Source organism: Doryrhamphus excisus, chromosome 5 (assembly GCF_030265055.1).
Source record: "Doryrhamphus excisus isolate RoL2022-K1 chromosome 5, RoL_Dexc_1.0, whole genome shotgun sequence".
NCBI classification, from domain to species: domain Eukaryota; kingdom Metazoa; phylum Chordata; class Actinopteri; order Syngnathiformes; family Syngnathidae; genus Doryrhamphus; species Doryrhamphus excisus.
The window spans coordinates 10,678,096-10,731,519 of NC_080470.1; the positions used below are offsets into that span (position 1 = coordinate 10,678,096).

General features: G+C 41.0%; 2 protein-coding genes across 4 annotated transcripts; one reads left to right on the forward strand and one right to left on the reverse strand.

Moving 5' to 3' along the window:
• Positions 1–914: 914 nt before the first annotated feature.
• Positions 915–20,523, forward strand: onecut3a (one cut homeobox 3a). Its single transcript, XM_058073449.1, has 2 exons — positions 915–2,324; positions 18,239–20,523. Exons 1-2 carry the CDS (start codon positions 1,280–1,282, stop codon positions 18,529–18,531), a joined length of 1,338 nt encoding a protein of 445 aa, XP_057929432.1. The 5' UTR covers positions 915–1,279; the 3' UTR covers positions 18,532–20,523.
• A 6,229-nt stretch (positions 20,524–26,752) lies between these two features.
• Positions 26,753–43,477, reverse strand: atp8b3 (ATPase phospholipid transporting 8B3). 3 transcript variants are annotated; one of them, XM_058073447.1, is made up of 28 exons: positions 43,225–43,477; positions 42,936–42,998; positions 41,847–41,938; positions 41,661–41,774; positions 40,454–40,552; positions 39,757–39,818; positions 38,672–38,744; positions 38,516–38,586; positions 38,308–38,399; positions 38,082–38,240; positions 37,410–37,498; positions 36,288–36,481; positions 36,008–36,216; positions 35,618–35,649; positions 35,439–35,526; positions 34,982–35,170; positions 34,790–34,902; positions 33,977–34,144; positions 33,742–33,853; positions 33,592–33,667; positions 33,395–33,518; positions 32,207–32,393; positions 31,901–32,124; positions 31,651–31,734; positions 29,265–29,489; positions 29,040–29,178; positions 28,537–28,667; positions 26,753–28,461 (listed from the first exon to the last, which is right to left on the reverse strand). In XM_058073447.1, exons 2-28 carry the CDS (start codon positions 42,958–42,960, stop codon positions 28,312–28,314), a joined length of 3,321 nt encoding a protein of 1,106 aa, XP_057929430.1. In that variant the 5' UTR covers positions 42,961–42,998; positions 43,225–43,477; the 3' UTR covers positions 26,753–28,311. The 3 variants fall into 3 exon arrangements, with proteins under 3 accessions (XP_057929430.1, XP_057929429.1, XP_057929431.1); XM_058073446.1 differs by having other exon boundaries at positions 35,370–35,526; XM_058073448.1 differs by lacking the exon at positions 41,661–41,774 and having other exon boundaries at positions 35,370–35,526.
• Between the last annotated feature and the right edge of the window lie 9,947 nt (positions 43,478–53,424).

Sequence of the window (53,424 nt, forward strand, 5' to 3'; positions counted from 1 at the left end):
TTTTTAGCTTAAGTAATTACGCGCCTCTTAGCAAAAAGGAAAAGTACAATGATTATCAGAGGAAATGGAAGTTATATGACTCTGGCCACAAAAATAACACAATTATTTAAAAGATATGTTCACAAAAATAAATTTGAAAAACTAAGATATGAGCACTCGTGCAACCTCTGCAGACTCTCAAGCTGCTCAGGAGTTCCAATGGAGTGTTTTCTGTGCTTACACAATTACGGTTAAAGGTTACCTTTTGTGCACATTTTGCACAAACCATCCCTAAATAACATATAATGCATCTCTCAAATTCAAGATTTAGTTTTTTAATGTGAATATGATGATTGGTAAAAAGTAAAACTGCGATGATAACCATAGAACTAGAAATTGAACTGGTCTGACTGCTCAGGAAAGAGCAATTCGAATGAGATGACCACTCCTGCATGTTCCATTAAGGTCCCAAAGCCGTTAAAGGTAAATATGTGTGCATATTTTGCACACACCATGCTTGATTGATATACTGTATGGCACAACACTCTCAAATTCAATATTTACTTTTTAGCATGAATAAATGATGCACTTGTTGGTGATTAAAGTCACCCGGCAATAACAATAAATATCGAATGTTTAAAACTCTACAAGGTATTAATATTTAACCCTTCACCCCAATGCCTGCACCACGTGCTCCTTAATGCTATCAAAAAGTCCACCCCTTGTTTGTTATCCTCCTCAAAGTAAACGTTGCACATTCAAAGCTGTGGATTACTCAAGAATGTTTTTTTTTATCTTAACTAGTGCCGCCTAATGCAATCTTCAGGCAGGAATTTGAGGTTCAGTTTGGGGTCCATGATCACACGATGAAGTGACGTCACGTTGACCCCCTCCCTTAGACAGAGTGGACAAGAGCGCGCGAGTTGGAGGATACACCACTGGGGCACGCACATGCGCACAGGCTGGCGGTAATCTCAGCATCCACACGCACACACACACACACACACACACACACACACACTTGCAAGCATACAGACAGAGTGAGGAGAGAAAGGAGAGAGCAGCGGAAGGTGCAGGGAGGAGAGAGAGAGAGAAAGGAAGACATCGCAGAGAGCGGCGCCACTAGGAGAGGACCATGCTGGATTGACTGCACAGAAGCAACCACAATCAATGGCTCGCCTTTGAAATCGTTCAAAAATTATCGGAAAGGAGTGGAGCGGGAAAAAAAACGAGCGACGAGAGAGAGAGAGCGAGAGAGTGGGGTGGAATTAAAGATCCCCCCTTTTTTCCTACCCCAAACATGGAGCTTACAATGGAGAACATTGGTAACCTGCACGGCGTGCCCCACTCCCACCAAAGCGGCGACCTCATGAACTCCCCCCATGCACGACAGTCGTCGGCGTCCCACCGGAACTTGGTGTCCTCTCACGGCCGCTCGGCTATGGTGTCCAGTATGGCCTCCATCCTGGAGGGGGCCGGTGACTACCGTACGGACCACGCACTCTCCGGGCCCTTGCACCCGGCCATGACCATGTCGTGCGACTCGGGCATGAGCCTGAGCAGCACCTACACCACGTTGACGCCGCTACAGCACCTGCCACCCATCTCGACAGTGTCGGAGAAGTTCCACCACCCGCACCCGCACGCTCACCACCACCACCCGGCGCACCAGCGTCTGGCGGCGGGCAACGTGAGCGGCAGCTTCACGCTGATGAGGGACGACCGCAGCCTCGCCTCCATGAGCAACCTCTACGGCCACTACCCGAAGGACATGTCCGGCATGGGCCAACCTCTGTCGCCGCTCTCTAACGGTCTCGGGCCTTTGCACAGCTCACAGCAATCCCTTGGCGCCTACGGCCCGGGAGCTCACCTCTCCAACGATAAGATGCTCTCCGCTGGGGGGTTCGACTCCCACGCAGCCATGCTCTCCAGAGGTGAGGAGCACTTGGCGCGGGGCCTCGGTGGCCACGGAGCCGGGCTCATGTCATCCCTGAACGGCATACACCACCACAGCCATCCGCACTCTCAGGCAAACGGCTCCATGCTGTCAGACCGGGACCGGCAGACGGTGGTGGGGGGAGCTCAGGGGGGAGGCTCCGGCCAGGTGGAGGAGATCAACACCAAAGAGGTGGCACAACGAATAACGGCCGAGCTCAAGCGCTACAGCATCCCGCAGGCCATATTCGCCCAGAGGATCTTGTGCCGCTCCCAGGGAACTCTGTCCGACCTGCTGCGGAACCCTAAACCGTGGAGTAAACTCAAGTCCGGCCGGGAGACCTTCAGGCGAATGTGGAAGTGGCTCCAGGAGCCAGAGTTCCAGCGGATGTCGGCGCTGAGGCTTGCAGGTGAGTGACGAGGCAGCGCACCGCTCAACTTCACAGCCCGAACCCGATCAATTAGGAGTCAATGTGGCGAGACTGTCAATGACGGCTCAAACAGACATTACTGCGAGTTATTAGTCGATTATATCGAGTAAAACTTGGTTGTGAGTTAAATGTTGGCCTGTGGGAAGAGTGAGGGGCTTGATTTTGTTTGATTGATGTAGTGTAAACACGTGGAGAGGTCTGGTACAAAGATAAACAAAATTATTCTTTTTATATGAATTTATGAAATCACCTAATCCTTTTAGTCTTATGCAACCATGGTACAAACAAGATCGTACTTTGCACCTAGAACAATCAAATCTATGCATCTTTGCAAACTAGGTCTGCCCTATATAAGCGATGGGGGGGGGGGGGGGGGGGGGGGCATGACCTCTTATGGATCAATACTTCAGGTCCAGGCGTCCCCTTTCAGAGTGGCGCTTAGATAAATGATCGATTTGGATCCAGGAAGACAAAAACAGATGCGCCACTCTCCAAAATCAGGAGGCATTTTGCAGAAAAACAACAGAAGAGTCGTACATTTAGCAGGAAAACGACAATCTTCACTGCTCTAATTTCACACTCTGACTAAGAGGACTTAAATGAAAACACTTGAAGTTGCAGGTTAAAGCACACATCCCCTCTCATCGACGCCTGTTGTTGTTAAACGGCCGTTAGACGTCAATCACCCCCCCCCCCCTTTTTGTGCACCGTATTTTAAAGCCAACACTTCAATTAAGGCAGATAGTGTGGCATATTTTAGTTCCAGTCGATGCCTTATTGAAAAGCACTTAATTGGCATGTAAATTGTTCCTTTACCGTTTTAGCTTGCGTTCTGGTAAATAAAGATTTAAACACCTGCACACCCCCCTTACAATTGTCTCTTTAAGTGCCACCCTGTTAAAGCTAATTGGGCTGTGGGGTTTTATATCTTCCCCACACTGTGCATTGGGATAAAACACGCCGATATCAGTCGAGAGTGAAAGACAAGCTCCTGCTAATGTGTGGTTAAATCTATTAAAGCTGTAGAAAGCCTATAAAATATATGGTTTTATTTCAATTATTTCTCCAACCTGGAGCCCAAATGGCATGCATGGAGGGACACAATGACAAATGATTTGCATGTAAATGTGCAGGACAATTATTTTACCTATTGCATCTAAAAATCACCATTATCCAGGGTGCATGCGTGGGCCGTGTGTGTGTGTGTGTGTGACGGGTGGGGGGTGTACTATATCCTGAAAGTGAGGCTGGCTGGGCCACATCAATCAATAACTTCAAATTACTATTCCAAATTCATCACAGTCACACAAATCAATTCAGCCGCCCTGCTTAGCTAATGTGAAAATGCCACTGTCTGTACATGCTCACACGAACACGCGCATGTGTGTGCAGAGATGGGCCATGGCCCTTTTTTTAGGGGGATTGTGCATGCCCTTCACGCCTAATGGGGCAAACACCCAGAGGCTGCGATGTGGTCCTCGTACATGTAGACCCCACCATTTTTTATATATATTTTTTTATAAACAAACCCACCCCGTTTGTATTTTAAATCCAATCCTAGTATAATATCAACCTTGACAAGTAGTGCAAGCAAGACACAGCAGCGTTGGTAAGATGGCGTTAATGCTGTAAACAATTCGTCTTTTGCATCTGTGTTGAATTCCACACTCCATCTCAATGTATTTGGTGGGATCAATACAGGCCTGATCGATAAGGATAGCCAGTGCATCTATCAATTATCCCACCTCAGCACTCTCTCCCATTGGTCTCTCCCCTGCAGGAGAATGAGAGGGGGGTGTATAGTGTGTGTGTATATATATATATATATATATATATATATATATATATATAAAAGGAAAAGGCTGTGGATGTTGTGTAAGACGTTATATGAACAAATACACATTCATTGACCAAATGTGAACTGAATTTAATTCAATGAAGCTTATTTTTATTTGCCCAAAAAGTGGAGTTGGTTCATTAGCATATGAATGGCTAGGGCACGTTCCGGGGTTCTTAGGTCAGAATGCACCGGACAAAAAGAGAGGGGGTGGGGTGTATTATTTAGGTATTTAGGAGCAGTGGGAGGCCTCCATTTCAATGGATATATATTGCCTTTTTGGATGATACCATGTAATCCTGAAGAGATCCTAGAGGTTGTTTTTTTCAAGCCGTATTAACTGTGGTGAATGAATATATGGCAATAGTTTCAAACAACAATGCAGTCCCTATGTTAAGATTTCAATTGGACTAATGACTCAATTTTTATTTACATGTGTCCACTAGAGGGCGCTACTTTTTCCCATTCAAAGCATGCAGTAAGATTGTTCACTCTATGGCTTTCTGCAAGAGTGTAATTGTAGTGTGTCTCTCTAATGTTCGTAATGGTGTAGAGGTAGAAAAAGCGTACAAGCTTGCTTTGTTTTTTTTGTTTCATTTTTTATTTAAAAAACAGTGGCCTTGTGTAAACATACTAGCATTTAAAGGGTTAAAATCACAAAAAATGTAGGCACCTTTTGGCCTATTTAGCTTTACTGACTCATTTAAAGTTGAAAATCTGGCAGTTGTGCAGCAAGCTGACTTTTTAGGGTTATAACCACAAGAGAAGTGTTTTCCAAGTGTAAGTGATCTATTAAAAGGTTACAGTCTAGTAACTTGATTTTACGGCCTGTTAGAAAGCATTTAAAGAGCTGGAGTCAGTGGTGCTGCCCATAGTGCTGACCTAGTCCCCCCCACCCCCATCTTTTGAGGACAGTTCAAGGTGGTGAACCCCTGCACCCTCAACACATGGTTAATGGCATTCTTGTGTATTGGCCCTAAACACAATTATTTCATCCAACAAGCTCCCAGCCCCATGGATCAATAGCACAATACACAATGACGTTGATCACATGCATCTACACCCCAAACTGGATGGCAAAATAAACAAATCAGCACTTCTTCTTTTGGGCTGTTTAAGGTTCTAATTGGATATAAGGCATTAATATATGATTGATGCCGGATAATGTTGAAGGGAAAAAAATCTCCATGTAAGCTCGCGAGATGATCAATAGCTCGCCTTAATAATTAATGTGGTGGTACGGCGGAGGGGTGAGGCATGGGAGTAAACAGTGCAGCTGTGGTTTGGGAACCTGGTTGTTCGTTAAGCACACAGCAGTTGAGACGTGTGATGTAAGTATAGCGAGACACGCGTGTACAACCTTTGAAAACCCTCTAGTGGGAGAGTGGCGGTGCTTGTTTTTACCGCAGGTCATTTAAACCCTGGTTCCCCCCACCCGCCCTTGCCCCCAGGTTATTCGGTTGAGGCTGGGGATTTTGGAGGTGTTGTGATGGTGACACATGATGACCTCACGGATGGGGAGGAATCTTTATTTCTATCATATAAGTCATAAACATTTTGGAAAAACGGTATACGATTGTACTTTTAAGAGTACATAGGCAGTAGTCGAAGGACAATTTTTCCGCATAGAAGCTAAATTGGTTTCCTCTTTATACCACATGCCATATTTTCAAAATCAAATTAAGATTAGTAAATAAAGTGGAAGTTTGTTTTTTGTTATTAATCCGTTCCAAAAGGTCAGATAAAACTGAAGCAATGATATGAAGCAAAGCGACTTTTCCCATAGAAAATAATGTAATTTCAATTAATCCAATTCAGACACCCAAAAGTAACAAAAATATACATTTTACTCAGAGCAATTATAGTTTTACAGGTCATGCAGAAAACAGTGCACCTTGCTGGAGCCCCACCAACAACAATTCATACAAGTGTACAGCAACAGAATCACATGCATTTATGGAAAACAAAACACAACATCACACGTCATTATGTGGCCACATGCTACAAACCTCTTCAGTCATTTGTGATCTGTTTTATTAAGACCTTTAGCGCTTTCACAACTGTAGTTTTGTAGATTTTCTTTGCCTTTGTGATAACGGGTAATAGTTAAAAACCTTCACTAATGTTTGTACCAGTCTGGGTTACTAAGAGCATGAATGCCGACTGAGCCGCAGTTGACATGTTTCGTTACATGCAATGTTGAACAATAACCAAGACAATATATGAAAACCGGGGCAAAATGTTTTGCCAATTTAATCAGACAAAAACTGGGGCATTCCAAAAGCAAGGCTCTACTGTAAAAGCCTCCATGGTAAAATGTTGCAATATTACAACATACGTACAGTATATACTAATATGTAACTATGCTTTTGTTTTCAGCACAAACCTGATATGCAATCTGTTTACAAATTTAACCTACATTAGAGATAAAATGAACATTTAATTTAATGATTAGTTTGATGTGAATTTTTTTATTTTATGTCGTCAATATTATCATATTACAGGGACATCTGTGTACTATGATACTTGATACTGGCCAAATCAAATGCTCATAGCTCAGTCGACGACGTGTTTGTATACACAGCAATCTATCCATCCATCCGTGGAGCCTATGCCAGCTGACTTCGAGCGAGAGGCGGCGTACACCCTGGACTGGTTGCCACCCAATCGCGTATACATAGGTCTTCCCGATCTCCTGACTGTGGGGCCAACATGCCAACCACTGGCCCACCGTGTGGACATGGCAATCCATAATAGTAGAATCAGGGTAAATTAATGGCCCATAAATTACAGTTTTTTACACCTAAACTGTACTTTGAATCCCCAGCCTAAAATTTGGGAATGTATAAACACTAACCAATTACCTTGGATTTCCAAATTTGTTGTGAATTTGTTGTGTTGAACCCACAACAGCCTTTCCTAAATAGACTGTGGATCAGATCGAGGGTCACTTTTTATGGGGTTACTGGCTGTCAGAAAATACTTGAGTCTGTGGATTGCAACATACGACTGTACAGCATAACACAGTGATACTACTCAGCTTGAGACAACGCTCTTTGAGCCACCACTTGTCAGTTGCAATACGACATGGCGGCAACAGACGAGGTGCTTGTTGGAACTACTATATATTTTTTCATCCTTTAACATTTTTGGAGCACACAAATTTGGGGCTTGAGGTGAAAACCGAATCGCCAAAGAAACCGCTTAAACAATTCCCTCCATCCATTTTCTATGCCGCTTATCCTCACCAGGGTCGTGAGTATGCTGGAGCCTATCCCAGCTGTCTTCGGGCGAGAGGTGGGATCCACCCTGGACTGGTTGCCAGCCAATCACCGGGCACATATAGACAAACAATGATTCACATTCAAATTTATACCTATGGACAATTTGGACGAAACCAATTCCCTTAAATGGTATGTTCTCGAGCTTTAAAGATCAACAATCATGCAGTACTTTGAGGGTACACCACAAACATTGGGCTTTAGCCAGCTTTAATCGTACCCATACTCTGTTTTTGATGATTTAGGTCAGAAGTTGGGAACCTATGGCTCATCAGCCCTTTATGGAGGGCTATTGATTTGTAAACACTGTAAATTTTTATCATTTTCATTTTTTCCCGCTGATATTTTAAACCAAAACATTACAAAAATCAGTGTTATTAATAATAATGTTCAAAATATAACACATTACAATGCATTAAAATATAGCTTCCTTTTTCTACATCAAAATGGATGGCAAAAAACAATGCCAAGGTCAAATGCCAAAATACAGTTGTATTGGGATAAAGCGGTAGACTACATTGAAAGGCCAAAAAACCTCCTGCCTTTAGTCAGTCATCGAGCTAAATGTGTAGCACAGGAGTACCGTACATTTCAGCAATAAGGGACAGAGGAATTTGCCTTTGTGGAGAGAGCAGGTTTGGCATTGTGTGATAAAATTTCATTGATGAAACGGTCACTTCGACACACACTATATCTAAATATCCAGCGGGGGACACCCGGGAGAAGGCATGCCAAGGGCTACTGTCCAGAGTGCAAACTAGTCAGCAGCATGGAGTCGACAAGCTGACTGCCTTTGGCCAGCTTTGCTGGTTCTTTAGCAATAGTGAGGAAAGGAAAGCCATTCACAGATAACGAATATGCCAAAACATTCATGCTTGATGTGGTGAATAAGCCTTTTGACAACTTTTCGGATAAAGACATCAAACGAATAAGAGACATGCCTCTGTCAGCGACAACTGTTCACAATCGTACCATCACGATGGCAATTCAAATGGAGGAAACACAAGTGAAGGACGTGAAGCTTAACCTCATCACGTATGACCAGACTACACTTGAGTCAAAATGGATGCGACACACTGTCCACATACAACAGCACTGCAGCTCGGCTAAGCTTTTGGCTTTGACATGACCGTGCTTCAATTTCGTTCGCAAGAAAAGACAATGGTGAATCTTTCCCTGATTAATGGCTAACCAAAATCTGTATATGTTACTGAAAGACACATTTTCTGCTGCTAGTGACCGTATAAATTACTTGGTTGTGGGCCGGCATTGCAAAGACCTATATATGCATATAACACAAAAACCTATAAAAAGGCAATTTGTTCCAATGAATAACATTAAAACATAATTAGACAATAGTGTAGCCATGCCTTTCTATCCAGTGAACATGTTGGGGTTTTTTGTGCCACCGTACTTACTAGGCAGCTGGAAACTGCTAAAATTCTGATATTCTCCTGCTATTATAGTTTTGTCTTTCAAAAATTAGCTCCTGCCCTAATTTTGCTCCAGTCACTGTCATAGACGTAATGAAAAGGAAGCATATACTAATGGTCATAATGTTTCATTGTTGATTAAGAAAGCATCGGTGGAATTGTTTGTTGATTAATCCTGTCTTGGGGCAAATTTGGGTGCAGTACTGAGCTGTAGCCACAAGAGGCGCTGTTGATTGTCAGAGTTTACTATTGATCACTAAGTATGTAATGTAATTGTAAACAAAAAGGAAGGCATGCAGTTATGTAGAAAAAAAACAAAAAGGGTAAATTTCCCTCTGTCAATAACTTGTGGTCATTGTACATCCCTGTAAACTGTATATTATAGTGACCTTAAATAAAATAATGGTATTTTTTATGAGACAATGGGACATTCTATTGATCTCAGTGCTGTTTGCTAGACAATACACTATAAGACCTTCCATACATATGCCAGACTACATATACACTACATCCGTGTTTGCGTGGGGTTCCTGCTCGTCTCGCAGCGTGGATGTGACCAGGCTTCCGAGTGGGTCTGCAGCCACATTGTTAGTTATAAGGGCCGATGTGGCCAGCCCTGAATATGTATCGATTTCCATTCCCCGACCTCTGCTTTCCATCCCTGGAGCCAAGCCACGCAACCCCCTCTCGTACACCCACATCCACCATCATTTCTCTCATCAACTACGTCTCCATTCATGCACAGCCACCCCCCAAAAATGACGCCAAAAAAATCGGTACTTCTTTTTTTAAGTATTGAAAAATCATAAATAAGTTCACATGTATTTAACTGCGTCGTTATGCATCCCACGCCGCTCTTTTGGGTCGAGCGTATAATTCAAAACTAATGTAATTCTAATAGAAGTCAAATTGGCGTGCAGAGTCGTTCTCCCACATGCACATACGCACACTCACACTGTGCAATTCACACGGGTGGTGGGCGTGCATGTTGTACCATTATAAATGCAACGGAGGAGGTCTGGACTCTGTACAGTCTCCCATACCGTCTCTTTTATTTCACATGATCAATTCCTACGCCAGGCCCTCACCCCCCTCGCCGAAGCGGATCGATAGGAGAGAATGACCTTTAAATCAAATTGCTGCCAGAGTCGACTGAATGTACGCGGATAGCATCAAAGGGTTAATGCCTGCCTCCATGCACACACACACCTCCCCATTTCCAGGCAAATATACACAAAGGAGAGGAGATAACCATAATTCAATCTGGTTATTCGTCCTTGTGTGACGTGTAAGAAGCCATGGCTTTTGACCACAAATAACAGTCCAAAGAGTATGCAGGAATTTGGGATTTACATTGAGGGGAATTGTAATTAGGAGGGGGTTCTGTTATTTAAGATGGCAACCACGCCGAACTGTTCGCCAGTGTCGAACATTATTAATGGAAAATATGCACTATTTTCTTCAAAAGCGAGCGATTTTATGATTGCGGGAAAAGGTTAAACAGATTTGTCGAAAAGGGGAAGAATTATGTTTTTTCAGCCGCTATAATCTGCGGCAGTCTGACGGAAAATAAACCGAGGAGAATTGTGACGTATAGGTTTTTTTTTTTTTTAGCTTGGAAACACGTCGAACTGTTCACTTGTCAAAAACGTCCAATACAATGTTAATGCAATATTTTCTTTCAAAGCAAGTCTTTTTACGGATGGATGCGAACAAATGCACATAAAATGAACAAAAATGTAATTACATAGCCATTTCAAAATGCATACGCCTTTAACAAACATTGTTTGCATTTGGTGATGCAATTGTTGTACAATCTCAGCAACATCTCAGTATTCTGCCATACACCACTACTATATTGAACAATATTATAGGAATGCAGATTTTAGTGGGTGTGTTATACTTTTCTCGAGCTGTATTAGTGCAATTTGTGTTTGTGTGTGTGTGTTGGCTGCTTATCTGGCACACTGACAGGCCATCGGTTATTAAAGAGCCGATAATGGCTTGCTTAATAGAAGACGAGGATCCAATCCAATTGAGCAGTGCCAGGTTTCTAAAAGGCAATTTAATCTGGTATTAAGTGTGGAAATCTCTGAACAAAGATTTAAACTTGGAGAGGTTTTCCTTTAAAAAACAAACAAACACTTGTTATCAAATGGCTTCACAATAAAAAAAATATTTTGGGATACAGTTGTCAAAAACCAATAACGAAAATTATATCAAAATATACACAATCCTCGGTAATTTTCCCTTACTAAGCAGTTAAGGAAAACTTGAATAAAACCTACAAATCTGTATCATATGCAAGGTTACACACACAAGCTACCAGAAACAAGCAACGATCAACAAAAGGAGCAAAACGACTGTGAAATCAATTGATGGATGGATCAATAACGTCGGTGTAACATACTCTGAATTACATGTTATTAAAATACTATAATAAGCAAGCTGTGATTACCCCCCCCCCCCCCCATGATCAATTTATTATTTTTGTGGTCTATTTATCGTGTGTGTGTGTGTGTGTGTGTGTGTGTGTGAGCGCGCTTGCTCAGCAGCCTCGGCGTTAAATTATTCAATCAGAATATATCAATTGCATGTTTGAACATTGCTGTTAATATTGACATTGCCACGTATAACGACATTGCAGTAGATATTGGTCTTCCGTGAAATAAAATAAAAAATTGTGGTTTGAGAAGAAATCACAATGACATAAAAAAATCACATAATGTAAAAAAAACAAAACAAAATACATTGAGTGCAATTATATGTATCTAAATTTTCTTCCCTGCTATGGAACACAGACAATTAAGACAACGGGTTGTGTTGTCTGAGTTTGTGCAAGTGATGTGCAAAATTGCTGCAGTCTTGCACAAAAAAGCAAATGAGAGATCTGCTATAAAGAAAATATAAGGGGACATTAGTGCTTATATAGGGTATAAGTCTAGTATATATACACGGTTATTCACAGATCTAATGCATTTATATAGAGCCACATTTATTTGTGTGACAATTTCATTAAATATTAAATGCAGTGCTTAGAATTAGGGTAGCTTGTGTAGGGTATTTAAAAAAAGGAACACATTTATGGTAACATTTATAGACATTAAAGAGCAGCAGAAAAATGCACAAATGTGTAAACACCATGTAACACAACTACTGTTTATTACGCATAGGCGATTTAAGAAATTAGGGGATGAAATCAATGTTTAATCTCACATCAAATGGAAAGAAACGCCTCACAGAGTGCAATTAAAGCAGCGATAATGATAATAATAATAAAGATCATCACCACCACCACGCCTCTTGAAACTCTCCCAACGGTCGAGTGCATTTAATTACTATAGACCTGCCCTGATTGCATAGCTACCACTCATTAGTGCGTGTAGCATTCTTTTTGCTTGTATTGGCTAGTAAAGCAGAAAGAAACGTTAAAACAGACAGTCCATTAGGTACACCCCCAATACATCCAATACATTTCGAGCGCTATTACTGTAACAATATTTTCATTATGGCAGTTGTAATTAGATTGGATTTGTGCAGGCGTACGCAAGGTTGTGTCTACGTTGAATGCAAAGGATTTACATGGGTGGCAAAGTCCACAAATATACCGTATATGCCGAGGAAGACTTATATGAGGCTGCAGGTGGATGTCATTGGAGATACGAGTTGGAGAAATGCCTTGCAGGAAGCAAAGCAACAAATTGTGTCCCTTTATCAGTGCATCAACGCCAATTCGCACTCATTACACGAAGGCGCTATTGAGCTGGCCCAGCTTTGGCCTGCAGCCTGCAAGACACGCACACACGCAGGCACACGCACACACTTTCGCAAGGGTCTGTGCGGAAGAAAGCATTAAAAAAAGAACATGTTTATTTAAAAACATGTTCGTTATAATGCAGATTATAGTTTCATAAAGTCCAACACTATACTTGACAGCAAAGGTGGGAACAGGTGTACCCCCCTACCCCCCAACCCAAGTGAGAGGTCTTCCCTCCATCATGAATCTCCACCATCCTCCGGGCCATAATTAATTGGACGAAGTGAATTTCACACACGAATTATTCACGAATCCATCGATCGATTACTGAACAGCCATGGTGTTTTTCTCTTAACCTCGCTTGGTGTGTCGTGGAGAGAGGACAGAAGAAAAATAAACCCCAAAAAGCAATATCATTAATACGAGATCATTAAAAGAGAATCACGCTTCTTATAAATACATGTATTCTACAAACATGGCGCCTGAGGGATAAGCCCCTGTCTCTGACAAGTCCCTCCAGGCCGTGGAGCAGCGGGGGTGCATTGCAACAAGCACCAAAATGTGCGCTCTAGTCCGGCTGCTTTCTTTGTGCACGTCCGCCTCTCCGCGCGGAGCCTTCTCGAGCTCTAAAAGCTGCAATGATCGATTTTTTTTCTTTTCTACGCCGAGCTTGGTTCAGTAATCAGGGCCCCCTTCCTCACCGATCGATCGATATTGATTAGTAAATCCAGCGCCTGTAGCAAAGGCAGCGCACCGTGGCGCCCCGTGTTGCAAGAGAAGGCTGAGCAACAGCGACACACGATGGCAGAAACGGGTTATAGCAAATGGTCAGGTTGAAGATGAGGCAGGATGACCGATCCTAAAAATTCAGTATATATTTTTACCATTTACAATAAATTCAAAATGTTGCAACTCATAATTTAAACATAAGTTTTCAATAATTATCCAAAATGGCAGTATAGTTTTATACTGAAAACATTTTTTCAGGGTTCATTTTGAACACCTGTAGCCAAATATGGTTCCATGCAGACTACAATGTTTTAGGAAAAAAACAAATTATTAGGGGGTCGTTGGGAATAGTACATGCAAGTACACAACAATACTATAGGCCACATGTATCAAACTAAGGCCCGGGGGGGCAAATCTGGCCCGCGTCCCAATTTTCACTGAATTGTTTGGAAAATACCATTGGCCTGCCTCCCAGACCTTGGCGATTCCTCCTATATAAACTACTCATTTCCATTTTAGAAGAGCAAACACTATTGTATATAACACAAACTTCACAACAATTCTTAATAACAGTGCCAGATTCAGACCAAAACTGAAAATACTTTAACTGTACATGACTAAAAACACTATCACTAAACTATTACAATCTAAAGTATGTGTACAGCACATTTCTTGGAATTTTGCCCATCATTCATAATCCTTTCCCTTTTCTGTGTATTACAACACGAGAAAATGAGTTAATTCGAGCTATCTAACAATACTATTTTGACTATGAAGCCCTGTAAAGAAAAAAAACCCTCTAACAACGTTGCATAGTTTGATATACATGCTGTGATCATGCATTAACACGTACACTGATGATACTATGTAATAGTTGGAGTATCTTGCCGTATTTTGATGATTCAAAACACTACCAAAACATCTTTCCTAAGCGCATTCATACACATACTTACACTAGTTCCATCAACAACAACAGTGGCAACAACACTTACGATGTCCACTCTCATTGGCATGGCTGTGTGTTCCAGCATAAGACGTGTGCTTAAGTTGCCCCAGTGTGAAATTGAGAGCGAGGTATCCACTCTTCTGTCTGTGAATGACGCTGCCATTAGCGAGATGTCTTGTTAATATGAATACGCAGAGGAAATAAGTTTTGGTAGTGTTTTAAATCATCATAATACAGCAAGATACTGTAACAATTACATGTTATAATCACTGTAAATGTTAATGCATGATCACAGCATGAATATCAAATGGATGTTGAAGGGATAGTTCTGAGCTTTTTGACATGAAGTTGTATGACATCCCCACCAGCAGGGTAGTGCATCAACTGTGACTTAAGCCTCTCTTGGTCCTGTGAGCCTAGTTTTGGTTGAATTTCAGTGATGAGAAACATTGTTCCGGTTAGTTCCTGGGGCCATTTACGTAAAGAGTTTGCCTTCTCAAAACAATATGCGTTCCAAAGAGTAATATATTTGCATCACAAAAAGGCCACGTTGAAAAAAATCATTAGTTTCCATCCGTGCCATCGCCTGTCCATTGTGTATGCCTGTTTTGATTATGAAGATGGCTGTGACGCTTGCATATGTGTTCCACAGTAGATGAAGATGCGAGCGTCGCAGCCATCTTCATCGCACACACACAACAATGGACAGGCAACAGGGTAAATTGATACAAACAGGGAGAAAGTAACGCTGAGCAATTAGAGAGGTTAGTTGTAATTATTTATCAGAGTTGAGCGTGCTATTGGATTTTACAGTGTACAATCCTGCTAGTTAAAGAAGCTTACATACAAGTAAAAGGCAGAGGGAGATAGCATGCAGCTTGCTTGAGTAGAGGTCATAACAAAGAGGTCGCTACACTTTTGAGCAGGCGCACTTATATTTCACTTTTTTTTTTGATGACTTAATTGCATAAAAATGTAAAATAACTAAAAAAATTGCATTTTTGGCTCTGTAATATACGTACTGTTAAATTGTTAAGATAAGATAAGATATGCCTGTATTCATCCCTCAGTGGGGAAATTTGCATACCACATTCAGTGAGGTGGTGGGGGACATCACACCAGTTCTGCTAACAGTAGTAAGATATTTGAGTCATGCACATTTTATTAGATTGTGCACAGAGCCACTCGGCCAAATTCAGCCCGCACACAAATGACAACACAACTGAAAAGAAAATGGTGTTTTTAAATTCAACTCTTTATTAAATTTACATTTTGAAGTGGGCCTGACCTGAATTCCATTGAGATGCTATGGCATGATTCATGCTGGAAAAACCTCCATTGGGGCAATTCTACAAAGATGAGTGGACCATTTCTTCACAGGGCTGTAAGGGACTCATTGCAAGTTATCACAAATGCTTGTTGCTGCTAAAGGTGGCCCAACCAGATATTAGGTTTAGGGGGCAATCGTACTTTCACACAGGGCGATGTAGGTTTGTATTTTTTTTCCTCCCTTAATAATAAAAAGTTTCATTTAAAAACTGTATTTTGCATTCAGTTTGATGATCTGAAACATTTGAGTGTGACAAACATGCAAAAAAAAACACTTTCACACTACTATATACTCTATTATATTTTTGTGCAGTATGGTGATACTGTAAGTTAGCATTGATATGAGTTACCCAGTGATTCTCCCCCCCTTGGTACAAGTGTGTGCGAGCAAACTTCCTCATAAACCAATTGATAAAGAGCACTCTGCTTCCTATGGTTATCGTAATGTTATTTCTTATTATATACATATGTATACATACACACACACACACACACACAAACACATTTTAAAAGCCAGCACGCATGCGCACACACACTTTGCTGCGGTGCTGATGTGAAATGTGAATATGATGGATGGGCCCATGTGCAGGTTAGACATCTGTAGTAAACAGATTGGACTGCAATGCCTGATCAATGGGCTCTGTTCCACTGTAATTAGACACACAGCGCACTGCTTGACTCCAGCCACTTCAGCACAATCACAACCTCCACCCCAAATACACACACACACTCCACACTGCATACAAGTTGAACAAATTCTGTCTCTGAACACACCAGGACGCTGCATGCATCACATGAGCGAGACATGATCGAAGGCAGCTTTTCAGACAATGCAGGCAGCAGCAGGTGGAAAACCACACGTCAACGCCATCTTTCTCTCTCTAACCTCTCTGCAATTTCCCTTTCGTTCCCACCCGGACGGTGGGGAAGCTGAGTGGGACACACAGCCCGTTTTCGATCCTCAGCCGGCAGGGGAGGATGGCGGCTGCAGAGGTGGCAGGAGCCTTAACCTTCCATTCACTGTACTCTTACACCTGTCTGCGTCTTACCAGAAACATACCCACAATGCACCACTCTATTAACTATTAATCCCTCGGCCTTCTGCCCCCACTCCCTAGCGTAAAAGTGTTTTGAAATAGGCTCCATGTATGGGAAGAGGAGCCAGTCTCAAGTGTTTGTGTTTAGGGGGTGGGGTGGAAGGTTGGCTTGGGTTATAAATACCCTCTCAGAGCCCAATAGAGTGGGCTCCAGTGGGCTCTGTTTGAAGTAGCAGACTGTAGACCTGCTCGGGGTGGGTAGCGGGGGATAGTCTGACCTCAGTCCCAACAGAGAGCCCCCCCTCTCCACCATCCGCCCAGCTCCTACAGCAAAGTCAGTCAATATCTTTCTTTTCTCCTCCATTTGCCCCCCCCCCACTTCCTTTTCTTCTTGGCTCCAAAATACAGAAAATCTCTTCCATGCACTTTCTCCACAATCTTTTCTTGCCCCTCATTTTTGACACACAAAACGCTTACTTTTGTGAAAGAGCCACTCAGCCCCCCCGTCGTGACTCAAACTGCATTAATATTGAATCAAACACCCCCTTCAACTTACCCCTTCTTCCCCCCTCCTCACCGCAGGCTGGCTCCCTGTCTGCACTCTGCGGGATGGAAGGAATATTCCCACTGGGCAGGGCGCATGGATTAGCTTTAAATCAACTTTTATATGGCGATAAGAGTGGGAGCTGTACGGGCTCTTCTTCTGGTGTACGTGGACCAATGTTTACCAATGTTGCTTTCCAACAAAGCAGTACAAGTTTGGTATGCATTTTAGTTTTAGCCAAAAGTTAGGAAAGGTGCCACAATAAGTGCTTTGTAAAGTGCTATTGGTCACAATGGAGTGAGAGTGGAAACATAAGACTGTATTTCTTTCCAGGGGAAAAAAATGGTTTTCATACAGCATATTTGTGGTCTCAAGATTGACACATGTTAAGCAGCGACTTCTCCACAAGCGAATCAGAGCTTTTCCACCCGTCATTCACACATACCAGTGACTTGGTGACAGAAACCTTGGGTTTGGTATTGTTTACATTCCAGAACTGTACAAAAATCAGGACTTTAGAAAAGTGCTGGTGCTTAAAAAAAGTAAAACTAATTCTGTCCCAAAACAATGCCCTTTAAAATAATTATGTGACATTGGCAATAGTGCTATTATGGTATTGAGTTTCGATACCCATCCCTATACTGCTACTGCTTATGATTTAATATATTTTTTACAGCAATATAAAAGGCAGAAATATGCCGAAGTAGACATAATACTGTCACTTGTGTTTAATCGGCTCACCAAGGTAGAGTACACTATTGGCTGCAACATGCCTATTCATCAGTCTTAACCTGGTCCAAAGAACAACATGTTTTCCATTGTTATCATTTGTTCTGTTGTGTATGGTTTCTAATTTATTTTCTTTGTTGATATGATGACCGTTAAGGGCTTACAATGGCAGACTTTGCCACTTTTGTATACTTACCTTGCTTTGTGTTCTTTCCCCTCTCTGCCTCCCACTTTCAACCCGATCCCTCCCACTGCTGCCATCCACGCCAAGCCTGCAAGCGCAAAGAACAGGAGCAACACAAGGACCGCAACACGGCACCCAAGAAGCAGCGCCTGGTCTTCACCGACCTGCAGCGACGCACACTCATCGCCATCTTCAAAGAGAACAAGAGACCATCCAAGGAAATGCAGATCACCATCTCCCAGCAGTTGGGCCTGGAGCTCAGTACCGTCAGCAACTTCTTCATGAACGCCAGGCGCCGCTGTGTGGACCGCTGGCACGACGACCATGGCACCAGCCCGGGGCAGCCGGGCACCTCCGCCACCACGTTCTCTAAGGCTTGAAAGGAGGAGGAGGAGTAGGAGAGGGCCCTCAGATGGCCGGGCATGTAGGTTGGAAGAGCAGGTGTAGCACACTGGAATTGAGACCCTGCCTATGATAACCATTCCTGGCCTGGACCACTCTGACAGCGTCATCTGCCCGAGAAATCCTTTGTGCCATGCAATCATCTTTTCTTGTCGGTCAAAAATTCAAGCTCTAAAAGGTGAAGTCAGGTCAAGTCTGTATTACTCTCATAAGGACAATCATTGATTATGTCTTTTTTGAAAGAAAATCATCCTTAGGGCATCTTTGTTTCAGACAAAGTAAAGAGACACCAAAGATTTTTTGTTGTTGGACAGTACTGGGCACAAGCTAGCCTCCTTCACCACCGACGTAGCCACTGATCCTGCTTTTTGCCCCCTACCAATTGACCTCTTTGTGTCCACTCTTATATCCCTCCGTAGAAGCCAAAAAAAAAAAACGGCAATAAATCTGACAGAGCAGCACATAGCCTTATTATCCAAGCCCTATACTGCACACGCGCTCTCAAAACCCAAGAATGATGTAGTCTGTAAAAAAAAAACAAAAAAACCCAAAGCTTTCCAGTTCCCTCCGCCCCCTCATCCTATAATCTTCCTCATTCCTCGGCCTAAGGTATTCCCTGATGGTCATCCATTGCAGAAAGCAGCTCAAGCCCGATCATACGGCGAGCTAATGAATTGAAAAATGAATCGATGCAGACAGAGCGGGCAAGGCCTTGACCTCTCCCTCAAGGTGAAAAACCAAGATGCTCAACAGCAGCAGCAGGTCTTCCAGGCACAGGTCTACATATATATATTTTGCACAGATGTTGGCCTGTAGAGGGAAGACCTGTCATTGTAAGTCTGAACCGAGAGGTTCTCTGACTGGGAAGAGGTGGGCAATAAGTCTGGAAATGCTCTTTTGTTCAGTTAGGAGCTTTTTCTCTGATCAATAACCCAGAAAGCGGCGGTTAAAGCGACAAAAACATGCTCAGGCATCCGTCCAGTCGCTATAGGGAAAGCACTCAATGGAGATGGGGACACAAAGGGACTCAGAGCGCCTCCCTTCAAAGATCATTTACTTGTAGAGCCACAGTGCACCCTGCTGGCCAAAGTGTAGACATATTCAGGCACTGGCTGATCAATAACTTAGCTATTGTCCCAGCTAAAGCAGAGGGGGATGGACAAAGGTGATCCTAAAACTGCAGGGATTGACCAACCCAACAAATGTCAAAAACAGGAGAAGGGGACAATACAATACAAAGAAGATGCATTATATTTCCTATAGGAGGCTTCCTTGTTCGTCATCTCATATTTCCAAAAACACAAAGGTTAGACGTAGCCAAACCAAGCTGTCCAAAATGCTACAATAAATTTGTGCCAATGCTTTACTGCCTTAATTCCAATCAGTGACATTTGGTGTTTGTCACCACAGCAACCAAAAATCTATTTATTTTTTTCTAATTAAGGCAAACCTCAAAAGACAAGCTGTACATGTTGCAAACACAAAGAAAGTCAGGCGCTTTTTTTTTTTCTTTTCTACCTCCTCAAACCCCCTCCCCTTTGACCCTTTCCTCCATGATGATGCGGGTATTCAATTAGTACCATAGACACAAAGTTTCTATTTCTTGTTACAACTGTGCTCTGTTGTGTGCATAAAAGTAAGGCACCTTGTTGATGAATCAAAAACAAAAAAGTAGGACTTTCTTAAAAGCAAAAACAAAAAGGGGGTGGTGGGGTGCAAGGATGGTGGCTGATGGACATTTTTTTGCTTTTTTTGACATTCAATGGGACTCTGAGGAGACATTTACCACGAGAAACAGGGAGAAGAAGTAGTGACTTTTCCTCGGCATTTTTATGCCAGCAACTGTGGTGTTTTTTGGAGCCCATAAAACAGATGGGAGTACCAAAAAATGACGTTCAAAATGTGCTTCGAGGGGGATCTGTATGGTCTAAAGATGCAATTGTAGCATTTCCAACAATGTAGTCATACTAGATGTGCGGGAAGGGGGGGGGCAGACTTCAATTCACTTTGCTGTAAGCAGTGAGTTAAAGCCGCCAAGGGACGACAAACTAAAATTGTGGTACATAGTGTTTTGTTTTTTTTGGGATGGGGGGGTTGGGGTGAATAAGTGAAGAATCAGCTCGAGTTTTTCTGGCTGACAAAAATGTTTGTAGTGAGAAAACCAATGTTGGCTACCTCACTAAGCTGAGTGGTTTGTGAAACCGCCACTGATACCAAAGATACTGCAGCCTACCGCTCCCAAAAAAACCTATGCCTGTGGGGGGTGCCACCGCCCAACAACACACATACTATACAGTACACCGTAAATTCTATACTGATGCATACCGTAAATGCTCTAACACCACAGAGGGATGGTCCATTAAATTTAAAGCAGGCGAGAGATTTTTGTTCCAAAAGTTGGAAACTCATTCAAATTACTTCAACTTTCTGAATGATTTTGGTGTGCAAGAGAAAGCGGAAAGGAAAATGTCTATCTCTATATAGCAACACATACATTAGAGAGCAGTAACAGAATCAATGCTATAATAGTGTTAAGGATCAAACTACTCAGCCATCATTAATACAAGGAGATGATTAATAAGTAACACGCATGAGTTTCACACCATTGATAGCCAAGTATCACAACCAATATTTTGAAGTGAATGCAGAGGTAGATGCTGCCACTCATAATACTTCAAATGCAACTACTAAGAAGAAAACTAGATCCGGATTGTTTTTGTTAATGCCAATCATAACTTATTTAGGCTACACATCTGGCGACTATAGGAGACTAATTGAATAGAGGTGTTAAATGGAGCATTTACGGTATAATGGTAGTAAGTAACAGCGCAGTCAGACTGCAGTTGGCCACACTGGAGGGTGGCCAGCTTGCAGGACAGAGTTGAGTGCCTTTTCCCTTCAACCACGGGTGGGACTGCACTGGACACACACACACACACACACACACACATGCAGGAGCGTGCATGCACAGAGCAGCACGCCCTTTTCCCCAAACAATGCGCCCATAATTGGATGGACAGTTAAGGGGGAGGTGGGAGAGGGACACAGGCTGTGTCAGCGTTTTCTCCCCATATTGACTTTCCATCTTGATACACTAGAATACAAGCACTTTATCATGTAGAAAGTCTATAAAACAATCGCTATTCGCTATTTATTTCAATCTAAATGATGTGTTATAGCTCTTTCATCTTTCACAGCCTTTGTTATTATATCTTTTTTTCTTTTTTTTTTTTAAGATCCCCCTCTCCCTGCCCTGCACGCTCAGCCGCTTTTGCCTCTCTCGCATCAGAGATATTTTTGTGTAACAGTGAAAGAGGGAGGCAAAAAGGCAAGGGGTTCTGGGCGCCCAGAGGGGTTGCATTGTAGTTGTTATTTTAGCATCTCTCTCCACTTGTGTAAGGCACAGAGGCTGCGCTATGAAAGTGTGGAAGACTGGTTATAAACACAAAAACCTCTCCTCCCCCCTTTTTGACCTTGTCTGTCCATCTAACAGACCCCCACCCCCCACTCCTGGCTAGTGCTCAGAGCCGGTAGGTGTGTGTTTGACAATTAATTCTGAAATACCTCAAAAACCTTTCATGTAAACTTTATGTAATTTAAAAGGTGAAAATAATAACTGCTAATGATAACAATGATGATTATGAAGCTATGATACTATGATAGTTAGTTTTGGAACTTGTGACTTGAAGCTTTATACTGTTAAAAAAAAAATCCTCTTAATTTTTTTTGCCCATTTTTTAAAATTTTTCCTCTTGTATGTGTTTTTGTTTTGCTACGGCATGTACTTAACGGTTTTTCATAAAGGAAAAGACATTGTGAATGTTTCTGTGGAGGGTGACAGGAGATGAGAGACAGAAGACAAGACTGAGAAACTAACACGGATGTTTAGGTCAAAGCCCTCTTGCAAGGCAGAATATCCGAATGGACAAAGAAAAAAAATTGGCATTGATTGATTCTTTTCACTATGACATCAGACCACTTAATATATTCAGTTTTGCTCCCCATGTTCCTGAGTGAATTAAGATTGCAACTGTCATTTATTTAGTTACACCCTGGTGACAAGCAAAGTAAAATTGTCAAAATACGGCAAAAGTGTTCCCGGTGTACCAGCTAGTTTCTACACACAAGTACTGGTCAGTTTTATGTGAAAACGTTACCTGTAACTGAAGAAAAGCCCTGGGGGCTTGTTTTTAAGCACATAGACAGCTATTTAACAGCACGGGTAAATGTTTCTCACAGAAACATCCACAGAGAGTTTTTTTTTTAGACATTATTACATTACATTATTAAGTTAGCAACTTAATGAGTCTGCCCGTGTTAGGGTGGGGTAATAGAAGTTGCCCGACAACCCCACAACTCTGACAAGCCAAATGTCCAATGGCCCACTAGTCCGAATGCAATGAAATCAATTTTTTTTAAATATCAATGGTTAAGTTTGTTTATTCGCGAGTTACGATAATAACCTTGCAATTACGGTTTAATGATCATTCTATTCTTCAAAAGAATGTCTTCTATGAAAATTTGCGAGATCACAGAATGACATCAAATCAAAACTAACAAAATGTAAAATAAAATTTCCATATTTTTGAGTTTACGCCCATATTTTTATCCTAACCCAAGTGACTTCGGGGGAGAGGCGGGGTACACCCTGGACTGGTCGCCAGCCAATCCCAGGGCACATAGACAAAACCATTCACACTCACATTCATACCTACGGACAATTAACCTCGACAATTAACCTAGAATGTTTTCGGAATGTGGGAGGAAACCGGAATACCCGGAGAAAACCCACACATGCACAGGGAGAACATGCAAACTCTCCACAGAGATCCCGATCCCTTGACCATGTGGCTAACATGCTAACCATGGGTTAGCGGCACAAAACTGGATAACATGACATTATGAACAAAACATAAAATAATGTGTCAAAAGATAATACTTTTTCCTCACTCTGAGGCTAGCAACAATTCGGTCACAATACCTCTTATGCATTAACAGATGTCTGTTGTCTTACAGAGATCCATTAACAAGCTAGTCCCCCTAAACCTGATCACCTATGCTTAAACTGTTGTCGAGTAAGGTCATGACATAATTCATGTTGGTGGCTTGTCGGACTAGATGTTGGAGCCCTGGTCTTTCGGAGTAGTGGTCTGTCAGACAAGGAGGTTATCTGACTATAGAGAGGACCCTGGTGGGGTATAAACTTTCTGCCGGTGTCAGCATCTTAGCTTGCGTGTTTTCTGCTCCACGTTCTCGTTTTCTTTTATAATAACTGTTACAATAAAAAGAATCTTACTTTCCCCTCTGTTATTTGTTTATGTCTTATTCCATTAGTAAATACAAAGAGCAGCTCACTAGGAAGTGGTCTAATGTTGCAGTGTAAAGGGCTTTCAGTAAACCAAAAATATGCCAAACCAAAGGACAACCTCTTACTCACTGTTAGCTTTCTTTTGTCCTTTAACTTGTCTTTTCTCTTAGCGAGGGGTGGGGGGAGCAAAATTACTTTCGAAGGTTCCCGGGTGTGTTTAAGTGCTCCTGATGTTCTTAGAATAATGAAGACCTAATGTGCGCCTTTTGTTGAAAAGAAGGTACACTGTTTTTCTTTTCTTTTGTGCATGGATATTGTATAACTGTATAGAAACCAACAGGAATGACCTGTGATTTTTGTGGGGAAGGAGGAAAAAAGGGAAGGAATCGCCCTGGGCGTGGGTGGGAATATTTTGCTTAATTTAAAAAACAAAAACAAAAAAAAAGGAGGAATATTGGAGTTTTCAGTATTGGAGAGGGGTCCTCGATCATTTTTAGACTTTCCGTCACTGGTTGTGTGCATGTGCCGTTGCAACCCCCCCAACCAACCCCTCCTCGTGTTCCTTTGATGTATATAACTCCAGACAGTAGGGGGCAGTGTGCACTGGGGGAGGTCAAACTCCTTTCCTCTCAATCAATAGCATTCATTCCTCAGCTTGCTGGCTCGCTCGGGTCCTAGAAATGTACGTCTTGCTTTTCCAAAGACAGGGCTGTTTACTTGGAGTTAATCAGAGGGACGTGCACAGACCCGGGCCGGCCTAGAACTCACCTCAACATCTGTCCACATGCTTCTCTTTGATCTGTATGTAAGTGTGCGTGTTTGCTTTGTACCTTTGTGAAAGACCAAGTGTTTCTTTCTCATATTCTTTTCACTATGAGTTGCAATATTTCACCATTATGACTGACCAAAAACAACCCATTGTAGTCCCCCCCTTCCAAATGCAACCGGCCACTCCACTGCTGAACGACCTCAGCATTTTACTGTCAAACAGCCTTATGTGTGCGTCGTTCAGCACTTGGTGGGATGGACGGTTGGCCAATAGAGGGGTGGGGGAGGGGTGCCCCCGATGTAGACAACCCCAGTCACACTGTGCTCTCCCTCTTCTGTTACCTGTTAATCAATCAGAACCAAGTGTCTTTGTGATGGTAGAAGACAATCAGTTTCAAAACAAGGAAAAAGGTAGAGAGGGGGCAGGCCTGTGGGGAGGACAAAAAGGGGAGAAAGAATAAAATCATGGGGGGGTGGGGGGTGGAGAGGCTGTCTGAGTCATGATGCATTGCTGTCCTCCTTACTGCCAAAAAACGACCACCTGATGATGCATCCCTCTACATACCATAAATAGTATCTCACAAAAGGGGGTACACTTCACATTTCACCAACCAATTTTATAAAAATACCTTCTCAAGGGACAGTATTATACAAATGTATTGTGGATATACTTTAGAGGAGTCAGTGTACAGATTGTACAGTATAGATTTACTAACCACTAAAAATGAACCAACACACAGCTCACCTCAGTGAATATGTCCAAACACCATTATCCAGTACTACCTTAATCCTCTGAGGCACAAAATTCATGAGCGCTGCACAGGTTGTTAGTAGAATCCCTACCCACTCCTCCATGATGATATCGCTGGTGGAGCGGGATGTTAGATACTTGGCATTCCCCCTTGATGATGCTTGAGGATTCCCCCAAAGGTGCTTAACTGTGTACAGGCTTGGATGAGACATACATGGCCACTCCATCACCTTCACCTACCTCAGCAAATAAACCACAGCTCTCTAGCACTCGTGCGGCACCAGTTCATGACAATACCACCACTATGCTTGACTGTAGGCAAGCCACGTCTTGCAAGTCATTTGTTTTGTCAGCTATTTCGACAATATTGGCTGTGTGGCATGTCATTTACTGTGGATCGTAAATCTTTACTGCTCTACAAGCGACTAATCTGACTAATCTAAAAATATATCAAAGTTTCAGGTCTACGGTATTGTCACTTGGGAAGATATACTGTAATAAAATGATTGGTGAAATTTGAGGGCTGTATAAATAAAAACCACCACTCCTTTCTACACACAACATAGTGCACTGCAGTAGTGCTGTGGTACAAAGATGCATCCAATCACCCACCACCACTTTCTGCTGAAAAAAAACAAAACAAAAAAAGGCTGCAGTTGGTGGCTTTTGCACACAAAACTATGCAAACACCTGACCCTTCCCAAAATTAATCGTTGCTGCTGGGTCAGAGTGTATAGAACCCTCCCCATCTCCCTCATTTTGACGTCCATGAACAGCCTACATTTGTTCAGCGTAGGTAGCAGAGCGCCCCCTATCCACTCAGGGTTAAAGTAGCGAGTGGCCGGGGGGGAGATGATGCGCCAGGCTGCTGACACGGACACCCATGCACACAAATGCCACTGCCACCAAAAAAAAAAAGAGTTACCATTGTATGGCAATGTTTGATTGTCTTTGCAAAACGTACCCCCCTAAGCGCCAAGGAAGGGCCACAATCAAAGCAAAGACGCTTACATTGCACTCTTACGTTTACAAAGTCGTCTGGAGATTGTGGCTTGTATTGCACTGACAGACACACACAGACACACATGCATGCATGGATAGAAAGAAGGTGACGTCTGCCTTTTGAAACCAAAGATGAAATCAGAGGTATGACAATCTGGCTAGCAAAGCAACCAAGGCAATGTTCAGCTCTCCAGGCCTGCTCTACAGGTCATGAGATATATTATATATAGCAGCCACCTTGTGCACTTGCACAAACAGACAACATCAACCATAGACGAGGGATATGCCCACGCGCAGCATCTGCTCAGAAAGCCTTCCCCCACCCCTCTCTCTCTCCCTCCTCTACCTCCACCCACTGCAGAAGCCGGAGAGCCTGTGGAAGACTTTTTAGTTCCACTCTAGCTGAGACTTTTTAGAAATGAATGGAAAAAAATCTGAGTAATAACTGTTACAGAAAAATAAAATCTGACAAAGGATAACATGGGTAAAAATTGCGTGTTTTGAAATAAATTAACAAAATAAAACAATTGTAAAAACACAAAAAACTTTTTTTGTGGTTTGTTGTGCTTGTATTGATGTTAGAGGAATGCCCTCTGACCTCAGCAAAAGGCGGAAAGAGTTGGTTTTAAGAAGACAGTCAACTTTGAGAAAAGCCAGAATTACAAGAATGTAATGAAATATCTACTGTATTGACACAAATATATATATTTTTAGTGGTGGTGGTTGTGGGGTTAACAGGTTTAAAATTCATTCTCCTGAAGCAAGTCAGAGCTTTTCTTTCAGTCATTCACGCACATGCACACACACACACACACACACACACACACACACACACACACACACACACAGTGTGTCAAGGGTTGTTAGGTTGTTAGTAGTGCAAGTTAACAAACAACAAAGGACTAGTTATAAAGCTAATTTTAAGTTAATCGTAATCAATGAAGGAAAGTCATCACAGTGGGCCAACTATCAGTTATTCACCAACATTGAACAAAAAATAGGTCTGGAAAAAGAGTGGTTGTCTTATATGGAATAGTCTTACATTCGGGTGAATCTGGTAATTAGTTTCATAAACAATAAAAGTCTCTTTCACATACACCTGGCAAAACTGGCGCATTGAAGCCAATTTATTGTGCATTTCACACAGAATCCAGCTATTACGGATTAACAGAAATGTGCATTCACACAACACGCAGCATCCCACGATGGCGTAATTAAGATGAGGGCAGTGACAGTGTCTGGTGTGACATTAAAAGTACTTAGTAATTACTTTCAACACAACAGGACGAGGCAACTTCACAGGTCTGTGTTGGTCACACAGAACAATGACACAGGAAAAATATTTTAGGGATAGTATGGAGGGCCATAATATTGCATTTATACAAGTATAGTTTTAACAATTTGCCTCAAAATGGCTCAAAAGTATGTGTTGAGCTGGACTGAATATCACAGACTCAAGTTGGAATCAAAACTGGATTATTACACCTATGCCGGACTTGAGTGTGGCCTTATTACTCAATATGAATAAAGGAGTACAGCAATCTCTTGTTTATCACACTTAATTGGTTCTACATTTAGCCATTTTTGTGCTTAGTGATGCTTAATTGTCAAAGAATATATGTAATGTGCTTAAACATGCATATATTCTGACTAATATTACCCCATAGTCAACCACAAAAGAGCAGCCATTAATTAATGTTTGAAAAACTGCAATAAGAGTGACGGAGTGATGTTCGAACTATGATGTAGCGAGGGATGCCTGTACAATGCTGACAAAAGACAGTATTTTTAAACAGATGGCAATGCATGCAAGTTCTATAGGCAAACTGTTGCTCAAAATGGTTGAAATATTTGTCTTCATTTCTTCTTGTGAGTAACAAGTTCATCACAAGTTCATTGTGTAGGCCCTTTTTGGCTTTAAGCCTATGACTATGTATCCATGACTGTGTTTCGAATGCCTGAGGAGATGAGGCGTTCAGGCACGGGTCCTTGAGAAACAGCAAATGAGGAACGGCGGAGAGAGGATCCTCTTTTCAATTTTGATTTCAGTTCTACCGGCTGAGTAGTCCTGCTGTGGACCTGCATCACACAATCAGGTAAGAGATCATTGGCTACTAGCCATTTATGTAAATAAATGTAAAACAATTTTTTTACCCTATGTTTGTCAGGGTTGGGGCGTATGACACAGACTGCCTGGAAAGTCACTGAAGGCAACACAGCTGTCCAAGCTGTGAGCAGAGCTGTGAGCCATACGACTGGATCACTGAAGGCCTCATCGGACGCGCCTGATCAAAGGCCAACACACAGTATAACCATGCAGTCATTCAAGAGTAGTTCTTTACTTATTAAAAGTGCCATTTGTCATCAATAAATGAGTCTTTTGTGCAACTGATCACTACCTCGGTTCTAAGATCACAGCTCTGTTCATTTTTGGTATTAACTACATGAGGCACCACATTTGCACGAGGTTCTAAGATCACAGCTCTGTTCATTTTTGGTATTAACTACATGAGGCACCACATTTGCAGAAATGGCTTCTTAAATTGAGCAATGTTGCTTGTTGCAATTTTGACTAACCTTCACTTGTGTAGTGCCTCAGCACAGCAGTGCCTAAAAACCACTGGACAATTTTATTCAAGAATGACTAAGAACTGTACCGAAAAACAGGTAGTCCAGAGGTGCTTGCTCAAACAGGAACTTGCTTTGTGTGATCTTGGTGCAGGTAAAGAACATGAGCAGAGAATAGCACACGGCTCCAATGTTGTACTTTGTCCAGTGCCTACTCATCAACACACTCTGGATTAATAAACACAGAAACAATCATTAGGCCGACCAAAAATAACAGATTCTTTAGGTAAAATAGCATTGTGTGTTAGTCTGACCTCAATGGTGGCAGTAAATGTTGCTGCCATGGACACAGTGACTGCCATGGTCTGGTAGTCAAAAGCCGTGTTGAAATAAACTCCACATGGGATGAAGAAGAAAACAAATGAAGCGTAGACGGCATAAACTAGAGAGGCAAATATGACCAGAGGACTGAAAAGCTCCTGCCTCTGTCCAGATTTGTAGATCTCTGGCCATTTTAGGCTGTTTTCAGCACTCACATCCTGGAACAAAGAACTTGAAGTAACTGAAAGCTGTACCTGCAACCGAGTCTTTAGTCTTATTACATACCCCGCCTCTCACTCAAAACTCAGCTGGGATAGGCTCCAGCATAGACCCTAGTGAAGATAAGCAGCATAGAAGATGGATGGATGGATGGATGGATGGTTGCTTAGTAGCAGTACATAGTACGTTCATATTACCAAACTATACTCCATTACACAATGCAAACCGATAATTTTCAATGTAACATATGAACGGTGCCAATTATAAAAACACAATGTATAAACAAAACACAAATGTCAGCGAATGATAAGGCTACTAATGCTAACTATAACAAAAAAACTAATTGGTATTGTGTTACAGATGACTGAAGGCCAACGAATGACTGTCTAATTGGCAAGAAGCTAATAATTCAAGCTATATAGTTAACATGGATTTTAGCTAAAAACTAAATCAGATACATAAATGTTAAAGCTAGTTTCAAGCTTGTAATATTAGCCATAACAAAACAGAAAACCATCAGAAGAGACACAGTGAATACAAAGCTACAGCACGACTAGCTAAGGCTAAGTGTCCATAACAGTTACAGCTTAGGTATGTAATGTTAGCAGGCAGCTATAGAAAGTGCTAGTGTTAACTAGTTAGCGAGTACAAGACGACTACCAACAACAGTGAACACGTTAGCTAACAGACAGCTACAGTTAAAAGTAATTACAACTACTGCTAATGCGGATAATTATATCAAAATGGTATGCTAACTCGATGCCAGTTAATAGCACAGCTACAGCTAATGCTAGCTAGCTAGCTGGGCAGCTCAATGTATAAAATGCTTACCATATAATCCTCACCTTGCAAATCAAGTTGGTAACATCAGAGAGTGGTGGCCAAGGTGGAATATAGCAGTATTCAGGTCCAAATAAATTCATAATAAAGATAACATAATAAATATAATGACAAAGTAAATGTTAAGATGCAAATGAACCCACTCAAACCATAGTGCCCCAACTTCATCAGTCAAACAATTACTTACCAAGATTAGCATTAACTTGCGAGCAAAATAGCTTTATTTCTAGCTATTTTATAACTGAACACACACTGAAACATTTAGAATGGTTTTACCGTGAAATTGGAGTTGCTTTGCTTGCTTCTCTGACATATCCATATGGCTAGGATGAGAGTCAAAAGCTTGCAAGCCAGAGCTGTAGACTTATATACAAGAGGAGCTAAATGGACCATACCAAGTGTCTGCAGTGACAGGGGGTGGGGGTTTGGAGTTGTTCTTGGAAGATTTCATTTGTTTTATTACTTTTGCTGCTTGTAAAGCGTTTCAGTTTGCTTTGTGTTTATCCATCCATTCATGTTCTATGCCTCTTATCCTCATTAGGGTTGCGGGGGCATACTGGAGTCTATCCCAGCTGATGTCGGGCAAGAGGTACACATTGCACTGGTCACCAATTGTAGGTGTTTAGTTTACTTCTTTTATAACTTAATTTTTCAATCAGATGATTTTCCCCTCTGTGTACCTGAAGCTTCTCTTGTGTTGAATACAATTTTGGTCTCCCAGCATGAACATGGAAAATATATTCAAATAATATGATTTAAACTTATTTTTAATTGTATTACTATTTTATTTTCATACCCCCCCCCAAAAGGCTCCATGATTGTTAGAATAAATAAATACAAATTATGATTAAATATGAATAATGATAATTATTACTGTAGCAAAAAATGTAATTATGCAAAGTATTCCAATCAATATTATATTTCACTGAATTATATTATTATAAATAATCAACCAGTCCAGGGTGTACCGTGCCTCTCACCCAAAGTCAGCTGGGATAGGCCCCAGCATACCTGCGACCCTGGTGGGGATAAGCGACATAGAATAGGAATTAATAATAATGTATTTTCATATATATTGACGCAGTATTATTATTATTATTATAATGATCAAGATCATTATTATCCATCCATCTTCTATGGTGCTTATTCTCACCAGGGTCACAGAGTATATGCTGGAGCCTATCTCAGCTGACTTCGGGTGAGAGGCGAGGTACACCCTGAGCTGGCCGCCAGTCAAACACAGGGTGTGGCCAACATGCTAACCAGTAGGCCACTGTGCGGCCCTATTATCATTGTGTATTGCTGGAAAGCATTGCTCACCTTTTCAAAGAAGGCCACTAACAGAACCTGGGATCCGGTGTAGAAGACTGTGTACAAACCAATAAACCATGTCTCATATAATGACTGCAAGGGAGAAAGGAGGGAAAGGGATAAAAAAATCATTTTTAGTATAACACGTAGGAACAGTGATTATGGTTGTTGGTGGCCTTCAAACATTTACCCCGGAAATGTTAAGTTATGGTTAAGGACATTTGTCGCAGTTTAATCTTCATAGCATTGCATGTCCTACCTGAGCACTGAAGCCGTTGAAGATGCCAAACCATACGTGCACAAGCGCAAAGCTACAGGTCTTAAACAAGAAGTAACGCAAGAAGAGGGAGATGCGTCGATAAGACCAGCGCCCATGGATCAGCAGTAGCCTCTGCAAGAACCTGAACTGGGACAAGGCAAAGTCTGCGTTTTGCACAGCTTGGCCTCCCTCCACTCCTGTCAAACCCACACCAACGTGAGCTGCTAATGTTGGGGAATACAAATACAACAGGGTTCAGTACCAGGACCAGTATAAGCAGATTTTGCAGCATTCACGTCTACGTACTCTTGATCATGTTGACATCATTGGTGCCATCTCCGATGGACAGTGTAATTGATCTGGTGTGGTTCCGGACCAAAGTGACAATGTTGGCCTTCTGTCCAGGTGTCACCCGGCAACACAACACTGACTGACACTGTTTGGCCAGGCTCATGAACGTGGACCCCCATTGTGGTTGCTGGTCAAACTCTGTCTGAAGAGAAATGTCCTTTATATTGTAAAATGTAAGGGATTACAGTAGATCAGTGCACCTCTTGTATAGCTGTATATATTAACTATTGACTGAAAATGAGTCAACACACAACCATAGTCTAAATAGCTGGCACGAGTGATCAGAAAGTTGAGGTGGTCTTGGCATGCAGTCGGGAGAAGGCCCAGGGGCAGACCTAGGACATGCTGGAGTGATTATGTCTCACGGTTAGCCTGGGAACACCTTGGTGTCCTCCTGGTCGAGCTGCAGGAGTTGGCCGAGGACCAGGAAGTCTGGGCTTCCCTACTGAGGCTGCTGCCCCCGCGACCCAGACCCAGATAAGCGAAGGAAAATGGATGCATAGAAGTGATCAGAAAGGTAATTGTGTTCTGTTACAGTCAAGCATGCCTATGTAGCATCATAGTCTGTGGCTGCATGAGTGCGACAGCTCAATTAGTGGTCACTCAGTGGTCACATGTACTGTGACATTGTGAGGCCAAAATTGGGCTACAAGGCAGTTTTCCACCATGAAGTCTAAACAAGTCAAAACACACCTCCAAGATGCCATGTTAAGAAAGATGAAGATAAATGTCATACAGTAGGTAGCCTCCAGACCTGAACCCAATTAGCATCTGTCATGCAACCTCAACAAGTAGGAAGAGCAATGCACAAGCACAAGCTGTCTAATGTTCACTAGCGATGTCATCATGTATTCCAACCTGTAACAACCTGCCGTGCAGCTCTGGTGAATTTCATGCCCAAAAGTGTTAAGGCAGTAAACAACAATAACAATGGTGCTCACACTAAATATTGACATTAGAACACAGTGTTCACTCTGAGGTGATTTTCAGTGGATCGTAAATCTGACTACTGACTATTCTAAAGTATATCCAGGTTCACTTTCTACAGTATAGTATTGTCTGTTTAGAAGATACAGTATAATAAAACGGTTGCTGTGATTTGAGGGGTGTACTTTTGATGAGATACTCTATCAAAGTGTTTACCAGTTCAGGACCAGTCAGGACCATCGCTGTCTTTGCTCTGGCTTTGTCCTTTTCAACAGCCCACAGCTGAGCCTCTTGGGTCTTTTGGAAACTAACTTCGGGGTCTGGGGACTGCAGGATGTGTCTGTGGGTAAGGCAAACAAACATCAGTTATATGATGCCATTATTTACCCAACATATTTTCCAACAATGATAACCTCAACTCCTGCCATTCTATTAATCTTGTATCAGGATCCAGTAGTTTACAAGAATAGCCAATGTTGACTGCTGTCTCTACAAAGCCAGAAACACAAAATAAATTAGAAAAATACTGCCCATGTCTATAATGTATCAGTGTTTCGCAATACCTTTTTTGTCCCCGGTTAGCACCCATACTTTAATCCCAGCCTGTGCAAGCATAGCAATCGTCTCTGGAACGCCCTCTTGGAGTCGGTCCTCTATGCCTGTAACTCCCAGAAGCTACAAATCATAACAGTTAAGCTTTAAGGTGCACTCAGCCTAGGCAATGACAATGACACAAACATGCGTTGTATAATCAATACAATTGCTCCTCCCACCACCTTGCATGTTTGAAGCTCGTACCTGCAGCTCTTGCTCCATCTCATCATAAAGCTTCTCCAGCAGAGCGTCACGGTCACAGTTCGCCATGGCAACAGCCCTGGCCAGAGTTATACGCCACTGCTCCCAGGATGCTTCAGCAACTGATCGAACCGCGATACACAAAGTCCTCAGACAGGCCTGGGAAAACAGCTGGAAGAAAACTCGCAGCACTCAGTGCTGACTCATCAACCATGCCCTTTTAGATGTGATCGGTATCAATGCACAAGAACTGTAACAGCACTATTATTACTACTGATAGCTATCACACAATTTGATAATCATACCAGGTGGAAACTGTCCATTGAGTACCCGGCGAAAAACCCATGCTTGCACGGGTGCTTTCCCCAAACTAATTTTCAAAAAATTATAACTTTACACTGTTTGATTTCACATAATATTACGACCTTACAAAAAACATATTTTTTTCTTTAACTTCAATTAATTTCAATTAATTTCATTCAAATTTCAAATCTTGTAAAATTGCAGCTGTTTTTCTTTTATATTGTTTTTTTCTTCCTGTAAATATTCTTCTTGTAATATTTTGACTTACATCTATTACTACAACATTTACAATATTATAACCTTTCCCACAACTGTATTTCCAATTATTTGTTGTTTTGTTTCTCATAAAATAAGATTAACAAATAACAAATTTTTTCTTTAATATTTTAACTATATGCTATTAAATGTCTTTATTTTTCCCACATAATATTACAACATTATTACCCCAGAGTTAAATAAATGTATAATGCTGTGTCCTATGAGCGTATGTACAAAGAAGGAGATCCCGATCACCTCCAAGGCTTGTTCAGTCATCTCCTGATGTGGACAATCCTTTTGTAGCCTCTCCAGTATCACTATATCAGCTCCCTTGCAGTAAAGTTTTAAACCGCCCTCTGGTTCCTGGACTGGATTGGGAACAAAAGCAGTATGAAGATCAACTGAAAATGTAGACATGATAAAACATGGCTGGCTCCTGGTCCTCACCCAGTACAGACATCCGCCTCCTCTGGCTGGTGAAGTCAAGTAATGCAAGCAGCTTATAATGACGAGTCACTCCCAGCTCGGAGACGACGATGGCGTCTCTGGTTCTGGACAGGAAGACCCAGCCTAACTCCCTGGCAGCACCAACAAGAGCTTCCTCGTCTGGAGATGCCACTTGGTAAACTGGAACGTCTAGGACAGTGGTTTCCAAACTTTTTACAGTCATGCACTCCTTCAGATACTTGATCTGAAGCCATGAACGCCCAACTCCTGCACACTTAAAAAACATATTTTGGCAATTGACGCACCCCACTTTGGGAGTCACTGGTCTAGGAGTACACAAGCAAAGAGCTGTTCCGTGTTTTCATATTCAATAACAGCAACTTCTCACCCTCCTTCCATTCAGCCATGACAGTATGACACACAGTCAGCGCTGTGAAGAATTGTCTTATGGTCTCACACTGCTGTGCTCGGAGACGCCCCACCAGGGTAGGAGCCCACATGAACAGACCTCCACGTGAGAAAGGATTCCAGCTCAGGTCCATAGGCTACATGTATGTATGGAAAAGTATAACTGACAGACACACATACAGTAGATGGTATCATGCTGTAAAGAGGAAGGACGTGACCATGTGGTACCTCTGTGTCCTTGGCCCTTACTGATGCATCACCTGTTGGAGGTGAAAAGACAATCATTGTTGTATGTATTATTGTATGGTCTCCCACTGCTTCAGTTCTGTGTTTTATGTTTTTTAAATAAACAAAACGTAAAACTATATTGAAAACAACTTTAAGACATAATTTTATAAATGTACTCAGAATATATTTTTTGTCTTGTGACTACACAGATAAAATATAAAATGAAAATTAATATAAAACATTAAATTCAATTTAAAATAAAAACTTTTCTAAAAAATAGTGCATTTACTGTAAGGTTCGTCCAACCTGAGAGGAATGCAAAAGATGCTAAAACAGGATATTTTCACAAATTAACTTATGAGTGAAATGTGGGGAAAAAATGAAATCTACCATAAATCTCCCCAGCTATGCAGCACTGACGGAAGAGCAGACGATTTTGGGTCAGGGTCCCAGTCTTGTCACTCAACAGGTATTCCACCTGGCCCAGCTCCTCACATAAGGAGGTGTTGCGGGCTTGTGCTGGGCGGTCTGTCTCAGGCCAGTACATCTCCAAATCCCAACCGATAAACTTGCTATGGATCGTGTGGATCATCTCAAACCTGGACACATACACACAAACACACAATCAACAACGTGACATCTGGGCTACCTACCACAAATTCCAACTAACGTGATGAAGAGTGCAAGTGGCATAGCCGGGCTGAGCAGGATCATGTAGCTCCAGAAGACTAGAAAGCCATTGTAGGCCGGGTTGCCATTGATAACCAGAGAAGACAGAACCTCTGTGTGGGTCATGACCCGGCTCGCGAACACACCACTGCCGATGGCCAGAAGAAGTCCAGTCAGGAGCAAAGTCACAACTATCTGAGGAGCCCAAACAGACACTTCATTAGATGTATAGTAGTCCCTCACCATGTTTAATTGGTCCCAACCATTATAAATTTCCACGAAGTAGAAAATGTGTCTACGATCTTCTAAATATGTTTTTAACATTATTAGAGTCCCCTAGACATGAACCAAGATCCCTATAGTCACCTTTACACACAAATTACCCAGTTTAGTAGAGTAAAAAGTAAATAATAAATTCTATTCCATTATCCTCTGCTTATCCGGGTCGCGGGGGCAGCAGCCTCAGTAGGGAAATCCAGCCCTGTGCCTGGCCCCCTCCTCCAGCTCCACCAGGAGAATACCAAGGCGTTCCTAGGCCATCTGTGAAACATAATTCCTCCAGCATGTCCTATGTCTGCCGAAGGCCTTCTCCCAGCTGGGCATGCCCAGAATACCTCACCGGGAAGGCGTCCGGGAGGTATCTGGACTAGATACTGGCTCCTCTCAATGTGAAGGAACAGCGACTCTACTCTGAGCCCCTACCGAATGACTGAGCTCCTCACCCTATCTCTTAGGGTGAGTCCAGCCACCCTACGGAGGAAATTCATTTCGGCCACTTGTATCCGCAATCTCGTTCTTTTGGTCACAACCCGAAGCTCATGACCATAGGTGAGGTTGGAAACATAGATCATCAGGACCACATTGTCTGCAAATATCAGAGATGAGATCCTCAGGCCCCCTAACTGGCCTCCCTTAGGTACGCTTAGAAAAATTTTGTCCATGAATATTATGAAGAATTGGTGACAAAGGGCAGCCATGGCGGAGGCCAACATTCATTGGAAACAGGTATGACTTACTGCTGACAATGCAAACCAGGCACAGGGACTATATGGCATATAATACGTAGTAAGTTGTTATACATACGTACCTCAATAGAATTTACATAATATTGTGCATTACTCACCCCTATCACTGCCCTGTTGAGAAGTTTTCCCAGCCGACTTGCCTTCACCCGCAGTTTCCCGCAGTTCCTCAGGATCTTTGTGTCAGCGCCTGAGCGGAGAGAATAACCGCATTGACACAAACATAAGACGGTAGTTTTCAAAGACAACTCAAATAAGATAAGTTGTCTTATTGGGCCAAAGATGTATGGGGGACTTGGCTAGTTAAGGACTGTTGATATGAGTATATTTTGGCCCCCCTTTTGGCTGCGGGGCTCAAAGCAGCCACTGTGGGCGTTCTGGATTGCAGTTATTTTTACAACGCAGCTGGGTCATATTGAGGTGTAGCGTGTGTGATATATGGTGTAAAAGCCATCTCTTGAAGATTTTGACATATAGATCCACGTTACCACAAGTGAAAGGGTCATTGCAGAGAGCGATCCATGACACCTCTGCATCAGTCTAGTAATATCCGATCAATGATCACTTTAAAAGACTGGAGAGGTGTACGCTCTCGGAGACGTGTAGATGACCGGCATTTCAGAGCTGGCCACATAATTAGCAGGGTAATGTATTCAACTTCATAAAATTTGCCTTTGAAGGAAGTGGAGGTGAACTAAGGACATATTGCTCTTGTCCTGGATTAAGGTGTACCTAATGTTGTGTCCTGTGATGTGACATTTGGATACATTTACCTGTATATATGACCACGCCGTAAGCAAACAGGGTGTTCCGTAGCACAGTCCCTCTCAACAGAATATGCTCATAGTCCAGTAGGAGACATTGTCCCTGCCAGTGCAGCTGTCCTCTGAAGGTGTACAAGTGATCGCTGGGCTCCTCGCAGAAAATGACACCTAGGAAATCAAAATCAAACTTTCCCCCCTGTTTTTAAATGATATAATTGTGGGAATATTCTGCAACCATCAAAATTAGCAAGTGTCGCTTCTGCAGGGTCAGAGGTCAAGACATGGTGTGTTTCACTGAGAGCCTGACGGTACTTCAGGTTAGTCTCGCTGTATGAGTAGAAATAATGTATATTACCATTTGTTTACCATGATTTTCATAATATTTTACATACAATTGCTACATTTTAGCATAAACAGAAAACGATACTGGTCTAAAGTCTTACCCGTCAATATCAGCTGTCTCCACATAACATAAACTGTGATGGTCTGAACTGCACAGGAGCAGGATGTCTGCCTGAGAATCAGCGTAACAAATAAATAGTGTAATGTATATGTCATGTATTTTAGAAATATGTATTATTATGAAATGAGAAGCTCACAGGGATGATTTGGTCTTTGCGGATGCGTACAATATCTCCCACACACAAATCCTTCCATTGTGTTGTGCTGAAACTGAAAACAGACAGCAAACATACGGTGAGGCACAAATGGGAGAAAATAACTTCATATAAAATAAAAACTGACATAGGATTACTGCTAACTGCTACAGTATGAAGAGCCAGAAATTAGAACTCTCACAGACTACTGGAGGTATTTCATTGTAAGACTTTTTGTATATACAAGTTCCCCAGTAATATGGACCTATGGACAATTTGGAGTCTCCATTTAACCTAGTATGCTTTTTTTTGGAATGTGGAAGGAAGTACCCACACATGCACAGGGAGACCATGCTACATGCTACTACATCGGGTATTCCAAGTGTACAGGTGACTATGAGGTACAAGGTCATGTCTTGAGGTCTCCAATAATGTTAAAAACATATTTAGAATGCCATAAACAGGTTTTCTATGCTCTAACTATGAAAATATTCCAGTTATAAATGAGGAATCATGCACTGAGGAAATTCACTCATCATGGATAGTTCAGGGATCACTGTATATCGTATATGTTATTGTGGTGGGAAAGCATGTTTCTCAGCATTTACACTACAATGAGATTTACTGATTTCTGCTACTTTTTCTCTTCATTTATATGTAAATATATATATACACACATACATATATATACACATATATATTTATACATATATATATATATACACATATATATATACATACACACGTATATATACATACACACATATATATACATACACACACACATATATACACTCACACACACACACACACACACACACACACACATATATATATATATATATAGTTTTCAGTGCAGCCTGTTAAACCACTCTCTGAATTAAATAACATTAAAAGTAATAAACACTGTGCTGAGCGATCACTTCATCTGGTTTCTTGTTTTCCGTGACTTGCTGTGTGCTGCACTCTAATGCACAACTGCAGGGACCATCAATGGTTTCACTCATTCACACTTCATTAGAGCTTCATTAGAAGGCTGTTTCAAAGTGCTGAGTCCTGGGAGGATCACCCTCCGTCTTTGTCCTCACCTCTGGGAGACGAGCATATCGCAGGGTCGGGAGTTGATCGCAGAGTCACTGCGTCTTCTTGCCTGGAAACCCAAAGAGGAGATGAAGAGGGAGAAAAGGAAGAGGAGAATCACAAGGAAAGGAAGTGATGGACACAGAGGGAGAAATGTTGGACAGGCAAAAGGAGCAGCCGGGAGATTTACACCCTTGCTAAATGATTAGTCAATAGGGAGGGGTCAAGCAAGCGTTTCAGCCCAGGGTTGTTAATGACCATAACTCAGTGATGCACTTAACCAGAGAATTCTGCATGCAAAACATCACCCTTGCATTTAAGAGCAAAAGCTTTAATGATAGCAGGGAGGGAATTAATGCTACTGGGATGACTGGTTTAGTCAATGAGGAGAGGACGAGGAGTCAATGAGGACAATGAAGGGGAGAAAAAGAGCCTGTAAACTCCTGCATAACTGTGCTCATATACTTGGACTTCTATAGCAAATGTGAATGGTGCATTCAGGCAAGCGTATAATTTGCACATGGGGACGGGGGCCATGACCCCTGCTAAAATCAGATCCAGCCAATATAACCCCTTGAAATATAAATGATTTGATAAATCAATAGACAGGCAAAGATTTTAACCACCCCAGATGGTATATACCCAAAGTTGCGCCCATGCGTTCAGGGACCAGCACAAGGGCTTCTATGGAGCAAGTGGCCTCACCCTGTCATTGATGAGGTCCTTTGTGCCTCGCACGGAGAGAATGATGAACAGAGGCATGATAGAGATGTACCACGGGATGGAGGAGATGAGAGGAACACACTGGGAAACACATGCACAAAAGCCAACACACAGGTATGAAGCACTGCACTAAACAAACAAAGTCTAACAAATACTTAACTGGATCAACTGGTTTCACTCTTGGAAACACATTGTCCTTTGGTAAGCATGAGGGCCGCGGGCGTGCTGGAGCGTGGGTGTGCTGGAGCCTATCCCAGCTGTTTTCAGGCAAGAGGCGGGGTACACCCTGGACTGGTGGCCAGCCAATCACAGGGCACATATAGACAAACAACCATTCACACTCACATTCATCCCTATGGACAATTTGGATTCACCAATTAACCTAGCATGTTTTTGGAATGTAGGAGAAAACCTACGCATGTACGGGGGAGAACATGCAAACTCCACACAGAGATGCCCGAGGGGGGAATCGAACCAAGGTGTGTGATCTGCACGGTAAACACTCTTCCACCGTGCAGCCACTGTATAATGTTAAATCACAAAAATAGTGGCACATAAAAACCTTGCACTCACCAAAACACAAGTCAGTGAACAATTGTGATGACATACAGTGGTGTGGAAAATACTTCCATGTTCTGAAGCAGCAAAATGGCCCCAGATCATCACACTACCACCACCATATTTTACTGTTGGTATGATTTTCTTTTTCTGAAATGCAACGTTACCGTTACAGTAGGTGTAATGGGACACACACCTTCCAAAAAGTAAAATTTTTGTCTTGTCAGACCACAGAGTATATAAAGATGTTTTTAGGCGAAGTTGAGAGGAGCCTTCATATTCTTTTTGTTTAGCAGTGCTTTTCAAACCCACGCAGGCTGTTTTTGCCAGGTGCCAAGTACAGTAGTGATTAACACGTTGCCTCCAAGCAGCATAAACCTACAGTAAAGAAATTAGACTTTATGGGTCATGGGTCAATTTGCAAAAAATATGAAATCTTTTTTATCTATATCTTTATTTTTGACTTTGTGTCTGCAAACCACCCATCTGATGCATGTGTTTATAATCATACTGACAGCTGTCACCTTATTTAGTTACTTACTTATCACAAGACTCTTAATATATGAAGCTGCTCTTGAACAATAGTCCCATAGTGATTTCTGAGTTAGAAGATGACAGGGCAACAACCGACCTGCAACACCAACATGAAGAGGAAGTAGAGATTGGCCGCTTGCTGGAACTGTTCGAACAGTGTCAGGGGCAGGAAAGTCAGCACTGAGTATTTATAGCTGCGCACCAGGTTGTCCTGGCAACAAGGAAGATTGAGTATATACTATATGAAGACAAATGTATCATCGTCACGTGAGGCGTCACTCACCGAGGATCGTCCCCAGTGGAAGCACAGGAAGGATTTCTTCTGCTGGTGTTTGTGGTAGTGACGCTGGTTGGCCCTCACCTCCCATGTGAGGCCTGAGACCACATATTGACACAATTCATCTTTACTCAGCTGTACTTTGTGTCATTGTCAACATCATTTAGCCATGTTCTGTATAAAAGGCAACAACAAGGGCGTAGCAATTTTCCACTTTGGGATGTGTAGTTTACACTGAGATCCAGGACATTTGTTGCAGTCAAGTAACAGTAGATTTAGAATTTAAAGGCATATCTTATCTTAGAGCTGTCATTTTTTATCTTCCTGTGCACAGCAAAGTGGGACACAGATATTGCCACCGCTGCATGTGTTGTTGGGCAGTGACAATTGTTTTCAATTGGGGTGCATGATAAATCCAATTATTTAAATAAATAAAAAAATCTCCAATGAGGTGAGATTACCTGTTCTGTGGTGTGTGCTACAGGGCTAAGGTGAATAAATCAAGGTCTCCTTTTCTGTGTCACGCTGCACACCTCTACTGAGCACACGTGGAAACAACCTGGAGTTTGGGACTTCTTTACGTTATTAGCCACCTAAAATGCCAGCATCGCGACGACATTGTTTTGAAAGCCTACCAAGACGACAGCGCTGCTAAAGAAGCCCATATGGAAAAGACATATATAAATGTTAAAAGTTTGTTTGAAACTTGTATATAATGCATCAGATAGTGTAACCAGGTAGACGATTCTTAGTAAATTTGTACAAAACAAAACTTGATTGGGTTTGTATCCGCAAAGGTGGATAAATGCTGGATCTACAGGTATACTGTTATGGCCCAGATGCTGATATTTTGTGTGATATTTGTGGAAAAGAGGTGGAAAATGGTCGGGTCAACTTTGCATCCACCTTCCTTGTTGGTGCCTTTTATACAGAACAGCAACACAGAAAGAGGCAAAAAATGTTTTCTGTACAAAAGGTAAAATCAGATAAATGGCAGATCATTTGTTATTGCTCCGAGAGCAGCTATTTTCCAGGGTCTCTGTGTGAAAGGATATTATAGGAACACCATAAATCAATAGATCAAAGCGAACATACCCAATTCTGCATTTTCCTTGGCCATGATAATGATGACTTTTTGTAGAAGGTTCACCGTGTGTGCTGTGAAAGGACATGTGGCTGCTTACCAGGTTATATTGTAACTCTTTACATTGTGTTACCATGCCGACACACACTGCACATTAGGTTTACAAATGACGGGAGAAACCAAAACATTCTGTACACCTGCAACCAACAGAGCTGATATTCATTGCAAAATGAAAAACAGTATGCAGGCCACATGTTAGCCACGGCAGATTTGACAATTCATAAATTGACGGGAATTTACCTGCAGTGATTGGATCAAGCACTCCTCAGCATGGTGAATGGCAAGCAGATGCCGTATTGCTCACAAAGCACCTTTCTTCAATTACAACCATTGTTGATGTGTTTTTCCATTATATGCGCTACACTATTAGCCACTTCCCTCTCTCTGCCGAGACTGGTGCTACATGTCCCTGACTCCACCTTCCCTCTTTGCTCCCAGGTGAGGTTTCCTGTATCATGGTTGTACTCCCCATACACCTTACCTGGCAGCACAGCAAGGGAGGGACTTGGATTGAGCTTTTGCATCAACACAGATAATGTTATCTAGAGCAAAGCAGGCCCCACATTCCAAAAACACCATTTGAACCATTTCTCAGGGAGTGTTGTGGGAGTGTGCAATGGATCACATCACATCTGTGGGAGTATCAGCTTACACTTATGTAGAAGCAGACACAAGTTTGCATTGCAAAGTGCCTTAAGCTTTAAAAGCAAACATTCAAAATTGTCTCTATGTATCTATCTATCTATGTATCTATCTATGTATCTATCTATGTATCTATCTATGTATCTATCTATGTATCTATCTATCTATCTATCTATCTATCTATCTATCTATCTATCTATCTATCTATCTATCTATCTATCTATCTATGTATCTATGTATCTATGTATCTATCTATCTATCTATCTATGTATCTATCTATCTATCTATCTATCTATCTATCTATCTATGTATCTATGTATCTATGTATCTATCTATCTATCTATCTATCTATCTATCTATCTATCTATCTATCTATCTATCTATCTATCTATCTATCTATCTATCTATCTATCTATCTATCTATCTATCTATCTATCTATCTATCTATCTATCTATCTATCTATCTATCTATCTATCTATCTATCTATCTATCTATCTATCTATCTATCTATCTATCTATCTATCTATCTATCTATCTATCTATCTATCTATCTATCTATCTAGTGTCCTTCACGCATATCTACCGTCCCCTAGTGGACACAAGTAGATACTACAGTGTAACAAGAAAAGGCCTATGCCTCCATTTGTGGTTTGTATGTCTCATTTCTGCTGTGAAGTGAGGTGGCTGCCACACACCTCTCACACCTATATACTGTATGTGTATGTGTGTGTTCATATTCATACACATATCTTAGTTTATCTCAACTGTCTGTGTGAACTGTGTTTATGATGATAGTATGGTCCGTGGTGTTTTTATAGGCCTGGTATTGTTTATCTGTACACATCTGTGAAAGAAGAGACATCTCAAGTTCAGTGTTCAAAGCAAAAAAAAAAAATACAAAAATTACATATAACATTTACACATATAAACATTTAGAAATAAACATCTACATTGCTCAAACCAAACGAGAGCATGAAGAGAATATTCCCCATTAAAAAGTCATCATGCGGTTCTTCAGAGAAATGTGTGGGTGAACAACACATCGTGTGGTTTGCATGGGACACTGTGTAACCTGTAGGTGACTTTCACCATGCTTTTAAATCAGGACACTGCTCAACTGGAAACTTGTCCTAAAAAAAAACGTACAGTGAAAAAATATCAGGGAAGAGTTACGCAAAATGAATATATGTGTTTGTATGGTTTATTCAAATATCAAAATAAAGAAATTGTCAAGACACTTGAATTAAAGTCCTTCCCACCTCGCTTTTAATTACTTTTATTCTTTAGAGAAAATACGTACGTTAGCATTTTTTGTCATTTCTCACATTTAACACTCTAAAATGTAATTATTGAATTATTAAAACTTAAATAAATTTTAGAGGAATTTTAAGCAGTACATTTCTAATAATGTATACGTCAGTATAATACAGTATATCTACAATATTTGATCAAAATACATTATACATAATATACTATTCATTTACTTACAATGTTTCCCATAGGAAACATAACATTTAAGCTACTCACCCTGAGATAACGCCTGTAATGGAGAGTGGTGTCTTATACGTATTGTTACAATTATTATGTGTACTTTTTGTTTACAGTAGTTCAGGAGTCGGCAAGAGCCACATGTGGCTTGCCAGCCTCTTTTGTTGTGGCTCCCTATTTTCTTGATGTATGCTTTTCCACTTTTCTATAAATATAGTTAGAATGTTGTATTCTTTTGTTAAACGATTTGGAAGTCAGGCCTGAAAGACATTTGGGATGGCTCAGAACGCTTGGTTTCAAAAAGGTGTGGTAAAACTGCCCCTTTATGATGTCACAGAGGGGCCGACTTCCTTATATGGGCGTGTCTGTAAGCCGATAAGCACTCTGCCCTCCCCCAAACTCTGCTTCCTCCGCACCAGCAAAATGAACTGATTTTAATTTGTCAACTGTATTTCTCACTGAACTGTTTAGTGAACATAGCCAGTATGCAGCTGGACTAGCCAACAAACTGCTGCTGAAGCCTGACGCCTTTCCATTGTTACTTTGTCGTGTGGACTGAGCAAGCAGTAAGTAACAATTTATCAGGGTCCTAACTTGAATACAGCGAGTGGGGTTGCTAATAGTTGTTTCCCATTAGTGGCCACATTCAGTTACCAATGCTGTAGAAAACGCTAAAATGCTAAAGCTACTTACCATTGAGAGACCTCTTGAAGTAACCTCTTTTTTTTAAGAAACTTCGGACTGTCCACTCTTGACTTCTGAATCGGGATCCAACAGATATGGCTATATGTTAAAAGCCGACATTTTAAAAAGATAAATTGCTGTGTAAGTGCTGTTACAGAAATGCACTAAGCATAATTCTTAAATCAGTTCATTAATGTAGTTAAGAATTTTTTTTTTCATTGAATCTTAAAAACAGGTTAAAAGGGTGTACATTATTATAATGAAATGACAAATAAGTTAATTAATTTATTGTGTATGTTTTCGTTGTTCCCATGGCGGAACTAAAGATTCTTGTTTGTACTGCTAAGTGGCAGCATTAATTGAAGGACAAAGGAGGAAGTTGTAAACGCAGAGCACGTCATTTGCACGTACTGTTTAAGTGTGAAGCTAACAGTCACATGGATTTCCAAGACTTTAAGGACCTCTTTTCACGACCAGCAGCCAACGAGGTATATTTTTCCAAGTTGTTAATTAGTCTCATGATATTAAGTTTCATTTGCATATGTTTGATATGACGGGATCATTTTGTGACATGTATCGTTTGTATCTGGTTGAATGCAGTTCTCACGGCGTGAAGGCAAGGATGTATGAGAAACAAGCTCATGTATTAAACGCCCGTTTCAAAGAAAGCGAACTGTGTCTGTTGTCATGGAGAGAGCTACACGCTGTTTATTATCAACTAAATTTTATTATCAACTTTATTATCAATTAAAAACACAAAGTGTACAGGAATAACAACAAATCTGCTGTATCTTTGCACTCCACCACCTTGAAAATGTGTAAAGGGACTGTCTCTTGGATTATGCTCTGTTGTGTGATGTGTTTTTTTTTCTAATTATTGTGGTCAGACATAAATTGTTAAATTTTTATACTCTTATTCATATATTATACCTGTACATTTTTAATGTCAATATTTCATATCAGCCACAAGTCATATATTTTTATTATTTTATATAAATAATTTCATATTATATTGTTTTCTTAAATTAAATCAATTGAATAATTTTTGTGGGTTAGGGTTTTTGTGAGCCACCTTCAAGCCTGTGTATTTTTTCTGTATGTTTGCAATTGCAAGGTGATGGAAGTTTAAATCATTTTGAATATTATCTCAGACAATATGTTATTCTAAAAAATACAAATACAAATACTCTAAAGCTGGATGAAAAATCATACATTTTCCATAAATAATAATTCTTATTTTAACAAAAAATCTGCTGTATCTTTGCACTCCACCACCTTGAAAATGTGTAAAGGGACTGTCTCTTGGATTATGCTTGGTTTTGTGATGTGTTGTTTAGCAATTGTGTGCAACTGTGAATACCACCATCAAAAGAAGCACAGGCAAACTAACCTGAACATGAAATGTGCAGCATTACCAAACAAATGTAATGCAAGAGTCTGTTGGAACATACTAGAAGGGGGCCTGAGTCAGACAACGACCAAAAAACAGTTACACCAGGAGAACTGAGACACCCCAAACATTAAATCTGGGCAACCCCCATACTGTATACCACAGAAAAAACATCTTCCACTGAAAGCGCAGAAGAATGATTTTATTCACTTTTGTGGTTTTCACTCTCTGATGCGGTTATGCCATGTCTTCACTTCTCAGGGGGAAGACGGGTTTGTTGGACGCTCTGGTTTCATGAGCATCATCATTTCAAAGAAAATAAAAGATTGACCGTTGGCAATAAGCAGAATGCGATTGCCGGTATTCCTATTAACTCAGGAGCAACCTTGAACTATTTTGTCATAAGACGTATATATGCATTTGGTAGTGAAAACTAACCCTTCTACTCATGAACGCGTATGCATCCCTTCTGTGTGGTATGTGTCTGACAAATGCATCATTTGGTGCCGCTGTTATGAACCACCATAAAATGGATTGACTTATGGATTGTCTTTTGACAAAAACATGTCATGTGGTTAAATGACTCACAACTTTTACTCATGTTTTAACTGTGTATTAACGAATGAATGTTGTATTTTGGTGTGTCTTCTACTCTGTTTACTTGCTTTATTCAACTCGATTCTTCTGTAAAGTGTCTTTGAGTATTTTGAAAAGCGCTATACAAATAAAATGTATTATTATTTTTATTATTAAGTAAATGCCACATTGACCAAACGTACAGTAGAACTTTACATGGCTCGGAGTTATATTTATTCATTCATTCATTCATTTTCTACCGCTTATCTTCACGAGGGTCACGGGGGGTGCTGGAGCCTATCCCAATTGTCTTTGGGCGAGAGGCGGGGTACACCCTAGACCGGTCGCCAGCCAATCACAGGGCACATATAGACAAACAACCATTCACACTCACATTCATACCTATGGACAATTTGGAGTCTCCAGTTAACCTAGTATGCTTTTTTGTGGAATGTGGAAGGAAGTACCCACGCATGCACAGGGAGAACATGCAAACTTCCAATTTGGAGACAATTTGGAGTCACCAATTAACCTGACCTGACCTTTATATTTCAGGAACACAAGGGTATGAATACTTTTGAACAGTGGTGAAAATACAAATGTTATCATAAATGTCATAATGCCCATCAACCCAAATCAAATGTGCCTTGGATTGTTGCATAACTACTATGTCTCACTGAGTCATGGTATATTTCCAACATCCACACTTAAGTGTATAAAAAAATTGAACATTACTGGATTTTTCCAGGGGGTATGAACTGTATATAGTTCTAAAAATAACCAGCAGTTACACTATACATAATGTCCATTTAAGAAATAAAACAAAAAAATTAAACCAATTGATCATTCACTATTTAGTGAGATGTTTTTTTTTTCTTGTAAATGTTATTTAAGCAAAAATATGTTTTTTCCCCATTAATCGATTAATGGACAAAAATTTAAGTCGATTAATGGATTACTAAAATATTCCATAGCTGCAGCCCTTAAATCAAAATTTTAAAAATAACACATAAGAAAAGCTCTATATAAAAGAGCATTAAGAGTATGAAGGTTAAAACTTGAAAAAATTCCATTGTGGCTTTTTGGCATGATGACAAATCTTTTCTCAGACCTGAATGCTGCCCCTTTTTTAATTCAATAACTACAACAGGAAGTAATATTCTCTCTACATGCAACAGGGTCTAAACATAGACAAACATTTTCCAGTGTGTGCTGTTATATTTCCTATTAAACCGTCAATGTGTGGTTTAATGTTGCATACACAAGGTGGCTGAAGGGTGCAGGCTGTGGTGTGAAGTGGAGGTTGTGTAGTAAGGTACTGTTAATATGAGATATATTGGTAGTTGGAGGAGATTGATTGATTTTGTTTCTGTGCAAAAAAAAAAATCTCCCCCTTTTTCGTCAATAGTATAAATAATAATCAATCAGATGCTACCATGATGCAATTCTCAGCAAAGAAACTGCATTCCAGAGTGGGTTGGCAATGACTGTGTGCACACAACACCACAACACAATCAGTCATGTGTGACGACACATTGAAGGTGCACTTTCACAATGACACATTTCGACCGAGCATCAATAAAACACAACTATTGTGTGTGTGTGTTTAGTGTAACACGACGCGAGACAAGTGGGCATCGGTGGCTAAGGTAAGAGGCTGCAGTGGTGTGCAACTGCAACATAACTTACAGTACATATATTGCATACACCACAATATCAAACACTTTTGACACCAAAGATGATTATCTTTGTAAAGGCAGATTTTGAGTTGTCGATTAATTTTTCTAATTATTGTGGTCAGACATAAATTGTTAAATTTGTATACTCTTATTCATATATTATACCTGTACATTTTTAATGTCAATATTTCATATCAGCCACAAGTCATATATTTTTATTATTTTATATAAATAATTTCATATTATATTGTTTTCTTAAATTAAATCAATTGAATAATTTTTGTGGGTTAAGGTTTTCTGTGAGCCACCTTCAAGCCTGTGTATTTTTTTCTGTACAATGGAAGTTGAAATCATTTTGAATATTATCTCAGACAATATGTTATTCTAAAAAATACAAATACAAAGCTGGATGAAAAATCATAAATTTCCCATAAATAATCATTCTTATTTTAATACTAATACTAATAACCAGGAGTGTCACATGGTTAAAATATATTTTTTAATTGTACTTTTCTTAATTGTACTCTTCGTGACACCCCTAGTAATAACAATGCAGATTTAACTTTATAGAGTCATATTCTGTGGTGGTTTTAACATCCCAAAGGTTATTTAAGGCTTTGTATAAAAAAATATCATTATTATTATTAGTAGAAGTAGATTATATTCACGCTAAAAAAATATTATAATATGTATCAGTATTTGTCAACATTTCTGTATCAGCTGATGGAGAAATACGCATTGACGAAAATAATTGAATACGAGGAAAACACTCTGATAGTGCAGACCTTAGCCAAGCACCTTAGCCCCTCTCCCAGATTGTGATTTACACCATAAATATTAGTCCTACATTTGTGTTTGCTGCATATTTATAGCTTCATTTGTTTTCTTCCTATGTTTCCTATGACAATTCCTAAAAATCTCAATTCCATTCAGAACTTTTCAAGTTATTTTGAACACAAACAATCAAACAAACAGATAAAACATAACCACCGTGCTTGTGTGTCGATTTTTGTAAACTTCCCTTGCCATCAGGGGAACATATAGTATTTCATAAACTGTATAGGAGTTGATAATAAACGGCGATTTAGCTTTTTAAAATGTAGGCTTTTAACATACAGCCATATATGTTGGATCCCAAATTCGATCCGGAGGTACTGTCCAGTCTGTACCTGAAGTTTCTCAAGAATTGAGGTTACTTCAAGACGTCTCTCAATGGTAAGTAGCTTTAGCATTTTAGCGTCTACAGCATAGGTAATGTGTTTTGCGAGAGTGCCAGTGTGTAAAAAACTAATTATGGTGGGAAAAGGTTATTAGCAACCCCGCTTCCTGCTGACTCTTCCGCACATACTAATGTTGGAAGTGTAGGCCTGGGCTTCAGCACGTTTGTCGGCTGGTGGTAGGGAATCAGGAACTCACTTGTGCCTGATGGTGGTGCCTTTAGGAATTGTAAACAAATGTGGGGTCTCCTTTGGAGGCATTGCTTGCAAGTAAACACTTCCAAATGTGCAAACCTAATTATCTGAAACTTTGGCATCCTTTAACACAATAATACAACATTCTAACTACATTTATAGGTCAGAAAAGTGGGAAAAGTATAATAGGTCCACTTTAACTTTCATTAATTCATTAATTCATTTTCTCCCGCTTATCCTCACAAGGGTTGCTGGGGGTGCTGCAGCCTATCCCAGCTGTCTTCGGGCGAGAGGCGGGGTACACCCTGGACTGATTGGGAACATATAGACAAAAAAAATATTCACACTCCCATTCATACCTATGAACAATTTGGAGTCGCCAATTAACCTAGCATGTTTTTGGAATGTGGGAGGAAACCGGAGTCCACGGACAAAACCCACGCATTCACGGGAGAACATGCAAACTCCACACAGAGATAGCCGATGGTGGAATTGAACTAGGGTCTGCTAGCTAGGGTCCCCACCCCTTAACTTAAAAGAAAATAAATTGAGTGTCCAGATAGAAAGGAGTAGCCAACATTTATCACTATTAGAGTTGTCAACTATTTGTGTTTAATTTATGACATTTGGCAACAAATGTACCTTTTCTTTACCAAGCAGATCTCCACTCAAACAGTGTGGCCATGGTCTTTAGGCTATTTCGTGCTCATTTGTCATTATATAAAGGCATAAGTTCCGAGTGGATTTCATCTAAAAACTAGTATATTTTGCTCCTGTGTGAGCTTTAGCTTCAACATCAACTGGTGAAATAGGAGGCTGTTGTGATAGAATCACCATCATCAAGCTGGACACATTATGTGTTAATGTTTAGTAAACGATACACAAATAGTTTTTCGAGGATAAGACATAATTAGCATAATGACAGGAAGAGAGCAGAATTCTTCAGGTAGTACCCCATAAATGATATTCACTTTCCCGTGGGGCAAAAATGAGATCCAAACCAAGTGATGCTTGTTTGTTTTAAAAACAAAGAAATCACCTGCGACGAGCTAGGTGGATAATTCTAGTTAGCTGGCTAATTAGTTGCCAGGAAAAGCATGTAAAGAAAGAAACACAATTGGTTTGGCAAGGGAGAGGTCAAAGATACTGGCATCATTTGGCGTAGCCTGTGTCGAGCTGTTAAATGAAACCATTGAGGTTTTACAGACCAGTGTTGATTCGCGTGGCAATAAGGGACCAAGTGTGTTCCTTGCCGGCTCAATACTGGTGCTGGCAACCCGATGTGACACCGCATATTCATGTCTTTTTTGTTTTGTCATGACATGAATCGTCATGTCCCAGCATACGGATCTTTTTTGTAATCGGTTATGAAAGGTATTTATTGGCATATGCCAATCACATTTTATTTTTAGGGAAATCTTTGGCTGATCTATTATATATTTATGCGTATCCAAAACTTAAATAAATTACATACTTATAATTATAGTAAATCAAGTGATAGTAATGGATGAGGCCAGTTATGTGATTTATTTTTTATAAATAAGTAATATATTTGATACATTGACTACTAATGACTATAGGAACGAAGAGCCACATTCATGACACTCTGCTCAATATTTCCTGTTGTTTCATCATGTGGTCTTCATTATGGGTGGCTTTTGAGGTGAGCTGAGGTTAGTACAGGAAAGAGTTTTTGACTCGTGTCACACACTTAATAGTCTAATGCAGGGGTGTCCAAAAGTTTTGTGAAGAGGGCCAGATACTAAGACAGGTAATAAGACAGATAATAAGGTACACAAAAATATAGTAGTTACTAAGGAACTAATGAAGAACTAATCACTAAGGCACATACATTTAGAGTAGTTACTGAGGAACTAATGAAGAACTAGTGACTAAGGCACATGTATTTAGAGTAGTAGACAACGCAGAGACAATATGATTCAGATGTCTGTCTGAGTCTTCATAAATTTGATCTCAGGGAGTAAGCCAGCTCACTTCAGAATGGTACAATAGATATCATCAACGTAAAGTTGAACACAATAATAAACCTCAATATAACCTGTACTACACCTGACCACTAGGAGGCGACCACCATTAGGTTATCACGATGAAGTACCAAACTTCACTGCATGGTCTCCTTCATTTTTTCAATGCAGGTGACTCCTACAGTATATTCATCATGTCACTTCCTGTGTGTGGAAGCCGTGTGGCAAACAATGTGGTCCTGAAGAAAGGAAGACGGCGTAAGAGAAGTTTCATACCTGAGGAGAAGAAAGACATGGTGTACTGGGAGAAGCGACATAAGAACAACCAGGCGGCTAGGCGTTCACGAGAGAAGAAGAGGATCCATGACTACATGCTGGAGCGTTATGTCTTGGCCCTGAGGGAGGAGAACGTCAGGCTACATGCTGAATTGTTGGCGAATAAAGTCCATTATGGCCAGGCCTTCATCAACAACCAGTGGCCCCTGCAGAGGGACTGGTACTATTGGAGAGGGTGGGACCCAACTAACTTCCAGCCTCCTCAGGGGCCTCTTGTGACACCAGCACACCTCCACACCATGAAAGG

What these genes read in the sequence shown, in the direction of transcription:
- onecut3a (XM_058073449.1), top strand. Translation starts at nt 1,280, where the DNA reads ATGGAGCTTACAATGGAGAACATTGGTAACCTGCACGGCGTGCCCCAC. An exon ending in GTCGGCGCTGAGGCTTGCAG is followed by an intron (nt 2,325 to 18,238) that starts GTGAGTGACGAG and finishes ATCCACGCCAAG; the next exon opens with CCTGCAAGCGCAAAGAACAG.
- atp8b3 (XM_058073446.1), bottom strand. Translation starts at nt 42,960, where the DNA reads ATGGCCAAGGAAAATGCAGAATTGG. An exon ending in CATGGCTGAATGGAAGGAGG is followed by an intron (nt 35,171 to 35,369) that starts GTGAGAAGTTGC and finishes CCACTGTCCTAG; the next exon opens with ACGTTCCAGTTTACCAAGTG. An exon ending in AGATGGAGCAAGAGCTGCAG is followed by an intron (nt 33,854 to 33,976) that starts GTACGAGCTTCA and finishes TATGATTTGTAG; the next exon opens with CTTCTGGGAGTTACAGGCAT.